Consider the following 72,089-nt stretch of genomic DNA (forward strand, 5'->3'; position numbering starts at 1 on the left):
ACAAGCACATGCTCCAGTGCACCAAAGTTGGTTGAAAAATCACATGTGTCTCCTTGGGTGGATTTCTAGGTCCCATGCAAGAAATGAGAATGAAATTCAAACATCTGGGCGTCATGGCTCGGCTGGAAATATTGAGAAACTTGGTTTTTTCATTCCTGTAAATCCAAAACACGCCTAAAGATCATGAAACTTGGCATGGTGTCATGACATGGCACCAACATGTTGTGGTAATTTTTTTTGTCCGATTTGCGAAGGCGCACACATTAGCAATCAACAAAGTCATTTTGGAATAGGTGATGTCATGTTAAAAATCGGAAACACAAGTATTATTGAAACCATGGGCGTTCTACTTACCAATTACGTGCCGCCCCGTGTCCCCCTTTTTATTGGCTAGTAGGTGCCATGTGGGGTAGCTATTTGAGTACCGGAGGCGTGCGATCAAATCCCTACGCGTGCTCATCGGGAGGAGAGCCCTTTGACCTCTATCCGCCACGCACCTCCCACCAAATGTCTCCATTAATGGCGCCCGAGCCCCTATTTCACGGCATGGCTATGTCTCACTTTACTGAGATTTAAGAGAGAAAAAGAAAATTTGAATGAAAGTTTTGCACGGATCTTGATGTAAGATCTGACGGACCTATATAGCATAAAATGCGACTTATAACAAGACTGGTGAATATAAGGACGATGACAGTGCATAATAATTGTCTTACATAATTAGGAAGATAATTAAAAAAGCCACATGCGGCTACACCCGAAATACACAAGGGCAAAAGAAGAAGGAAGACGCATACAACGATCTAGCTCGCTGATCTCTACTTTCTTGATGCGTTGCAGGTCATGAAGACTAGTTCTCGCGGCGAGCGGCGATGATCTCTTTCATCAGTTTCATGTCCTTAACACGCTGCTTGGCAGCATCCACAGATTCCTTCACCAGCCTTTCGCACTCGATGCGGAGCATGGCATTCTCGTCCATAAGTTTCTTGACGATGACACCCGTCCTCTTCAACAAGCAGCGGTCTCCTCCGCTTGCTTCGCCCTTCCGGCCTGGAGCTTCACATTGCCCTCCCATAGTTGCCGGATGACACAGGTAGACTGTTCAAACGAGGCTTTCATGTCATCCTGCACCCTCGCCCAACCGGAGAGCTGATCCATCTGGCTATGGACGATTGCATGCATGCGCCTGTAAGAGTCACCGCCTGCCCGCGAGACATTTTCCCAGGCGGCCGCGGCGCGGTAAGACATCTCTGCTGCATTCGTGTCACGGCGGGACATCTCTTCTGCTTCCGCGATGCGGCCGGACCAATCTATTGCATCCACGGCACGGTGGGACCTCCGTGCTACTTCGGCAGCTCGGCGGGACCTCTGTGCTGCTACGGCCGCGCGGCGGAACATGCCGTCTGCTTTCACAGTGAGGCATTACATCTCGCGCTTCCGCTTCCATGCCCGCTTCTCCCTGGTGGCAATCTCTCAACCCAGAACTCACGCTAGCCATGGTAGACACAAGGGAACGATGACGAATGACTTGCTTGTTTTTATCGATGAGGAGTTGAGGAGGAATGTGCAGTCATCTTGGAGCAGTAGTATTTATAACCGAGTACTAATACGCTCCTAAGTGGTAAACTGTTTAGGTTTTGATCGGTGTGAACAGGCATGCAATTGAATATAGCGTGGTAGTAATTTGGAATGTGATGGGATGCGGGCTCAAAATTTATTGACGGTTCTAAGTGCGGCACTATTCCTGGAAGGCGTAACATGGGCACACTTTATCGGCCGCATATGTGGCGTTTGCACCATAGGGTGCACCGTAATAGGAAATGTCAGCACACGTCTTGTTCCAACAACCGTGCGTGTTCGTTATTACCATCGCGCATGCTTCTTTTAATTAGAGTGTGTGCCCGTCTAGTGCACACACGTTGATCTGTCTAACTATTTCTTTTGTTGTGGCTAATCGCAAACAGTTCATCAGTGTGAAGTATGCCATCAATCGCAGACACTTTGATTTGGCTGATTGTTTCTGTTATGTTGCCTAATCGTGAACAGTTAATCCTTCTGAAGCATATGCCCTCAATCGCACACACCTTTATCTAGCTGCCCATTTCTGTTTTTCATCCTCATCACAAACAGTTCATCCGAGTGAACCGCATGCTGCATATCGCACACACCTTCATCTGGATGCCTGTTTCTTTTGTTCCTCCTCATCGCAAACAGTTAATTGAACTGAACCGTATGCCCTGCATCGCACACACAACTAAAATCTGAACCATGTTTGATGCATCCGTCATCGCAAATGTTTTGCACTTTTTGACGTTTTTTTACACCACCGTTTGCGATTATTGCATCGCACACAGTTTCGTCGAAGGGTCTTTAATCATAGTGTCACGTTAGCAGCATCCTGCAGTAGTGAGGTGTCATTTAGGGGTGCTCTTCCTCAGAAATGGCTGCCACGTGCCAAATGACAGCCACTTAATCACCTGGGGGCTCCACACCGCACTGATAGGTGACTTGCGTTGCTGTGAGGTGGAGCCGTGGAGCCTTGGCAGGGCAACCTGCCCTCGGCGCCCCCAACAAACTTGTCATGGGAGTCTAGAGACTTGTCTTCTGTTTTTCCTTAATGGTAGCTTGCTCATTTGGTTTGTCTTGGTCTTCTTGATCCGCCCTTTGATTTCTCAAAGAGCTATCTCTTCTACTTGGCCTTGCCTTGGATGCTGCAACCTTGCTCTTGGGCCTGTGTATAGTCCGGGCAACATACGCCGGGTTTGTTGCACCAACACAGTGGCCAACTTGAAAAGGGGACAAGTAGTACATCTTATCCCGACGAAAGGTGGTCTTTGCCTACAAAGCTTCAAGTTGTGACGCAGCGGTGGGCTCGGCAATGACATCCATCCTGTCGTGCTGGTCGTGTCGGTCTCGTTGCACCGAAATGGAGACCTTTGCCAGATTCCTGGGGAACCCACGCCTGTCCTTGCCTCCTTAGCACCAAAGAGGAAATTGCCTCCTTTGCGCCCGCTGGTGCCCGCCTGGCCTTGGTCATCATGCTTGCGTCATCGTAGCCTCATTAGGCTGGGTACCTGCATAGAAATCTCTGCTCCTCGGGAGGCCGCCCGGGGAGGTCGTTCCCTCGGGAGGTCTTGGTGTCTTCTGCCTCGCGAGGGTCTTGTCTTGGCAGTCTTGCAAATGGGCCGTACCAGGCCGTCGAGTGAGCCACGCCGTGGGCCGTAGGTAGGCAAGTCTGGGTACCCTGGTTCCCAGAACACCGACAGTAGCCCCCGGGCCTAAGGCGCGCTCAGGCTCGGCTTCAAGGCGAAGCCAAGGGGCAAGGGAGAAGCACCGCGGGCCCAAATTGCCTGCGGGCCAGGCTGACACATGGCGTGCGGCAAGACGTGGATGCCTTCGCTCCCCCACGTCGCCTCAGCAACTGTCCCGACTGACAAAAGACAGGATCACCCCGCTAGGCCATCATTACTCCTTCTTGCCTTGCCTCAGATCCCCTTTCCTCTGCTAAGGACCTCTCTAGATCCAATCGAGCTCAGCTTCCCCTTCCTTCTCCAACTCTGGTGCCGGTGAGTTCGCTGATGGCTCCCCAGAAGTTGCAACCTGCGACGCACGCCGCAAGCTCTTCCTCCTCTCCTACGCCTGCACTCAACGCGTCCTCCATCACCGGGGAGGCACACCTTGCCCTCGTGCTCCTATACACTGTGAGCAACGAGAACGAGTGGAAGGAGACCATAATCTGGGCCGGCTCCGCTAAGCGACGGACTTTGGCATGGACAGTTTACCCCTTCTTCGTCCACGACATCTTCGCGGGGCTCGTGCCTCCTCTCTCTGAGTTCTTCACCACTATCCTCGACCACTACAACGTCCAGGACCTGCATTTTCAGCCTCTCTCCATCCTCCTCTTGTCCATCTTCGCCTTCTACTACGAGGCCTTCGTGGGCATTAGGCCCACCGTGCCCCTCCTCCGGCACTTCTTCTCTCTACGGCTGCACAATCTAACCTAGCGCTCCGGCGGCGTGTCCTTCATCGCAGTCCACAAGAACAATGTGCTTATGAGGGCCGGGAAGGTGGTAAACTTCCGGCGCCGCTGGGTCTTCATGGACACCCACTGCCTCAATGAGCGGTTGGAGCTGCCGATCGTGCTGTCCAAATGGCTCGAGAGGTGGAGCCACGAGGAGTTCTCCGACCCCCGGGCAGTGCCTGTCCTGAGGAAGATGACCTCAGACGTGGACGTCAGGGCGCTGATGAGGGACATGCTCGTGAAGGAGTTCCTGAGCAGCGCTTGGCTTCGCTCCAGTTGCACACGCGCCCCATGTGGAAGCTCCAGGGCGCAGTGGACGACATCAAGGTGCGCCCGGGAAGCCTGATGGGCGAGGAGCTGGACAAGGCCATGAACACCCTGCTCGAGGTTGAGTCAGGGACCTCCCAGAGGCCTACGCCCCGCTCTACCGCCGTGCCGACAGGCAGGCGCTGATCGCCGCCATGCCTGCCTTCAATGAGCTAGGGCTCGCGTCGCCCAAGCACTTCAACTCCCCAGTGCCGGTGTCCTCCAGTGACAGTGTTGGCAAAGAGGACAAGGAGGACTCGGTGGCGACCGAGGATGATGTGGCGGAGGTCTCTCCCCCATCAAGAAGCGAGCTTCTTCGTGGCTTCACCGACGAGCCCCCGGCCGTGGAATCCCTGTGCTCCACTGGGGTCGTAAGGAGGTCAGGGGCCACTCCTCGGGCCCTGGGAAGGTTAGGCCAGGTGAATCAAAGGAAGAGCGGGACAGCACCTCCTCCGAGGGGCTCCCCTCTCGCCGTTGGAGTCGACGTGGTTCTGTAGGCTGTGGCCCCTGAGGGCGACTCTTCCGCCTTGCCAGGCGGCAGCGCCGCCCTAAGGCCGGCCGAAGAGCACCCCGCCAACTCCCTCGACCTGACCAAGGACGCTCCAAGGAAAAGCGCGGGTGTCCCAGCCCCGGCCCAGAAGGAGAAGAAGAGGGCATACATCAACCCCGACAAGTAAACACCTTACCTTGTTTTTGTTTAGCGCATATTTGTACCCTGCTCACAGTGCTCCCTTCCTGATGACTAGGATGGGCGTCGTGGTGGAGAAGAGTAAGGAAGAAGCCCAGACTCCGGAGGCGCCACCTCTTGCTGCAGCCACAGTGGCTCCGGCACAGGCGGGGGAAGACGACCCTCGTCTCCTTGCTGTGGAGTAGGCCCCTAAGTACATGGTGGTGCAGCCTCAGGAGGAGCCTGCCCCCACAGGCCCGCAGACCGTGGAACAACCCATCCCTATCATGCTCGTGAGGGGCTCAGAGCCTTGGGTGCCCCAAGTTATCCTTTCTACCACCTCCCCGGTGATGGCGTCAGTCGACGGGTTGGTGCTGCCTCCTCCCCAGGCCCTTGCGCTGGCGGACCGCGCCCCCCTCATCAGACCAGGCGCTCTGGACGATGCTCATGCCGCGCTCGAGTAGCTCCGGGCCGATCTTCAGGATGCCAACAGGTGCCTCATGAGGGGGTACCTTGGGCTTATCTCTGGGTGGCTCCAGGCTGACACGTCCGTCAAGACGGCCTAGGGTCGGGCCAAGGCCACTGCCGCGAAAAGCAGGAAGGAGGCTGCCAAAGCTAAGGAGGCTCGTGATGCAGCATCGGGAGGCCAAGCTGAAGGCCCTCTGGGTGGAACAAGCCTCGTGCAACCAAAGGCTCTAGCAGCGGGAGGAGGACCTGCCGGTGCATGATGCGAAGCTCGCCGATCGCGATGCAGAGCTATCCCAGGTGGCCACCGACCAGGCCGCGGAGCGCGACCGCCTGGACGCGTTGAAGAAAGAGGTGACCGACACCCAGGAAGCCCACGCTCGGCACATCTCTGAGGAGACAACCCAGTTGGAGGCCAGGGAGAAGGTGCTTACCACTGCAGAGAAGGGAAGCGGTCGTAGGATGCGAGGCCTTCCTCTCCCTTGAGCTCAGAATTCACGAGGCGCTGCGCTCCATTCACGGGGATGGTATGAAGAGCTGATGGCGACTCCCGAAGATGGACTTGCATGGCTCTTCCACAAGCTGGCCGAAGCACTTAAGGGTGCCGCTGGTGAAGTGGACTCCTTCTTGGAGGCGGAGAGTCGCTCGCTCTTCACTGCGGCTACGACACGCGTCTTCAGCCATCTCTACCTCCAGGACCCAAGCTTCAACCTCGACGCGCTGATCCACTCGGTGGCTACTGAGTCCTGCACCGTTGCTGCAGAGGCTGTGAAGGATCATGTAGACGCCCTGCTGAAGAAGTTCCTCTGCGTCCCCGAAGCTCTGGCAGCGGAGGTTGGGGGTGGCCGTGATGATGGTGCTAGCGACATCGTTGGCAGGCTTCCGGCGGCCAGGGCTAGCGGCGGCGATGGCCAAGGTGGAGGTGGATTTCTTCCTGATTTTATTCCTACAATCATTTACCATGCCTTGTGGAGGCGTAAAACTTTTGTTTGAATTTGCGGAACACTCGTGCTTGTAATAACTATTAGGGCTCTGCGGTTTCCTTTTCGTGCATGGTTTCCTTCATGTTTGCTTTTGTGCTCTGCGTCGGCAGGGCCCAGCCCCGCGCATACCTCAACCGCCGTTGGGGTGTCTGGATTGCTAGGACGCCACCAAGGGATGAAGGGCTATGTGACTAGTGAGGCCCTGAGTCCTGATGCTCAGGAGGTCCCCCTTGACGTGCGAGGGGCCCTCATGAAGGAAGCGTAGGCGACGGCGAGGTTAATCCGGAGCCCCCATACCTTTCCTCTCCAGCTTTCGCCTGGGAGGGGCACGGGAAGACCAGGTACCCAGACCTGGTAGGGTGGCGTGTGCTAGGCCTGGCCTGGGCACACCCCCATGTCCAGCCCCCTCGCGTGTACCTCTTATTGGGGAAGCTGCGTGATAGGACCGTACGAAGAGCCGATAGGCTATCCTGAGGTTAGTGCAGCCACTAGGGCACCCCCAATTGTTTATTCACCAGCGCAGAGCATGGTGCTTTCACTTTGGCGTGGGCATAGCCGCTCATCGGCTGTGTCATCCACCAACGCGTAGCATCGGGCTTCCACTTGTGCATGGGCATAGTCGCTCGTCAACCGTGTCGTCCGCTAGCGTGTAGCATGGGGCTTCCATTGGTGCATGGGTGGGAGTTACCTCTGGGGAGACTCCGGGGCGTGCACAACCCCGTTCGTACGCGTGGCTAGCACGGAAGAATTGGAGGAGTTCTATCTGGGCACTCGTGAGCCAGCGCGGGACTCACGAGGCCCTACCTCAAGGCGGTTTGCGCCTGATTTTTGCGGCACGGGCGCGCTTAAAACACCAGTGGGGAGATGGGAGTTCCTACACTGAATGCCCCTCCAGACGTTATCGCATGAGAAGACCGGACACCAATGACCCCAGGAGGTGATGTGAATGGGGCCGGCCCGCCAGACAAAGCTCAACAATTGGTTTTATCAATGCTGCAGGGACGGGCCCGAGCACAAACGCCGTGCCAAGTCTTCTCATGCAACGATCCTCAGGAAAGACAGCCGACGCACGGCTCCCGCTATGGCGAAGCACCGAACTGCAGTTGTATGAACTGGGTCGTGCTCCCTTACTCGCCCACACGTGATTAGCTCATGTGAGAACAAGGCACCAAGGATCACGTGAGGTGACGCACACGGGAACTGGCCCAGAGGACAGAGCTTAGTCGCTTGGATTTGTCAACGCTGCAGGGACGAACCCTAGCACAGACGTTGTGCCAGTACTTAATCATGAGGCGGTCATAGGCGGGTTCACGAGGGCACAACAACATCATAGTGACAAAGCTCCGGACATGCAGTTGAAATACTTGGAAAATTCATAAAGGCAAGGCCAGTTCCGATACATGCGCAAAAATGGTACATCTGCTGGGCCGAGCCCTAGCAGCCTAAGGATGATGAAGCTCGAGGGGTTCCCTCAGTTGAACAAAACAAAAAGCTGCAGATATTGCTCCTCACGAGCGGACCGGCTCCTGAGGCTCGGGAGGCTCGGGAGGTCCGGGGAGCTTGCGAGGGCCCGGCACCTCTTCCGTCAGGACCACCTGGCCCCTCGCCTCGTGGGCCGCCATGGCACCTTGCGTGAAGTGCTGGTACGAGGCGGCCACATTTAGTAGAACAAACGACATGCAGACGTAGCTGCAGGGGTAGCCCCCACTCCGGCCGACGTAGGACACCAGAACACGTTCTGTGAAGCAGCCCTATTGAGGCTTGGGATGTTGACGCTAACTTGGAGCTCGCTGCCCATGTCAAGGGCCGTGGTTGCATCTGGTGGTGCGGGGTGACGCTCGCCACGCATGGCTTGTGCCTCCTGAATTTCTTCGATTGCCTTGGTGATGAATTCTGCATGCCTGGCGCCTTGTGCTTTGCTCGCGAGGCGCGCATCAAAACACGCCTCCATGTGGTGCTCGAACGCCTCCCTCGTCATGTTGATTAGGGCAGAGGACGTCCAGATGAGAGCCTTCAAGCCCATCCTAAGGGGGGCCGGGTGCGCCTTCCAATGCAAGAGGGGAAGACACCCCGGCAGTGGGAGCGGGGGGCGATGGCCATTGGTAGGTGCGCCTGCCTCTTGAGGGCCCTTGGGGAGGAGTTGCTTCTTCTTCTTGGGGATGGCCTTAGGAGGTAGGATGGTGCCCTCATCGTCAGAGTTCTCGACCGCCGCAGCCTGGTAGGCACGCTCGAGGGAGCACACCGCATCTTTTTCATCGCAGGCGACCGTGATGATGTGCCGCATCCTGGCATCTTGAGGACGGTGTAACCATGGTGAGTTGCTGCCATGAACTTGGAGAGGGTCGGATACCCGAGGATGGCATGTATGGGAGGCCGACATGGTGACGTCGAAGACGATGAACTCGGTGTCGTAGTTGTCGCGCTTGCCGAAGGTGATTGGGAGGCGCACCTGTCCTAGGGGAACGGTGGAGCCATCGGTCACTCCTGAGAAAAGCTTGGTGGCCAGGAGCTGGTCATAGGGCACCTGGAGCATCTGAAACGTCTCGACGGCGAGAATGTTTATCCCCGTGACACCGTCAACAAGGGTTTTAGTGATGAGGACGTCGATGATGGTTGGCGTGCAGAGCATGGGGAGCGCGCCTGCGGCGGCTGAGCACTTGAGTTGGTTCTGGAGTCAAAGTTGATGGCGTGCTTGGACCGCCTGAGGGGATGCGACGCCTCAAGCTTGCGGAGTGCCGCATTCACCTCACGAGAGAAATGCTTGGATCAGCGATGGGAGGCGGGAGCCTAAGCACCACCCAGGATGCAGGCGATCACATGAGGCTCTTGGAAGTCCCCAGCCCCATCGTCTTGCCGGTTGTTGTCGTTTCTCCTTGGCGATGGTGGCAGGGGAGGGAGGCTGGCGTTGCCCTGTGGACGGTCATCACGAGGCTGGTCCCGCCAAGGGCCGTCTCGAGGCTGGCATTGCTAGCGGTTCTCGTGGGGGTGGTCGCGCCAGTCCTGGCGGGGGTCGCGGTTGCCTAGCGGCCTCCACCACGACCTCCTCCATGGCCGTAGCCACGGTCGCTGTGCTCGAGGCGGCGGCCAAGGCGCCTATTGGCATTCTGGGAACTGGGGTACCCAGACTTGCCTGCTTGCGGCCCACGGCGTGGCTCCATCAACGGCCTGGTATGGCCCACCTTCAGCACCAATAACACAAGACCCTCGCAAGGGGCCAAGCCTCGTGAGGCGGAGGACGCCAAGACCTCCGGAAGGAGCGGCCTCCTTAGGATGACTCCTGAGGAGCGGAGATTTCTATGTAAGCCCTCACCTTCTAAGGTTCGGATGACGCAAGCCGTGATGAACAAGGCCAGGCGGGCACTAGCGGGCACAAGACAGCAAGTTTCCTCTTTGGTGCTAAAGAGGCAAGTGTAGGCACGGAGTCCCGTGGCATCAACCAAAGGTTTCCATTTCCATGCAACAAGACCAAGACCGCCAGGGTGGCAGGACAGAGGACATCGCCGAGCTCACCACGACGTCACAACCAGAACCTTTGCAGGCGAAGACCACCTTTCGTCAGGATAAGATGTACTGGTTGTCTCCCTTCGAATTTGGCCGTTCTAGGATCCCTTCCCACCTTCATTTTGGGGGAAGAGGACCATGGCCAGTATAAACATAGCCTAGCCACTATCATAGACGGGGACGAATCATTCAGACCACCCTCACCAGCTCACTCAAACACAGGAACTTACCTCCTGAGATTGTTCTACCACTGTACTAGTTCATCCTCAGCCCACCTCGAGGCCAATCCACCACAAAGCAGGAGTAGGGTTTTACACCGCAAGGTGGCCCGAACCTGGGTAAACTGCTGTGTCCCATTTCCTTCCAGTTCATCGTGCTAGGCCGTGAGATTGATGAGTTGGCAGACCGGGGAGGTTGAGTTCTTCACACGAACCCCAGAGTTCGAATCTATCTAGGGTCTGCGGAGCCTCGAATCCGACATTTGGCGCGCCAGGTAGGGGTGCGTCGGAGCCTCTCTTCCGCCGGTTGACTCACCACTGCTCTGCCATACTCATGGTTGAAGCTCCTCGAACTCACGCTGAGCACTGAGCCGCTCGGCCTGCCCGAGCAGTGCCTTCCGTCCAAGAAGATCTCCACTCTGCGCTACTCACAGCCCGCACTCCGCCTGGCGTCGTCGGCCGTGGGCGGCGCGGACCGCCAAGGCCCGCTCCCGTGCTACACCGCAACCGTGCCACCACATGATCTTCGGGCTATGTTGTGGCGACAGTGCTACACACCCGCCGAAAACAGGCGAACACGCGAGCCGCACTCATCGTGGCATGGGAGCTCCTACGATGCAGATTGGCGGAAGGCGGCCATGACGCCGCGCTGGAGCGGGTCGCCGAGCTGCTTGATGCCACCTGCAGGGGCGCATCACCTTTCTGCACCTTTCCTACATCGCAGGCGCTGTTGGGGGCACGCGTCGGCCCCCCTACACCCGCAGGCCCCTCCTCGGGGGACTCAGGGGACCTTACGACACCAAGCCGGCCCGTGATGCCGCTCATCCTACCGAGGGTACACTACCTCTGGGCGTGACGAGGTCGGGCGGCCCCTCCTGGGGCCGCACTGAGACGCCACCATACAGACGTCGTGACCTGGCGCCGAGCCTGGCAAGTGACGACGCGGGATGACCAGGCAACGAGTCAGGGATGGCGACTTTAGGCACCACTGTACCTCCCCAGACGGACATGCCCTACGCGCCAAGAAGAAGCCTCCACTCATTTCCCTTGCCAGTCTAGGCATCAAGGCCATGCGAGGCCGAGGCTCTTCGTGAGCCACCCCGAAACTTCACCAACGTCTTTAACGACAACAGTCACCAGGTACAGCCAATATCTTAGAGGCATGATTCCGCTAACCATGGACCGCAGGTGAACCAAGCCATGACAGTAGTCGCGGACCTCAGGATGATGGCCCCGTTGCAGGTGGACGTGATGCACTGGGAGCTGCGTGGGGGGAGCCCGGCGCCAGGGCCTCCCCTGTGCTGCATGGAGCAAGGCGCCACCACAACGGCGATGCATGCTGCACGAAGGTAGGCTCCCCGCCGGAGAAGGCGCCGGCGAGCCCTTCCCCCGGCGGTTGGGGCGTGCGATCGCCGAGGCACTGCTAGCATCCCCATTGCCCCTTGGTCTCATCCTGGTTTCCGGACGCCCCAACGGTGGTCGGGGGAGGCGCAGGGCGGGTCCCTCGGCAGGCGCCGGGGAAGCCCGTGAAGATCTCCGCTCGTGACTCTCTCACATAATAATGAGTTTGGGATTTACACTCCTCGGAGTCTCCTGAGTGACGCCGTCGGGCCTCACGGGGGCTCCCACCCACGTCCAAGTGGAAGCACCATGCTCCGCGCTGGCCGTCGACACTGTCCCCCAATGACTATGCCATGCCCAGTGGAAGCACTTAGCTCTGCGCTGGTGAGAAGACTAGCTATGTGCCGGATACGGTTGTTTTCTTTTGCCCTCTTTCTGTAACCCAATTTGCCATCTTTTGGAATGAGATTTGGAGTTTCGTGTGTTCATTGAAGGAAAAACGGGGGGAATTTTTCTTGGCTCATGGCGATTCCTTGACTTTTGGTTTCTGTTCAAGAGTAAGGCCCACGCCTGCTACCCCCTCCCCCCCTCTGAGCGCCCCGCGAGCAGGGGCTGGGAGTTGTATGCGCGCGTCGAGCACGCTCGGGCTAGCCCAAGCGGCAGCGAGGCCCCCTCGGGTTCAGAAATGCAACTGCCGCAGGATCACCGCGCGCACACCTTGCCGTAATCCGGCAATCGGCTCCTCGCGACACCCTCTTGGGAGGGCCAGCAGGATCCTCGGGAGGCTTAAACCCTCACAAGCCCCCTGAGGGCCCGCACCGGGAGAGGGGTGCTTCCGCGACACCAGGACCCGCTCAAGACCTATGGAACCAAAGCTAAGTTGCAATAGTTACTTTGCTCGGGAGCCCCCAGGCTCACGACGACACGTTCCAAATTCTATCTTAAAAGCATATCATCATTTCATACATTATAAGCCCCCCCTTCAAAAATTCTTTCACGCCCTGTAGGGCCGTATCCGAAGGTTTTTCGCATACATGTAAGTGCAGGAAGGGAAATGCAGGCCTAGCCAGATGCGCTGCCACCGGCGTCGTCCTCATCATCATCCGAATTGCCTCCGTCGGCTGCAAGCATGACCGCGTCGTCTTCAGGGATGAACTCCATGACCAGGTCGTCCACCCAGTCCGCCACATGGCCTTGGATGACCCTGGGCACGGGTGCTATCGCAGCATTGTAGTTGTAGTGACCAGACCTCAAATAGTCTGATCTCTATACTCCGGTGTCATCCCTAGATCAGTAATGGTGACACCACACAGTACTCGGAGGATTTATAACAGAGTAGCAATCACACACTTATTACATCAAGTGTCTCATAAGAGAACCTATTACAATAAATATGGCTTAAGGCCATCTAATAACGATAACAACGGAAGGCTTAGAAGAGAAGTGAGTCCATCAACTCCAACGGCATCACTGAGTATAGAACCACGACCTAAAAACTCCTTAATCGTCATCTGAAAAGTCTGCAACATTAACGTTGCAGCCCGAAACGGGTCAGCACATGGAATATGCTGGCAATGTAACACATAGAGAGTAATGGAATGAAACAGCTATACTATATGCATATTTGGCTGGTGGAAAGCTCTATGGTTACAGTTTTGCATAAAGCCAATTTTCCCCTACTACAAAGGAATAAATTTTATTTAACTATCATGCTAGTTGTTAAACATTGAGAATGGTTGACAGCATCCTCAATCCCAATTAAGCATCATCATTAAACAAAACCCAACAAAATTAATTTAGAGTAACATGTTGAGATTCACATGATAATCCAGGTACTAGATACTCAAGATGTCCATAACCGGGGACACGGATAATCATGATTAGTTTATTACACTCTGCAGAGGTTTGCGCAATTTTCCCCACAAGACTCGATCGCCTCCGTTTGGTTTCTCGCACTTCATGGTGTTTGAGAAGACGGATGACCGAGACATAGTTTTTCAGAAGCGCTAGCACCTTACGATCGGGTAGACCGTACCACCTACATCCCCTACATCTGCTAGTTTACCACTGTAAGAGTTCGCACGACTTAGTCAACTATGCTAGAGCCCATAATAGCTTGTGGCTGCACACGGAAGTTTCTAGTATGAATAGTCTCATGATCCCTTTGAGCCTGGGTGGCGGTCCAAAAGAAAATAGGCAAGTCCTGGAATACCCAGGTGCCTCAATCCACCCAGATGTGTGTTTAAGTTGCCACCTTAGATAAACCATTAATTAACAAAACTCACATCTGTCATGGATATCACTCACCCAATCCACGTCTACTAGCATAGCATGGCATAATAAGCAAACGTAGAAGTAACTCACAAAGGTTTGATAATAAACAGGTAATAGGTACTACCTCATCTACTTCCCATCCCACAATTTAATTAGATCCAAACCATGCAATGTGTGAGGATTGATCTAATGCAATAAAACTGGGTAGTAGAAAAGGTATGATCAAAGTGTTACTTGCCTTGCTGATGATCCGCGAAACCTAGAGATTCGAAGTAACAGGCGGCGCACTCCGGGTATTCTATCGCAGACAAACAAACAAGCATACAATAAGTACTCATCTAATGCACAGGTAAAACTCAAATAAGAGATCTAACCAGAAAGTTCAACTTAAGAACTCTGGTTGGCAAAAAGAATCAAATCGAACGAAGCAACGAAAGTCAAATGGCGAAAGAAAACAACTTCGTTCTACTAATTTGGATCTAGGGCAAATTTTACAGTAGCAAAATCTTGTTTAAGTTGGTTAAACGGATAGAGGGTTTCGAGGTGAAACTCTAGGCACTTGAATCGCCTGATTCCGATAAACGAGCGAAAAATTATACTAAATCGAAAATCGGATCAGGAATCGCGATCAGAAAAATCGCGGATTTAATCCGAGAAAAAGAAAAAAAACGACTAACGTTCGCTGGAACGAACGAACGCTCGCTATTTAAATAAACCGGAAAAACCAATCTATTTAAAAAAACCGATGGAAAAACCGAACGGGAGCTGGCTAGGGTTTCGGGGTTGGGGCGCTGGCTCGGCTGGGCCTCTCCCCCCGGCTTATAAAGCCTGCCCGGGCCGGTGTCCAGGTCGGACACGGCCCGTAGGTCGGTGTGCTTTTTTTTACATATAATTACGCGCAAAAGAAAAATAAAAAGAAATACTAAACGGGCTCCAAAAATTCCGAAATAAATTTTCACGGGTTTCTAAAATCAAGCCGCACAAGGTGAACATTTATTTGGGACCTAAATGCAATTTTGAAAAATGCACATTTTTCCTAATATCAAATAAAACACCGAAAAACTCCGAAATAAAATCTTATTTGATTTTATTATTAAATCCTCAATATTTCTTTATTTTGGGAAAGTCATTTTATTCCCTCTCTCATATTTTTGTAATATAAATAATTGATGATAAAATAAATAAAATCAAATGATCCTATTCTCAAAATTTGAGAAAACTCAAATATGAAAATAACGAAACCCCCAACTCTCTCCGTGGGTCATTAAGTTGCGTAGAATTTCTAGGATCAACAAAAATGCAAAATAAAATATGTTATGCATTAATGATCTAATGTATAACATTCCAAATTGAAAATTTGGGATGTTACAGTAGTCAAAGTGGGGGTCAAGGCTGAGAAGGTGACTGAAGACGCGTGAGAATGCTTGCGCAAGATGGCCTCGGATTCTCTATTCGACAAGCTGGCAAACTCTCATAGACCAGTCCTCCATACGGGTCACAATCTGATTGAAGAAGTCGAGGTGGCTGGCATCATCATCCTCGTGCGGGTGGGAGACGCTCTCTTCGCATATGGTGTCTATGGACCGGTTGGCCCTAACCCCGAGGTCCTTGAGCTCAAGACCTCCTCACGGAGAAGACCGACTACCCTTGTATCATCCTTAGTTGTCTGTGGATCGTGTATCTTTCCTTATGTACTCGAGGATCTAGCACATGTGTGACTTATTCGTGTTGGTTTAGTGTTTCCTCTTGTGTTTCCCCTTGTGTTTTCCCTTGTTTCCCTCATCGTGTTCTTCGTGTTCATCGCGGGATCCGCTCCTTTCGTGAAAGATCGGCCAATTAAGGTTCCACCCTACATCATATTGGTATCATGAGCCACGTTGATCACGATTTCGAAGCCTCCCCGTTGTGTTTTCTAGCCTAGTTTTGTTGTGTTCTTCCCCAATTTTGAAAATCCCATCAAAAATAGCCCCAATTTTTTTTGTGAATTGTTGGGTTGACTAAGTTTTGTTGGATTTGATCCATAGATTTGCTTGGTTTCAAGTGGATCTAGCATATCCTCACTTTTCCCCACTTTCCATCCACAAAATCTCTCCAATTTTGCCTTTGGAATCATCCATTTCCGCCCCCAATTCGAAAATTTCCGCCCCAAACGAGATCTGGATTCGTCGGGCCGGACATCTGGGCCATCGGGCCGGACATCCGGCTCCTGGAGCACCAAATCTGCTCTGTTCTGGACAGACAGCCCCGGAAATCCTGGCTCCACCCTGGACATCCGACCCCTGACATCTCAACCATCCCCGTTTCACCGTTTCGTCCACAACTAATTTATCCGGAGTCCGTTTTTGACGTTCTTTAGCTCATTGAAAAGCTCTTGACATTCCCCTTCCCACAAAAATACTACCATCACCATTTGACTCCATCAAAGTTTTGGAACTTTGGCATCTTTGCCTAGGGCTTCCACCATATCATCCGCACAACCACCACCGACTTCCGCAACCTAACCAATTTTATTCCGTATAACATTAGTGGTTGCATGAGGAGTGATTCGAGTCTCCTAAGGTGTCTAGGATACTTAGGGATGGTTGCTTCTTCATCAACCACCACCACCACCACCATAACTTCCACATAGTTTTGCCCACCTTACACTCCCGCCACCCCAACTTAACCCAATTTTGTTTGTGTTGTGAGTTGTGTCTCCTAAGGTGTTTCGGCTACTTAGGGACCGTGCTTCCAACTTCGACACCGTGTATAGTCCACCACCTTACCCTCCTTTTTCGCATTGCGTACTCCACAACCCATCTTTGCATTTCCGCAATCCCTTTGAGCTTCCGCAACCACCACTGCATCCCTCTACCACCATTTTGACATTTGACGTTTGAGATTTTGAGTTCGTGGTTTTTTCGTTTCCTAAGGTGTTTCGGCTACTTAGGGATGAGTCTCCATCATCTTGGTATCTCCATCAAGATCACCGCCACACATCATTGCCAAGGACGGCAACCTCCATATCATCTTGGTATCGTGGTATCCCTCCATTGTATATCCCCTTGCCATTGCATTGATAACCCCTAGCCCATTTTGCGTTACTTGCGTATCGAGACTAGCCATTTGAGTATTACCGGCAACGTTACTTGTGCACATTAGTGATCTACACCATACATTACATACATATCATATCATATCATATTGGTATCATATCATCCCTTGTGTCTCAAGTTTGTTCCCGCATATACACAATTACTATCTTGGTTTGTGCATTTCGCAAAGTGGCCATATACTAAAAAAGCTTTTAAGCAAAAGAGAGAGAGCAAAGAAGCTTGTAAGCAATAGCCATAGCATCATACCACATTGCATAAGTTTGTCATATTCGATCATCTTGGATAATACCACGGGAGCATCATATACATAGCATACTTGGATAGAAGTCGTTGCATTTTTGTCTCCTATAGGTTGTGCACAAGTGTCGTATCCGCCTATCGTTCTACCGTCTCCCTAGATTTGTGCAACAAGAGCATTTTCGGTGGATTCCACATTTTGAGCTCATTCCTTGGTTGCACGACCCCATCTATCTATCCGTGTGTGTGCTTCCGTGTGCCACATATTGCTATTGGTCTACTTGTTACACTAGCAAATTTGTGAATCTCTTTCAACATTATTGACTCTTGCTAAGATTTCACATCAAATTTTTGTGCCACTATCCTCACCGAGCTCCACCATAAGCCTTATTTGTGTAGGTGTGAGAAACCGACAAGAATTGGTACCAATTGTGCTATTTCCTTGTCCACATTGGAGTGATCATTGATCCACTTTCAACTTTGGTCAAGGTACATTTGGTATTTGTTCTTCTCTTTCTACCACTCACATTTTTCTCTTGGAGTGATGGATAGGCAAGGCATTTCATCTCCGGTCTTCCAGAACAACGACGGCGTGAACAACTACATCACCAAAACATCAATCTTTGATCTACAACGACAAATGCAAGGCACACAATCAAGATTGCGAGAGCGCATCGAGAACCTCTCCATTGACATTCGCCACTCCGAAGCGAGGAAAAGGGACTACATCGACAACAAGCTTTCCACAGAAAAGGAGGAGCAAGATGCAAGGATGGAGGAGATTCAGACCTTGTTGATCAACCGTTCTTCCCCTTCATCATCCTCAAGGTGGCGACGTTCAAGTCACAAGTCTTTGGAGCGCAAAAAGGATGCAAGCGCAAGTCGTCCACGTCCACATCTCCATGGCGACCACCATCACGTTCGTGATCCACCTTGTCATGAAGGGCAAGTCACCTCCAAGCAACATGTGCACGACGACGACGAACGACATCTACTACGAGCTAAAGTTCGACAATGCCAACATCATCATGACGATGCTCACCAAGCGCAAATGCACAAGTCCCAACAAGCCCTACTTCATGCCAAGTCCACACTTCATGAGCACAAGAGATGACCGCGAGACGAGCACCACCAAGACGGAGCTACGGCTACAACAACCAATTTGGCATCTTCGCCAAGTGCTATCAAGGCATGTTCTCCTTTGGACGTACGACATCTTCGCCTACTTCCCGTGAGTTCGCCTACATCGACATCATCAAGTACAAGGCAACCAACTACGAGCGAGGGCGACACTTCCATCTTCGAAAGCCTCCCAAGGAAGATGGCCAAGCATGGGACATTCCCTTCGGTCATGGAGACGAGCTACGAGGTGCCACATCATATGGGCCTCCTACAACAAGACGGCGACAAGAAGGTCGAGAAAGGTCCATCCCCTTCGATCACGGCAACGAGCATGAACCTCTTCAACTACATGAAGACGGCGCCCCAAAAGGACTCATTCTCCGAGTCAAGCTACGAGACCGCACATGAGACCTTATCTTTGGTCTTGGAGGAGAGTGATGATGTTCCATCTTCGGCCTTCATCCACGGCTACGACTACGACGTGATTGAGCATGGAGACATTTGCACCAACATCTCTCCGACACCGACATGTGACGAGATGCCCCAATTGCCATGTGAGGAAAGCCACCACCACATGAGTGACATGAGTGACTCCACCATACGTGACATTGAGAGCATTTCCTATGAGAGGATGAGTGTGACCACCACTAGCCCCACACTTGAGAGCATGCCACACATCCTATGTGAGGTTGAGAGCCATTTGAGTGACTCCACCAAACATATGAGTGAGAGCATCCAAGAGGGAGTGAGTGAGCCACAACACTTAGTGAGTGACGTAGTTGAGACGGCATGTGAGGCCCCTTTGATTTCTAACGACTTAACCTCTAATCCGAGTGTGTTTTCTTCTTTGGTGCTAGGTCTCCTACATGATGACATGCCTATCCTCGACAAGTCCATATCTCCAATGGAGACAACGATGGCCATGGTGGAAGAGGATGCACCCCCCACATGGTTCCATCAAGATGAAGATGACCACGACTTGGTCTTAGACACCTCACCTACAACACATGAGCGATTCTCCAAAGGTAACATAGGTGATGGTGCTTCTCTTGTCCCACTAGTGGACTATCTCACCAATGATTGCTTGCATGATGTTGATCCACCTATTCCCATGCTTCATGCTAGTGCGACTTCTTCATGTCATGACTTACCTATCTATGATGAATATGATGATGAGCATGTTGATTTGCCTAGTTGTGATGCTATGCTCCATAGGATATCATGTGAAAATTCTATTGGTCACATCATGTTTGATAATCCTTTGAACTTGTCATATGCTATGAGTGAGATCTCCCATATTGCATCATTTCAATCTCAACATAGTAACTATGCTTGCCCCATTAAAATAAATCCCATTTGCACTTATGGCATAGATGACGAGATGATGGTCATTGGCTTTTTTTCTTCATGTGATGATATTGCCATGCTTCCTTTACATGATTTGCGCAATTCATCTACTATGCCATGCCATGATCACATAGAGCCAAATATTCTTTGTTTTGGATGTTGTCAATATTCTCTGTGTGATGTTTCAATTAATGATCATGAGGAGACCCCCATAGTTTCCTCATACATATTAGGAGATTTGGATGCATTCCATACTTTGCATGATTCCCATAATTGCTTGCATCATATGCATTCCACGCATATCAATACTCTAGATATTTCCCATGATGCATTACATAATTTGAGTCTCCATTATGCTATACATAACAACAAACCTATCATGATGGATGGCATGTTTCTCACGCATCTCATTTATTCGAGCAAACACGTGCGCATCATGATGGATGATGTGTACATCTACCACGCACACACAATTTTCCCTTTGTCTTTGTTTTGTGTAGGTAGTCACGTATACTCATCAACCTCTCAATCCCAAGAGTTGACGAAACGAGCTCTTGAGAGCAAAGATAACTTGGGGTCCCGTGAACTATCATACCCACCGCTCTCTTCGCGCAACGACTACGCGTAACTCTCTCACTTGGCTCTCACACGGCTATGGGCTATATACCGCTTGTCGCTTCATGCTCATTTTAACATGTTCACTTTGCATGCTATGCTTACTTCTATGCCTTTGCCATGCAATTGTGACCCTTGCGTGCATCTACACATGTTTCACCATTATGCTACTCCTATGTGTATTTGCATGGTTGGTGGAGATCCTTGTTGCTATAGCCATGTTTATCATGTGCCTCATGTTATTGATGCTATTTTTCTTATATCCCCCTTTCATGCTTGTGCTATGTCATGTGAATTATTCATGCACACTATTTGCACCCATGGCATGCTTGCTATGATTCCCTCTAGTATGTTGCATCTTCACACTACTAGCTCACACCACTTGATTACTATGATTGCTTGCTTTGTCGCATCACCCATGTTCCATTATTACTTGCTTTCTTGGGTTGATGACGTATATGTTCATGCCTCTCACATGATATATTTTGTTCATTGTCGCTTGCCTCCAATTGTTGCATCTATGCTTATTGATCGTGGAGACTTGGACACTTTACTTGTGATGTATGCTTGCTTGATTGAGCCTATTGTATTTGGTTGTTCTCGCATCATATGCCTCCATACTATGAAATGCTCCCTTGTCCTTTCTTATGATGAGCATGATGCATCCACTTGTTGGGTTTTTTACCACAAGAATGATAGGTTTTGCATCTCCGCTAACCTCATTTGTTTTTCCGAGTGTTTGGCATGTTCTTTCATTTTGAAGGATTCACAAGGCAATACCGTCATGGGACAATTTGGTCATGTGAAGGCATACATGATATGCAACACCAACATTTGCGAGAATCTCCTAAAGGTGAACACCTTCCCTTTGAGCCATCCTCGAATATGCATATTGGACGGGTCACTCTTTCATTGTTGTTTCCTTATTGTTGTCTAAATGATACATCTCGCGAATGGAGGAGCAACATTGAGATTGGCTCTATGGAACTTCACATTGAGGAGCGCTCGGACTTATTGGAAGCACCTTCGAACCTCCACACATGCGACGGCATTGATCATTGGTACACCAACACCTACATATTTGTTGATTGTGCTGACACATGTCATGCTCATTGGACATCTCACACACATGACAAATTTGCATCTTATGCATGGATTGACTCACATTATGATTGCCTGGTTGCATCTTGTATTCCCATGTCATCCATGGTATATGAGCTTGTGCATCTCCTTAGCAAATTTGTTGTGATATACCTTGATGGCATATATATACATCATGATCATATTTCCCATCATCAATTGCATGATCACATACTCATATTGAGCATCCATTGCCATATTCATGCTATTGATAAACCGTCTCTCTATGACATCATTTTCAACCGTGGTTGCATTGATCATATTCACAATACAATTTGTGCACAATGAATGATTTTGCTCACATGAATGCTTTACATATCATTCCATATCATCTTGCTAACCTTCATGTGTTTTGTCACGAACATTCTTGCCGCACGGACTCATACTTCCTTGATGGACACTTTATGTGCGCTAACCATTGTATTTTCGAGTGTCATTTGTGTTTGCTTTTCTTGCATGTATACCACTCCGGCGACACCTTGGAGTACTTGGCTTGCGCAATGTCTTCAACTCCGTTCAACTACAAGTCTGTCCACAACAATCGTTTCCATGGTGATGAGGATCATGATCCGAGGTCGGATCTTTCCCAAGGGAGGGGAGATGATGCGGAGTATCCTACGATCATCCCCATGACACGAGAACGAGGTGACTTCTTTCCTTAGTGATATCCCATTTGATCCTCTCGAGGGATGGCTACTACCTAAGTCCGGAATGTTATGCATGATTAGGTATCAAGAGGACCCTCTCGAAGATGCACGTGAAGTCGGACAAACCGCCAAGTCCATGGATGAAGAGAAACGCCGAAAGGAGAAGACAGCAAGCTCCAGGACCCGCACATCCGGCCCCAGGTCCGGACATCCAGCCGCTGGAGACGACCACTACAGCAACAGCTGCCCAACCGCCAAGTGCTACAGGCCCCGGGCATCCGGCGTCGACCCCGGACATCCGGCGCCTCGCCAATTCCTGGACATCCGGCCTCGCCCCTAGAAATCTGACTACCTCCAAACAGAGAGCAACAAAGTCAGCTCCTCCAGCCCGGACATCCGGCCTGCCAGCCCGGACATCCGGCTCTCCGTGAAGCCCCAGACATCCGACCCGTCGCCCGGACGTCCGGCCTTCCCTGCCTGCGTGCAATGCATCTGGGCCGAGGCCCATGTACCCCCTCGCCCCTTAGACTATATATACTCCCCTTCCACCTATGTTTTAGGGTTAGCAAAGGATTAGCTCATATTTCGTGTGAGAGCTATGCTCATCCACTTGGTTACCTTCTCCTCGGACATTCGAGCCTCCACCGGAGAAGATCTGCCAAGCGGATTCAAGACCCCTTTTAGGGAAGAACTCAAGACCTCCTCACGGAGAAGACCGGCTACCCTTGTATCGTCCTTAGTTGTCCGTGGATAGTGTATCTTTCCTTATGTACTCGAGGATCTAGCACATGTGTGACTTATTCGTGTTGGTTTAGTGTTTCCTCTTGTGTTTCCCCTTGTGTTTTCCCTCGTTTCCCTCCTCGTGTTCTTTGTGTTCATCGTGGAATCCGCTCCTTTTGTGAAAGATCGGCCGATTAGGGTTCTACCCTACATTAATAACCGTCCGGTACCTTAGGCAATTCATATCTAGCAAGGCTAGTTCTAGCAGGTGTTTCAGGAGTTTCATTTTGAAGCTCATCATCAGATTCAACAACATCATGTTGTATAACTCTAGCAATTTGTTTATCAAGAAATTCACCAAGTGGCACATCATCATTATCAAGCAATGTAGTAGCACCATCATAAGCATCATTCATAGTAGAAGTAGCATCATCAATAACTTGTGACATATCAAAATTGATAGCATGTGAAGTTGTTGCAAGTTTACTCATAACAGAAGGTGAATCTAAAGCAGAACTGGATGGCAGTTCCTTACCTCCCCTCGTCCTTGAGGGAAATATCTTAGTATTTGGATCCTTCAGATTCTTCATAGTGATAATATGATAATAATCCCAAGTTACTCAACAAATATAGCTATGATCCCCGGCAACGGCGCCAGAAAAAGGTCTTGATAACCCACAAGTGTAGGGGATCACAACAGTTTTCGAGGCTAGAGTATTCAACCCAAATTTATAGATTCGACACAAGGGGAGCCAAAGAATATTTGAAGGTATTAGCAGCTGAGTTGTCAATGCAACCACACCTGGAGTTAATTATCTGCAGCAATATTATCAGTAGCACAGTAATATGATAGTTTTGATAGTGGTGACAGCAGCAACGGTAATAGTAACAGTGATAGCAGTAATTTATAGCAAGTGTAACAATGATGATAGCAGTAGTAACGCAACAATATCAATAAGGATAAATTTGTAGGCATTGCATCAGTGACTTGTTGGATGATATTCATCATGTGACGGTCATAACCTAGGGCGGTACCACACTAGCTCTAGTTCATCGATATAATGTAGGCATGTATTCCGTAAATAGTCAAACATGCTTTATTAAAAGAACTTGCATGACATCTTTTGTCCCACCCTCCTGTGGCAGCGGGGTCCATATTAGAAACTAAGGGCTATTAAAGCCTCCTTTTAATAGAGAACCGGAACAAAGCATTAACACATAGTGAATACATGAACCCCTCAAACTATGGTCATCACCGGGAGTTGGCCCGGTTGTTGTCACTTCGGGGTTGCCGGATCATAACCGTAGTAGGTGAATATAACTTGCAAGATCGGATCTAAAACATGGATATAATGATGAATTCATAAACGGTTCAGATATGAAATCATGGCACCCGGACCCAAAGTGACAAGAATTAAGCATGGCAAAGTCATAGCAACATCAATCTAAGAACATAGTAGATACTAGGGATCAGGCCCTAACAAAACTAAACTCGATTACATGATGAATCTCATCCAACTCCTCACCGACCAGCGAGCCTACAAAGGAATTACTCACTCCCGGTGGGGAGCATCTTGGGATTGGCAATGGAGATAGGTTGGTAATGACGAAGATCCAAGATCCCCCTCTCCGGAGCCCCAAACAGACTCCAGATCTGCCCTCCCGAGGAAGAACAAGGCTTGGCGGCGGCTCCATCTCATAGATTGCGATAATTCTTTCTCCCTGATTTTTTTTCTGGAATAATGTGAATTTATAGTATCAGGGGGTCATCAGCGGGAACACCAGGTGGGTACAACCCACTTGGGCGCACCAGGAGAGGGGCGCGCCCTGGTGGGTTGTGCCCACCTAGGGGCCCCTCTCCGATGGGTCTTGTCTCCATAAGTTCTTATTATTGGACTAAAAAATCCTCAAAATGTTTCGTTCCATTCCGAGAACTTCTATTCTACACAAACACAACACCATGGTAGTTCTGCTGAAAACAACATCAGTCCGGGGTTAGTTTCATTCAAATCATGCAAATTAGAGTCCAAAACAAGAGGAAAAGCATGAGAAAAAGTAGATACGTTGGAGACGTATCAAGGGCGGCGGCAACCCACCACACGTCAAGAGCAAGGATGATCGCTCCGACGTGGCGAGATTGCCAGCAGCACCATCACCACCGGCTGGGCCTCGGCAATGCCAGCATCTGCACCTGCCCTCCGGTTTCTTCCTCCAGCCCAGGAATGGCGCCCTCCTGATCCTAGGGAGGCGCAAAATCCCAGCTAGGCCTTACATCCGTCTTCTGCGTCTCCCCCTGCGGTTTCGAGGATGAGTGGGAAGGAGCAAAGGCATCACGGGGCAATTATCTTTTTTCAGTCTAAAACATCTAGGATCGGCCAAACTGTAGTCTAAATTATGTAATCTTCTTTACCCATGTTTGTGTTTTGTAAGATCTATACTTGCTTATCAGCATATTAATGAAAAAAAGCTTTGTCGGGTACTTGTGCATGTATCATATCCATGCAGAGGTGAAATGCCTCTATACATTCAAGTAAACAAGTTTTCCTGGCAGGCTATCCTACCGGTACCCTCAGTTTGTTGCCGCTGGGCTAGGCCTTCCGGGCAAAAAAACACAACAAGGGACCAGCCCCCACCAAACCTTTTTCGTCAAAGGCCACTACGACCATCTTGGCCGAAGCAACGTTCGAGTCAAAGGATGGGAGAACCTATGTTTCGAAGGTGGCGAGGTTTTCATATGCACAAGTTTCTCTTCACAGAACACGTATCGATAAGAGAGAGAAATTATCTGTTTGGCTTGCCGAGGATCGCTATGTAGGCTTCTCTTTTCTTAGGGACCGAGTCCGCGGTAAGAACCTGCAGCTTAGTGCAGATGAAAACAGAGATACATGCGATCTTATCCACATGATCATGCTATGCTCATGATATGCTTATGCATGCATGCAATCTTGTTTGGGGCCCCCAGTGCTTTGTTTATTTCTATGTTGCTCAGAGTCTGCACCTAGCTTTGTACAAAGGGTTACATGAAACTTCGACAAAGCTTGTACAAAAGGGTGACTGCTGAGCATAGCCTGACAGCCGCACCTTACGGGTAGAACTTACGAAGATGCTAAATGCTCCATGAGTTTTGCAACTGAATGCCATCTCCAGTCTCCAGACAAACTACACCGGGTATGGTGACTCGTACTACCTGGTAAGGGCCTTCCCACTTCGGCGTCAACTTGTTTGTACCCTTGGCGGACTGAACGCTCCTAAGGACAAGGTCGCCTTCCTCACAACTCCGGGCATGAACCCTGCGACTGTGATAGCGACGCAGGGCTTGCTGGTAGCGTGTAGCACGCGCAGTAGCCCAGAGATGGTTCTCCTCAAGTAGCACAGCGTCGTCACGCCGGTGATGTTCTTGCGCTACTTCATCATAGGTAAGTACTCAAGGTGATCCGTATATGAGTTCCATGGGGATAACTGCTTCTGCCCCATAGTCTAGGGAGAAGGGAGTCTGCCCGGTAGCTCGATTTGCTGTCGTATGGAGGGAACAAAGAACGACCGACAGCTCATTGATCCATGGCCTGCCACACTTCTGGAGCTTATCGAATGTTCTTGTCTTGATCCCACGCAGCACTTCAGCGTTCGCGCTCTCAGCTTGTCTGTTGCTCCTTGGATGTGCAACAGAGGCAAATGAGATCTTGTCTCCGAGGGCATGAACGTATTGCATGAAGGCGCAGCTTGTGAATTGGGTGCCATTGTCGGTGATGATTTGGCCAGGGACCCCGAAGCATCATACCAATCCTTTCAAGAACTTGATAGCTGACTGTGCAGTCACCTTCCTCACAGGATCCACTTCCGGGGACTTTGCAAACTTGTCGATTGCAATGAACAAGAATTCAAAGCCCCCAGTAGCACGGGGAAGGGACCCAAAATGTCTAGCCCCAGACCGAAAATGGCCAAGACAAAGGGATTGTTTGGAGAGCTTGAGCAGTCTGATGGATATGCTTGGAGTGGAACTGGTAGGCTTCACAAATGGTGACTTGCTCAATTGCGTCCTACAGGGGTGGGAGCCAGTAGAAACCTTGCCAGAAAGCTTTCCCAACAAAGGCCCTTGATTCGATGTGGGAGCCGCACATACCCATGTGTATCTCTGCGAGCAGTTCCTTTCCTTCTTCCAGGCAAATGCACTTCAATTTCACATCGTTGGGCCTTCTTTTGTATAGTGTGTCATCAACGAACAGATACATACTGGCCCTCCGGGCTACTCATTCAGCTTCATCTTGCTCTTCAGGAAGTTCTCTTTGGAGGAAACGGATAATGTGCCATGCCCAAGTTGGAGCCTGAGGCTCGACAACGAGGACCAGCAGCACCTCCTCATTCATGGGAGCGCACGCCTAAACCGCAGAGGTTGGTAGTTTGGAAGGAGGGTGCAGCTCATCGATCAATGGGGAGATGTTCCCGCCAAGCTCTCTGCAAGGGGCTTTGGGAAGCTCTGATGGGAGAGGCTTGCTGGAGTCCAATTTCCTCCTCTTTCTGGCCATTGTTGTTTGCCGGGGGCACAGAGGGCTGAGTCGGATGGAGAACAAAAGTCCCTGGTTCTACGAGGAGTTTTTGCATAGCGCACTTTGGCAAATGATCAGCAATGCTATTTATCGCATGTGGCACGTGCTCTATTTGAAATCCGTCAAAGCGCTCCTCCAACTTTCACACTTCCCCAACATATGCCTCCATTAATGGGCTTTGGTAATCCTTGTTTACTTGCCTCACCACAAGTTGCAAATCTCCATGGATGATCAGCTTCTTGATTCTCAGTTCTGTTGCAATCCTAAGCCCGGCAAGGAGCCTTTCATACTCTGCAGTATTGTTGGTAGCCTTCTCCCAGGAGGAAATGCATTTGAATGACGTACTTAAGGTGCTCCCTAGTCGGAGCAACGAAAATCATGCCAGCTCCTGCACCTTGTAGGGATAAGGAGCCATCAAAGTACATAATCCATTCTTGGGGCGCTTCCTTGCCGGGGATAACTGTCTCCAGTACTTCTTCATCAGGGGTACTCTAAATAGTTAAAGTGCTCTCAAACTTCAAACCAAAGTTGGATAACTCCAAGGCCCATTCGACTATTCTGCCAGTGGCCTCGGGGTTTCTAAGTGTGTGTTGCAAAGGGAAGCGGGTGGCAACCATGATCTCGTGGGCTTGGAAGTAGTGGCGCAGTTTCCTTGAGGCCATGACAAGGCAAAAAATCAACTTTTGCACGCTATAGTACCTCGACCTAGCCCCCTGCAACAGGGAGCTGACAAAGTACACTGCGCGCTGCACCACCATCTTCCTTGTCGTGATCTTGGAACTGTCTCTGCTACCCTGCCCTTCCTTGTCTTGAACCGACTCTGACCTTGCCGGGATGGGTTCGCTTTCCTCTCCGGAGGGGACGGTGGTTGCAGCTGCCGCTTCATCCACTTCCCACTGCGCCACCAGCGCCGCACTAACCACATGATTGGTTGCCGCTAAGTATAGTAGCAACGGCTCTCATGGTTTGGGAGCGACCAAAGTGGGCACAGAGGAAAGATGGGTCTTCAAATCTATTAGCGCAACATCTGCTTCCGGGGTCCACTCCATGGGTTCCGCCTTCTTCAAGATTTTGAAGAATGACAGACCGCGCTCAACAAACTTGGAAATGAACCTACTCAGTGCGGCAACACATCCAGTCAAATGCCTCATGCTTTAACTATCTTGGGTGCTTGAATCTTCTCGATAGCCTTAATCTTATCGGGGTTGGCCTCTATCCCTCGATGGGATACGAAGAAGCCAAGTAGCTTGCCGGAAGGAATGCCAAACACACTCTTCTCTGGGTTCATCTTCAAGTTGATCCTGCGCAGATTCGCAAAGGTCTCTTCCAAATCCTAAATGAGAGTCATTGTGTCCTTGGTTTTGCCACTATATCATCCATATAGGCTTCAATATTTCTGTGCAGCTGGGACTCAAAGCCAATCTGTACGGCTCTTGCAAAAGTGGATCCGACGCTCTTCAACACGAAGGACATCCATACAAAACAGTACGTGCCACATGGGGTTATCAACGCGGTCTCCTCTTTGTCATCCTTGGATATGAAGATCTGGTGGTACCCGGAGTAGGCATCCAGAAAGGAAAGCATGTCGCACCCGGAGGTGGAATCCATAATCTGGTTGATGTGCGGCAAAGGGAACGGGTCTTTCGGGCATGCCTTATTTAGGTCTGTGAAATCTATGCAAAGCCTCCATTTCCCATTCGCCTTGCGCACCACCACTGGATTCACTAACCACGTTGGATGCAATACTCCTCTTACCAAGCCAGCTACCTAAAGTTTCTTCATCTCTTTAGCAATGAACTACTGCTGCAGCAAAGCTTGCTTCCGGACTACTTGACAGGTCAGGCATGTGGGCAGACGGCAAGGTGTTGCTCGATTGCCTCCCTGGGAACACCGGGGATGTCAGATGGTTGCCATGAAACACATCGACATTTGCCCGCAGGAAGGCAATGAGCGCACTTTCCTATTTGTCGTCTAGGGTGGCACTGATAGTAAATGTACCATCAGCACCAACCAGCCCTGCCGGGACCTTCTTTATAGCGGGTGCAGCACCCTTGGACCTCTTGCTATTTCAACTCTCCAGCAAGTCATCAACAGGCGCAGCGCACTCTGAAGAGGTGCGCTTCCCGGATTCCTTGTTGGCGTCCTTGTTAGCTTTCTTATTTTTCTTGCTTTCCTTGGCGGGAACAGTAGCTTCCGCGGCCTCTGCAACGACTGCTTTCCCGGTACATCTTGTCCATATATATGATTGCGTCTTTCTTGTCCGATGGAATGGAAATGGCGCCCATCGGCCCCGACATCTTCAGAGTGTTGTAGGCATAGTGGGATGCCGCCATGAATTTGGCTAGGGCTAGGGGACCAACGATTCCATTTTATGGTACGGGGGAGGTCAACCACATCAAACATGATCTTCTCTGTCCGGTAGTTAAACTCCACCCCCCACCGAACGTTATGGGCAGTGTGATCTTCCCCTTAGGATGACCCCTGCCGGGGTTGATCCCTAGGAACGTACTAGTAACCTTGAGTTCTTCATCTGCTATCTCGAGTTTGCTGATGACCTTTGGAGAAATCAGATTCAACCCGGCCCCACCGTCAACCAACATCTTCATGACTTTGAGGTTGCGGATTGTTGGTGAGACCAACAATGGCAACACCCTACCATGGTGGTGCGGTCGGGGTGATCCTCTTCATCAAAGATGATGGGCGTGCGGGACCACTTGAGTGCCTTCCAAGAACCTGCCACTGGCTCAATGACATTGACTTCACGCACCCACTATTTAAGTTGGTAGTGAGAGGAGTGCAAAGATGCACCCCTGTCAATGCATAGGGCGTTAGTGGCTTTCTGGAACTCCGTCTCCCTGCTTTCCTCTTCTTCTCCTTCACCACTCTCGTCATCACAATCCTTCTTCTCACGGCCTCTAGCGGGTATCCCTTGGTACTGAGGAGTTTTGCCGGGGCGACTTGCTCTGCCTCCTCGGCCCTTTCTGCCAGCGCCATCTTTGTCTTTCTCCTTATCACGCTTCTCGTACTCAGATCTCTGCTTCTTGATGAGTTTCTCAACCGATGACACTCCTAGAGATCATGGCCTTTGGTCCGATGGATCTTGCAGTACGGCCCATCACCCTTCCCAGCCTTCTCGGCAGCAACAGCTTCCTAGCAACCAGTGCATGCGGCAGCTTCCTTGCGGGGGCCTCGGTGTCGGTGTCAAAACCGGCGGATCTCGGGTAGGGGGTCCCAAACTGTGTGTCTAAGGCAGATGGTAACAGGAGGCAGGGGACATGATGTTTACCTAGGTTCGGGCCCTCTTGATGGAGGTAATACCCTACGTCATCTTGATTGTTCTTGATAATATGAGTAGTACAAGAGTTGATCTACCACAAGATCAGAGAGGCTAAGCCCTAGAAGCCAGCCTATGGTATGATTGTGTGTTGTCCTACGGACTAAAACCCTCGGGTTTATATAGACACCGGAGGGAGCTAGGGTTACACAAGGTCGGTTACAAAGGAGGAGATATACATATCCGTATTGCCCAGCTTGCCTTCTACGCCAAGTAAAGTCCCATCCGGACACGAGACGAAGTCTTCAATCTTGTATCTTCATAGTCCAACAGTCCGGCCAAAGGATATAGTCCGGCTGTCCAGAGACCCCCTAATCCAGGACTCCCTCAGTAGCCCCCGAACCAGGCTTCAATGACGTCAAGTCTGGCACGCAATATTTTCTTCGGTATTGCAAGGCGGGTTCTTCTCTAAATTTTGAATGTTCATTAAGTAGTGTCCGACCCCATAAATGTTGGACTTCTTGGCTTCTGCGCCCAATGAGGGCTATCTTCCCTGCGTCGAATGAATACGAGGAGCCAGGGCATTTTTCCATTTGCCCCCTAGCTAGATAAATAAATTGTCTATTAAAGGGATGTGGATTCTTAGATCCAATCCATACCATCCTCCCACAGCGAGAATCCATCGGAGCGTGCTTCGGAAAAATCCACTCCAACATGGCCGACCACTGCAGCTCCTCCTCTCGCCCCCGTAGCCCTAAGCCCGGTGATTGGGAGAGGTGTTCGGTGTCACACAGTTGATTAGTCGAACTGCAGACTCAGGGATTTCTCCCTCCAGCGTATATGGTTCCCGTACGAGCCGGGCTCGGCACCTACAATGGCGGGGAGCAAGCGGAGAGCTTCCCCATCCCCTCTATGGGGGAGCCGGTGTGCATTGTTCCTTACTTATTAAGGGGACTCAGATTTCCAATTCATCTGTTTCTCCACGGGCTCCTGGAGTTTTACGGCCTCCAAATGCATAATTTCACCCCTACTTCCATATTACACATCGCCGGCTACGTTGCCCTTTGCTAGTTATTCCTGGGATGCGAGGCTCATTTCGAGCTGTGGAAAAGGTTATTTTGGCTCGTCCCCCACACACAGAAGGGGTCACTTTATCAAGTGGGCGGAGCTGAAATATGGCGCATCACCGAAACCGGATACCTGTCCGGTACTCCGAAGAAGACGTCCGAAGACTGGCCTTCGGAATGGTTTTATATGGAGGACATCCCCCTTCCGGACCCTGTTCGGCGGGGTCTTCCTGAGTTCAACAATGTTCCTCTGAAGAAACGCCGAAGCTGGCGCCCACGGAGCCCCTAGGAGGAAGACAACAGAGAAGTCCTTTACCTGATGAACCGGATTAAAGCGCTGGCTCAATCAGGATTGACGGTAATTGAGGTTATGTCAATATGCATACTGTGGGGAGTGCAGCCACTTCAATATCGAGGGCACCGCCTGTGGTGTTTTAATGGGGAAGATGATGCCACCCGTTACGGGCGTAAGGGTCTGGACACCGCTGCTGCTTTAGCAAAAATTCTGTCCGAGTTGTTCAAGGGAGAGGAAGTGGAGTTCATCCGCATCAAGCAATGGGATGGGTTCTCCATGTACAACCCTCCAAGATGGGTGAGTTATATCTCCTTACTCCCATTCTTCCCGCATTCTTTGTCGTAGGTACTCACCTTGTCATTTTACGGCAGGAACTACAAAGAGCCATAAGGGAGGTCAACAGCCCATCTCCACAACCAGAGGACCCTGACCGGGCCCTAGGTCCCAGACTTGAAGAAGATCCGGACATATTCGTGGAGCTGATAGACAGGTAGTTCTATAAATTGAGCTGTGATGACGCCATGGTGGCCATTACGGCCGACTATCCCGGACTGCTCCCTGCGTCGCACGTAAGAAAAACCAAAATCCCAACTCCAAAAACTAGGATCCCCTTTTAGACTCTTCACCTACCATATACATATGGTGCTTTACAGGGAAGGCATTCGGGACGCCGTGCCGAATCCGCAGCAACTCGCCAACAAGAGGCACCGAGGCCGAGTAGGCCAAAAAGGAAGGCGGTCAGGACAGAGACGCCGGCGCAGAGGTATGAAAAAAAAATCCCGCTCCATGGTTGTCGTCTTTCTCAAAATGTAATGACGTCCATGTTTCTTTAATAGAAAAAACGCTCACCGGAATATGTCCGGAGAGGCTGCCGATCATGCTTCCACCAGTCGGGCTCTAGGGCCGGACATAGAGGCGGAAGACGACATGGGGCGGACGCCGGATACTCCTCCTACAGAGGATGCGGATAGACTTTCCACTACAAATTCAGAAGTGGAGAGCGCCATGAATCATAGGCGTCGCCGGGCCGTCCGTGACGCTTGCTTCTCACCAGAGGAATTTGATGCCTTCAATTCTGGAGACGCGTACCTCTGTGCTGCTCAAAATGGTCTAGCCAAAGCCACGGACTAGTATGTAAGGGATGTACGGGTAAGCAAATCTGACGATTATATGTATCAGTAGCCCCTGAGACTTGAAACAGTTGTCACAACTGATTTAAGGATCATCTATTGTGCAGGTTCTTACAGAGAAGAATACTCGACTGTCACAGGAGCTGGAGGAATGCAAGACCCAACTTCGGGCCGCCGTTGCCGCATTGAAGGAATCTGAAAAGTCCCCAGCTGGTAACATTTGTTTCAAAGAATGATAGGTACCATATAGCGTGCAGCATGGCTGCAGATCTAACAATAGATATTGCAGATGACTCCGGAGAGAATCTGGAGGACCAGCATGTCGTACGACAGCTAAAGGCTGGCGAACGCGTGCTGACTATGGTCAGGCGGGAGAAAAACAATCTCCAAGATGCCAATACCAAGCTGAGCGTGGAACTGAAAGATGTTCGAGCTCAGCTTGCGGACTCCGAGAAGGAGAATAAGCGGCTTCGACGCGGCATTTTCAGTAAGTGCTTGAACAAACCCTTAAAAGGGTGCGGCGGAGAAGCCGGCTAACAGAGTTATGTCTGCAGGTATGCTGACGGGTCGTCCCGTGGAGGAGATGCCCGGGTCTACGGGTGATCTTCTACCTGAGCTCTCACAACTGCACGAACAAGTTCGGCAGGTGATGCAAGGTATTGCCCAGGCCTTGTGGCCTTCCGTCTCCCTGCCATCAGACATTGGAGAGCTTGCGGAGAAGCTCAAGGGAGCACAGCGGCGATTCCGATTATGGAAGATATCAGCCTGCCGTCAAGGTGCCAGGGAAGCCTAGGCCATGGTGAAGACGCGGTATACCAAGGCTGACCCAAACCACATGGCCGAGGTCGGACCTGTGGGGCCCGATGGGAAAGAGATCCCCGTTAGCTTAGTGTATCGGCAAGTAGAATTATCCGTAAAGTATTCCCAACATGATTGTAGGCTAGACAGCCTGTTGGATGGTATAGAAGAGGAATTTAGTTAGGCTACATGACTATGTAATTAAAGTTACATGTATAATGCCTTCTAGCCGGATTGTAAATCATTTGTCATGGCGGACCTTTTCACTTCAACCTCGGGACCCGATAGTCCGGAGTGTATCCGAATACCCGCTCAGTTATATAAGAACCGGGGTATGCATGGAAACCAGGCGTAGGGGTCATTAGTGCTTGAACAGACAAGTACCCAACTAGTTATGTTATATTACATGGGTAGTAAGAAACATCTTCCAGGGAGAATAGTTCCGTTAAGGGTTCCTTTCCCTGGGTACGCATGCCCTAAAGTGCATGTCCGGACTGCGAGAGGAGACGCAGGCAAAAACATCTGGGGGCACATATGGAAAACAAATGAAAATCATCTTTTGTTCACCGACCGAATATTCCCTTAAGAACACTAGCTTTCGGCTTCACCCAGTCTGAGGTACACATCCGGCTGACCCGACAGTAACAATCGCAGAGGTGCTCCCCTTATGCCCTACCCGAATTAACAGGAACGTAGGGCATAAATACAAGAGCCAGGCAACCCATCTTCCCCAAAACTTAAGTCATATCGATGCATATAATGGCGAAGAAAAGGTACATGTGGAAGAATAACCCATGTGCGGGGCATGAAGCCTAGATAAATAATTAAGCTTGTGTGTAAGAAGCCCCCAGGTATAATGAGCGCGGTTAGCGCGCCAATAGTGTGCAAGCAAGGCACAAGTTGGCCCTTCAAGGACTTGAGAAAGAATAAAAGAAAGAAAGAGAAAAAAGACAGATAATGTATATGCAAAAAATGGACAGAGGAAGGAGACGAACATAGAGTCCGGCACAAGGTGTAGAATCTTCGGAGCCTGGCTGCGTTCCATGGGTTCGGCTCAAGTCGATTATTCGATGCATCCCGCAGACGGTACGCTCCACCGGTCAGAACTTGGTCTATAATGAAGGAACCTTCCCATTTGGGCTCGAGCTTGGTATTTTTCTTCTCCGGCAGGCGTAGAACAAACTCGCCAACGTTATAAGTTTTGGACCGTACTTCTCTGCTTTGGTATCTGCGATCCCATTGCTTATAGAATGCGGAACGGGCTTTTCCCACGTCGCGCTCCTCCTCCAGGGTGTCAAGACCGTCCTGCCGATCGAGCTCGGCCTCTCTTTCTTCATACATGCGCACTCTAGGTGAGTCATGAATTATGTCGCAGGGCAGAATCGCCTCTGCGCCGTACACCATAAAGAAGGGTGTGTATCCGGTAGTACAATTCAGCGTGGTCCGGAGCCCCCAAAGTACGGAGTCGAGCTCCTCTACCCAGTGCATGTTAGACTCCTTTAAGGACCGCACTAATCTAGGTTTGATGCCGCTCATGATAAGACCATTTGCTCGCTCAACTTGGCCGTTGGTTTGTGGGTGATAGATAGAAGCATAAGCGAGCTTGATGCCCATGTTGCTGCACCAGAGTTTTACCTCGTCGGCCGTTAAGTTCGTGCCATTGTCAGTGATGATGCTGTGGGGGACGCCATAATGGTGTACAACCCCAGATGTGAAGTCTATCACCGGTCCGGATTCGGCCGTTATAACAGGTTTGGCTTCTATCCATTTGGTGAATTTATCCACCATGACCAGTAAGTATTTTTTCTTATGGGTTCCCCCTTTAAGGGGTCCAACCATGTCAAGCCCCCAGACCGCGAAGGGCCAGGTAATGGGGATTGTTTGGAGGGTGGTGGGTGGCATGTGGCTTTGGTTTGCAAAAAGCTGGCAACCGACACAGTGTTGGACCAAGTCCTGTGCGTCTGCCCGGGCCGTCGGCCAATAAAAACCTGTACGGAAGGCCTTGCTTACAAGGGACCGGGCTGCGGCGTGGTGGCCGCCGAGTCCGGCGTGAATTTCTGCCAAAACCTTCCGCCCTTCCTCTTCGGAGATGCACCTTTAAAGGACTCTGGTAGTGCTTTTTTTATATAGCTCTCCCTCGTGGACCCTGTAGGCTTTAGATCACCGCACTATGTAGCGTGCCTCATTTTGGTCCTCGGGAAGTTCCTGCCTAGTTAGGTAGGCCAGGAATGGTTCTGTCCACGGGGCGATGATGGCCATTATTACGTGGGCTAAAGGTGTTATTTTGGTGGCAGAGCCTCCGATTATGTCAGAGTGTTCGGTATCGGGTATTTTGGCCGGGTCCAGACTATTGTTACCGGTGTCCCCTTCCCATACCACGGATGGCTTAAACAGCCTCTCCAAAAAGATGTTGGATGGGACCGCATCGCGTTTTGCGCTGATGCGGGCGAGGATATCCGCCGCCTGATTGTTTTCCCGAGCCACATGGTGAAATTCGAGCCCCTCGAACCGAGCTGACATCTTTAGGACGGCGTTTCGATAGGCCGCCATCTTCATATCCTTGGCATCGAAGTCTCCATTTATTCGGGATATTGCGAGGCTCGAATGCCCACGCACCTCCAGTCATTGAATGCCCATAGAAACTGCCATCCGAAGACCATGTAACAGGGCTTCGTATTCGGCTGCGTTGTTGTTGTCTGTATACAGTATCTGCAGTACGTATTGAACTGTATCTCCGGTTGGGGATGTCAGGACGATGCCAGCCCCCAGACCAGCCAGCATTTTGGAGCCGTCGAAGTGCATGATCCAATTGGAGTATGCGTTGTACTCTTTAGGGAGTTCGGCTTCCGTCCATTCGGCGACAAAGTCGGCCAATACTTGCGATTTAATGGCTTGTCGGGGTTTGTATGTTATGTCGAACGGGAGGAGCTCAATGGCCCATTTGGCAATCCGGCCCGTGGCATCACGGTTGTTTATAATATCATTAAGTGGCACTTCCGAGGCTACTGTAATCGAACACTCTTGAAAGTAGTGTTGCAGCTTCCGGGATGCCATGAATACCGCATAAGCTATCTTTTGATAATGTGGGTATCGTGATTTGCATGGAGTGAGGACAATGGATACATAATATACCGGCTTTTGAAGGGGTAATTTATGTCCGTCCGTTTCTCGTTCGACGACGAGCACTGCGCTTACAACCTGATGAGTTGCCGCAATGTACAACAACATTGGTTCGCCGATGTTTGGCGCGGCCAAGATTGGGTTGGTTTCCAGTATGGATTTTATTTCTTCCAATACAGCTGTGGCAGCGTCCGTCCACTCGAAGTGTTCGGTGCACCGAAGGAGGCGATAAAGGGGTAATGCCTTTTCTCCTAAGCGGGAGATAAAGTGTCTTAGAGCCTCCACACACCCGGTTAATTTCTGGATTTGTTTGAGGTCCGTTGGGATAGCCAACTGTGATAGAGCTCGGATTTTGGCTGGATTTTCTTCAATTCCTCTACTGGATACAATGAAACCCAGGAGCTTTACGGCTGGTACACCGAAAATGCATTTTTCCGGATTGAGCTTAATGTCGTATGTTCGGAGGTTGTCGAATGTGAGCCTCAAGTCGTCTATTAGAGAGTCGACGTGTTTGGTTTTGACGACCACATCATCTACGTATGCCTCTATTGTTTTGCCGATCTGTTTCTCCAGACATGTCTGAATCATGCGCTGAAATGTTGCGCCGGCGTTTTTGAGCCCAAAAGGCATTGTGTTGAAACAGAAGGGGCCGTATGGTGTGATAAATGATGTTGCGGCTTGGTCGGACTCCGCCATCTTGATTTGGTGGTAGCCGGAGTATGCGACAAGGAAACACAATGAATCGTGTCCTACGGTAGCATCGATAATTTGATCGATGTGGGGGAGGGGGAAGGGATCCTTTGGGCTAGCCTTGTTGAGGTCCTTGAAAGCGACACATAGGCGCCAGGATTTGTCCTTCTTTGGTACCATCACCAGGTTTGCTAGCCAATCCGGGTGTTTTATTTCTCTAATGAATCCGGCCTCCAATAACTTGGCTAGTTCCTCTCCCATAGCTTGTCTCTTAGGTTCAGAGAAACGCCGAAGAGTCTGCTTGACCGGCTTGAATCCCTTTAGAATATTAAGGCTGTGCTCGGCTAGCCTGCATGGGACTCCTGGCATGTCTGAGGGGTGCCAGGCGAATATGTCCCAATTCTCATGCAGGAACTCTCGTAGTGCGGCGTCCACGGTGGGGTTTAACTGTGCCCCGATGGAGGTTGTTTTTGTAGGGTCCATTGGGTGGACTTGGAATTTGACTATTTCATCCACTAGTTTAAAATAGGTGGACTTGGATCTCTTGTCAAGTATCACGTCGTCCCTATCCACTGTGGAGCGTAGAGCAGTTAATTCCTTGGCCGAAAGGGCTTCGGATAATGCCTCGAGGGCCAATGCGGCTGTTTTGTTTTCGGCGTGGAGTGTTGTGTCCGGATCACTAGAGAGAGTGATGATTTCATTGGGCCCGGGCATTTTGAGCTTCATGTACTCGTAATGGGGTATGGCTTGGAAGATCGTGAACGCCTCCCGCCCTAAAAGGGCGTGGTATCCGCTACTGAACGGGGCAACTTGGAATGTAATTTCTTCGGACCTATAGTTCTCCGGCGTGCTGAATACCACATCTAGTGTGATTTTCCCAGCACAGCGTGCTTCCCGACTGGGGATGATTCCTCTGAAGGTTGTGCTGCTTTGCTTAATGCGGTTCCAGTCTATTTCCATTTTTTGAAGAGTTTCCTCATAGATGAGGTTTAATCCACTGCCGCCGTCCATGAGTACTTTGGTGAGTCGAAAGCTGTCCACAATTGGACTAAGGACCAGTGCAGCTGGTGCTCGGGCTGTTCAGAATTAGGTTCGTCACTGGCATTGAAGGTAATAGCCGTATCACTCCATGGATTTATCGCTGCCACGTGGCAGATTTCGGCAAGGCTGTGGAGTGTTCTCTTGCGCCTATTATTTGATGCGAAGGTCTCAAAGACTGTTAATACCGTATTGTTATCCCAGGGATGGTGCTCTGTGGCATCTGGGATGAGAAGATCCTCGCCGCTTTCGGCCACCTGCCGGAGTATCCAACATGCTCTAAGGCTGTGTGTTGGTATGGTATCCATTGTACTATGAATTTTGCAGGGTCCGTTTAGCCATCCTTCGAATACGGTTCCACGCCCTGTAGAGGGTTTTTGCTTCTTTGTAACTAACTCGGGTGTCTTATGATAGTGCACCCTTTTACTTCGGACTGGGTGTATATTCGGAGACGGATTATCCCAAAATTTCGTTTCGGTTTTCCAGGCACTTTCCATCGCACAGTACTTTCATACTATGGATGCCAAGTCGGCGAAGCGTGATATGTCACGGCAACTTATGGTGTTAAGGATTCCCTTGTCCGTGCAATTATTGCAGAAAAATGAGACCGCGTCTTCCTCGCGACAGTCCTTAACCTTGTTCATCACAAGGAGGAATCTAGCCCAATAATGATGTACTATTTCCCGGGGCGCTTGCTTGATGTGGGAAAGATCGTTTATGTTTGGGTGGGTGGGTGGATTTGAGTCCGAACCCTTACCCGATCTGAGACCCAGGGGCCGAGGAGTTTCCAATCTTGGAAGTTCGGGTTTTGGGATGTTGCCCGATAAGTCTGCCCCGCTGCCTGACTCTAGGTTCAGGGCTTGGGTGATGTCCTCCCGCAAACGGGTATCCGGCTCGGAGAGCTCAGGAATCCGAACATAGTTAGTCCTCAAGATAGAGGAAGAATTGCCGCATTGTTGCTCCACCACCGCAATATGATGGGTGACCGGTGGAGAGTTAATCTCCCTTTGATCGGGTTTAAGCCCATTCCGATGTTAGTCCGTAGCGACTCCCAAGGCGGCTATGCGATCCAAGAGCTCATTTAGGGAAGAGAGCTCCATTGGATCCATCTGCTCGGCAAATTCTGAGCCGACGTGGAGGCTATTTTCGATGACCCGAGAAGTCATCGTCGGTGCAGCAGCCGAACGGGCGGTCATGATGAAACTGCCTAGCCGGAGAGTTTGGCCGACAGCTGGGGCTCCCCCGGTGGTAATGTTGTTTTAACAACGAGACGAGGCATCCTTCCTTACGGCGACGGCACAGTGGAACTCTCAATGAAAGCACCAATGTCGGTGTCAAAACCGGCGGATCTCGGGTAGGGGGTCCCGAACTGTGCGTCTAAGGCGGATGGTAATAGGAGGCAGGGGACACGATGTTTACCCAGGTTCGGGCCCTCTTGATGGAGGTAATACCTTACGTCCTGCTTGATTGTTCTTGATAATATGAGTAGTACAAGAGTTGATCTACCACGAGATCTGAGAGGCTAAACCCTAGAAGCTAGCCTATGGTATGATTGTATGTTGTCCTACGGACTAAAACCCTCCGGTTTATATAGACACCGGAGGGAGCTAGGGTTACACAAGGTCGGTTACAAAGGAGGAGATATACATATCCGTATTGCCCAGCTTGCCTTCTACGCCAAGTAAAGACCCATTCGGGCACGAGACGAAGTCTTCAATCTTGTATCTTCATAGTCCAACAGTCCGGCCAAAGGATATAGCCCCATTGTCCGGAGACCCCCTAATCCAGGACTCCCTCACTCGGTCTTGGCCTTCTTGTCGGTACTCAGTGCGCTCGATCCTTCAACAATCATCATGGCTTTATCCTTGCGCTTCTTGTTGCTCTTCTTGTTGTTGTTCTTCTTCTAGTTGGTGGCATCGTCATCGTCGTCTAAGTCAACGTCGATGCCATCCTCTTCATTAGGGAGCCACCTCCCCTCCTATACACGGGGACACTTATCTACCAGAGTGTATAGCTCATTCTCAGTCTTGGGCAACCATACATTCATTTTGGAACTTATTATGCGGTTATGCATGTTGGTGACCTCTACATGTACTTTTGCAAACTTTCTTATTCATTCTGCGGGAGGAGCTGCAAGTCGCTGGGCCGCCCAGGTTCTTGATGGATGCCCGCGAAGGCACCAATAAACTCATGGCACAGGTCAGCCCTGGTCGAGATGGAGTTCTCAGGCAAGTGCATCAGCCAAGACCTCACATTGGAATTGAGTGCCAAAGGGGAGTAGTTGGCGAATACCTTCTCGTCTCTTCCCCCGGCAGCTTGAATAGGGATGGTGTAGATGCTCAAAAACTCTGTCGGGTTCAATCTTCCATCGCACTTCTCTGGCATTTCTGGCTTGAACGTACGAGTAGTTGGCCAACGGACTTGTCGCAGCTCACGGGTGAAGGCGGGGCTCCCAACCTTGAAAGGAAGGTAACCGCTCTCACCGGGCGCGGGCTCGTCGACGTTGGGGCCATTGCGTCTATTAGACTGGCGGCGGGTTTTGCGGCGTCGTTCGATGGTGACGCGCGCATCTTCCCTCTGCCTGTCTTCCAGGACTCGCCATTGGTCTCGACACGCTCGAGGGTCGGATGAAGCCATCGATACGTCGTCGTGTTCTTGGTCGCGTGGCTCTGGCTGTGGCCCCTGCGCTGGCTGCTGTGGAGGAGATTGCACCATGGGGGGTGGCTCCTTGGATATGGCCAACAGCTCGGGCTATTGTCGCTGCCTGTGGAGGCCGTGATGGGCCCGCTCGCTGTGATCCTCCCGCCTCAACGAAACCAATTAAGCCCTGAATGGTGGCTCTCCACTCATCCATTTAATCGGACGCCGGCGGGAATCTCAACAGGAGTTGGGCCCGCGCCATGGCCTCCAAAGCAGTGCTCGGTATGGATGACGATGTAGACCATATCGTCGCCTGGCTCCTGACGGTGTCGGTAGTGGCAGCGCCGTGTTCTCGTCGCCGTGACCCAGCCGTCAGGGTGGCGTGGTGACGATGTGGATGTGCTTGGGGATCGGTGGCTCCGTTTGGCGCATCGGCTCAGTCAGCTCGTCCCAAGGGTGGTGCATGCCCTGCGGCTGATGTCTACTACACAACCTTCTTCTTGTAGACGTTGTTGGGCCTCCAAGTGCAGAGGTTTGTAGGACAGCAGCAAATTTCCCTCAAGTGGATGACCTAAGGTTTATCAATCCATGGGAGGCGTCGGATGAAGATGGTCTCTCTCAAACAACCCTGCAACCAAATAACAAAGAGTCTCTTGTGTCCCCAACACACCCAATACAATGGTAAATTGTATAGGTGCACTAGTTTGGTGAAGAGATGGTGATACAAGTGCAATATGGATGGTAGATATAGGTTTTTTAAACTGAAATTATAAAACAGCAAGGTAACTAATGATAAAAGTGAGCGAAAACGGTATTGCAATGCGTTGAAACAAGGCCTAGGGTTCATACTTTCACTAGTGCAAGTTCTCAACAAGGATAGCATAATCAGATCATATAACTATCCCTCAACATGCAACAAAGAGTCACTCCAATGTCACTAATAGCGGAGAACAAACAAAGAGATTATTGTAGGGTACGAAACCACCTCAAAGTTATTCTTTCCGATCAATCGATTGGGCTATTCCTATAAGTGTCACAAACAACCCTAGAGTTCGTAGTAAAATAACACCTTAAGACAAAAATCAACCAAAACCCTAATGTCACCTAGATACTCCAATGTCACCTCAAGTATCCGCGGGTATGATTATATGATATGCATCACACAATCTCAGATTCATCTATTCAACCAACACAAAGAACTTCAAAGAGTGCCCCAAAGTTTCTACCAGGGAGTCAAGACAAAAACGTGTGCCAACCCCTATGCATAAGTTCACAGGGTCACAGAACTCGTAAGTTGATCACCAAAACATACATCAAGTGGATCACATGAATATCCCATTGTCACCACAGATAAGCACATGCAAGACATACATCAAGTGTTCTCAAATCCTTAAAGACTCAATCCGATAAGATAACTTCAAAGGGAAAACTCAATTCATCACAAGCAGATAGAGGGGGAGAAACATCATAAGATCCAACTATAATAGCAAAGCTCGCAGTATATCAAGATCGTGCCATATCAAGAACACGAGAGAGAGAGAGAGAGATCAAACACATAGCTACCGGTACATACCCTCAGCTCCGAGGGTGAACTACTCCCTCCTCGTCATGGAGAGCGCCGAGATGATGAAGATGGCCACCGGCGATGATTCCCCCCTCCGGCAGGGTGCCGGAATAGGGTCCCTATTGGTTTTTGGTGGCTACATAGGCTTGCCGTGGCGGAACGTCCGATCTAGGTTTCTTTTCGGGGGTTTATGTATTTATAGGAATTTTTGGCGTCGGTCTCATGTCAGGGGGGGTCTCCGAGTCGTCCACGAGGCAGGGGGCGTGCCCAAGGGGGTAGGGCGCGCCCTCCACCCTCGTGGATGGCTCGGGACTCTTCTGGCCCAACTATTTTACTCCGGGGGCTTCTTTTGGTCCATAAAAAATCATCAAAAATTGGCACGTCAATTGGACTCCGTTTGGTATTCCTTTTTTGTAAAACTTCCAAAACAAGGAAAAACAAAAACTGGCACTGGGCTCTAGGTTAATAGGTTAGTCCCAAAAATCATATAAAATAGCATATAAATGCATATATAACATTCAAGATTGATAATATAATAGCATGGGACAATCAAAAATTATAGATACGTTCAAGACGTATCAGCGGCCGCACTCGCGGCGGGGGCAGCCAGAGGGTTGCGGTTCGCCCCAGAGCGAGCATCGTCGCTGCGGCTGGGTCGTTCGGTGAGGCAGAGACGTAGAGACGGAATAACCTCTCCACCCGCACCCTTTGAACGTGGTCGCTCGGATGGTGTTGTCGCTATCCTTCTTCGGTGCCTCGTGCTCCCGTTTCGGCCACAGGGGAGGTGGTGACGACGGCGCGTGCACCGGCAACATCCCCGTAGCCCCCACAGCCTTGGCGGTCGCGTGCAGAGGGACCTTCGAGGTGGACGGGTGAGCTGCAGCAACGGGCTTCCTCTTGGGCGCCATGGATGATGAATCCGTCGATGAAGAATACAATTATGAACATGACGTGATGCGTACACTCTCCAGTTCGCGCAAGCGCTTCCCCCTACCTTAGGCGCCAAAGATGTCATGGGAAAACATGTCCACCTATGGGGCCATCGGCCCCTTCTGGTTCGGCAAGGGGGAAGACCACATTGCACAGAGAGAAGGGTGCAGAGAGCAGCACGACATTGATCACACGGGCAGTTTTACCCAGGTTCGGGCTGCCGCGAGGCGTAAAACCCTAATCCTGCTTTGGTGGATTGATGAGGGGACTGTGGTGGAGATGCAGTGCTCTAGCCCAGCAAGGTTGCTTCGGGGTGAGAGCAGCTATGCGCGTACTAGAGTACAAGGGTCTGAATCCTTTCTAAGGTTGTTGCGGCCCTCCTTTTATAGATCAAGGGGTCACCACAATGGAAAATCAGTCATTACATACTGATTAGATAGCACACAATGCTGCCATACCTAACTCTGTAGACAGGACAAGGTGCATTAAATGCACCGCTTAGTGTCACATCGTAGTGCAGCCCATCAAGCCTTGCTAGGCCATTCATCCACCTTCTCGCCTGCCTGCGTGACATGTCTCTGGACGGGTGTCATTTGGGGGTGATTTCCACAGGAAGTGGTTGCCATGTGCCAAACGATAGCCGCTTAGTCACTTGGGGGCTTGACACCGCACCGATCGATGATTTGCGTTGCTGTGAGGTGGAGCGGTGGAGCCTTGGCGTGGTAGTCCGCCTTCAGCGTCCCCGGGGAAACCTCAGCCTCACCAGGCTTGCCTGCCCTGGAAGGGAGGTTTTTCCTTAGTGCTATCTTGCTCCTTTAGCTTCACTTGGTCTTCTTGATCTGCCCTTCGATTTCTCAAAGAGCTATCCCTTCTTCTTGGTCTGGTCTTGGATGTTGTAACCTTACTCTTGAGCCTGTGTACAGTCCGGTCAACACACCTGGGGTTTGTTGCACCAGCATGGATTGATACCTTGGTTCTTAACTGAGGGAAATACTTATCTCTACTTTATTGCATCACCCTTTCCTCCTCAAAGGAAAAACCAATGCAAGCTCAAGAAGTAGCAGTACGCAGCAACAGATGCCTACCTTTGTTTAAATATCTACAAGGGTTGGATGAAGAAGCAGAGCCCAGTGTCTGGTTCAAGCAGAGAAGTGTCGGTGAAGAGGAAAAGGAAGAGGGAGGACGAAGTCAAGGACGTGGATAAGGACCCCGAGTAAGGTGGCAGTGTCGTTGCTCATGCTGGTTCTATTGAAGTGTCAAGCAGACTAGTTGCTTAGTTTTATTTCAGGGGTGTGTTGTGTTGAGCCCCCAGCAGAACTATGTTAGTATGTTCTTTCTGGTTGTTTGAACTCTTCAGTACGTACTAGTATGTCTTACTACTGTTCTTCTTCTTCTGATTGGTACTACTACTCGTTTCTTCGTGTTCCTACTGTACTTAATACGTACTAGTAGTATAATTTGGGTCAGTCAATTTGTGAACGAAGAAGTTCGCCAGAGCGAAGGAAGAAGATGGCAGAGAAGCTGCCCCAGGATATGTATTAGGATGGGAGGGTGCCCATGATATCTTATGAGTGTTGGGTGTGGAATGCAGTTCATCGAAAAAATGGATCATGCCTGGGGTTAAACGGATGGCAGGGGTGGGGCGGAGCATGGCGGTGGCAGGCGGTTCAGGGGAGGGTTGGGCGCCAGCGGCAGGCAGTAAGGCTTGTAGCAGGCTGGCGGCTCGAAGGTTAAGAGAGAAGATGAACACTACATCATTTTCAGAGGATGAACAAGCCCTTCCGACCGTCTATGTGTCATCCAACGGCTCACAAGAGTCGACTGGCCAAAATTGTTCCTTCAGATTGCATGATCCACGTGGCATTGAAGGTCTCTAAGGTAGATTCCACGTCCGCACCCGGTTTGCGGGCTGGGTGCAGGCGCGTCCGGCTTCCACCGCGACAGCCACCATGCGAGCCTCCTCCGTGCAGGAGGAGACAACAATGACATGCTAGCTCCTCCTCTTTCTCACAGACCTAACTTCTTCCTCTACTCCTTATATATACATCTGGGCTATTCTGTTTCGCGTAACAGAATATTATTATGTTACTCTACTTGAACTGATCTTCCTGCGTGTATGACGGGCGGAAACATGGGATGCAACATGGAGCTTCCGGGTATTCTCCGGTGCGGTGTTGTGGGGCATTCGTCACCAGAGGAGACATGTAAGGGGTTCTTCACGTGTGCGCACTCACCTGGTCGTGTTTTGCGATCTCAAGTCACCAGAGGTGACGGCGTGGGCATTTGGCGGCGGACGTGTTTCAGGCGTTGGTGTTTACCGTGGTGTTCATAGGCCTCAATTTTACGTGCAGTTTGTTGTTTTTGGATGTGAGAATTATCGGTGTGTTAGAGTTTTTGGAGATTAATTTCATCTGTAATTTCTGATTACAAGTTTTGGTGTTCTTGGTCGTTTTCCACGTCCGCCATGCAAATGTGTTCTTCTTTTTCTGTTGCTTTACTTTCGTATTGGCGTTGCAGGGAGAGATATGAGGATTGTATGAAAAGATTTGTGTTGTCAATTTTGCTTCTTTGAGTTGTTTCTACCCCGGATTCCCATGTTATTTGGTCGTTGGCGGAGGTGGTGTATGGCAGCTGACTGTAGCCTGCAATTTCTTGTAATCTGGTCAAACTGTGTAATTAAGTTGCATGTTTTCAGTGTTGTTTGAATTGCTGCTGTATGTGTAGTTGGACTGCTCCGTGTCAAAGTTGTATTACTGTTCACTGAGATCGCAGTAAGTATTTTCTACTGGCTGCCTACCCATACCTCTGCACTTTGACTATAAAGCCCGAGCCCCTTGTCACTTTCATTCCACCAGCTGCTACCAAAGAAAAGCGACATGGATCCTTTGCTGGGAGAGGTCACAGAGGAGGAGGGGGAAGACGTCGATGTGAGGGCTGCAGTAGCGAAGCAGAGGAGGAGGAGGAGGCGTAGGTGTAGGCAGATGGCACGATGTGCTACCAAGGAGGGAGTGGAGGCAGAGTTCAACAGACGCCTTGCGCGCGGGGTGATGGATACCTACAACTCCAACAAACTGGAGCTTCTTTTCCCAAAGGGCAGGGGAAGGAATCATATTCAGATCATCAGTTGGGCTAGGGCGAGAGCAGCCACGGCTCCACATCCATCCACCAGGGCGAAATGGCGTCGTTTCTTTGATCGTTATGACTGAAGTACTGAATATTATGTTTTTAAGATTGTGTTCTGAGGGAGCAGATGTTTGAATGACTAATTGAATTCAACTGTCTACCTCTGAATGTGTTGTTTTATCTGCATATGTTTGTTATGTGCACTTTTAACTGCTGGTTTATCTGAAGTTGAACTGATTTGCGGTTAAATGTTGCATGTCTTTTATAATAACTATTTCCTACCAGCTGGCTTCCCACTTTCCTATTTATTATTTTTATAATCTGTGAGTCTCCCTAGCTATAAATTCTATCCATCTATGTGTGGTGTGTGGCTCAGTCTCGCCCTCCTTTTTCTTTCTTCTTCCAGAATTAGATCTAGGTTCCTCCCTCTTCTCTATGTTGCTTTCTTTGCTGTTCCTGTGTCTTCCATGGAGGATTGTTCATGCGGACGTCAGGCAAAGATGGCGCGCATAGCTGATGGCTGTGTGTAGGAATCTGGTTTGGAGCTTACCGAGACTCAGCGCCGTGGGCAACTTTCTTGTCTGCTGTATAGCAACCATGGGTTTCGTGCACCCTATGTTTGTCGCCTGACGGTTGGGGACTTGAAGTAATCATGGGTATGTGTTTCTATTCATTTTGTTTTCTTCTTTTTGTAGGTGTCATTTTGAATCCCATGGACTGAATCTGTAGTTTAGTTTATTCAATAGTTTGTCTATAATTTTTATTTGGTTTTGTCAAAATTTCACAGTAGGGATTTGTGTGTGTATTTGTTCATTACTTAATAGTATTTTATACATTTTTGTATAATCCTTGATCTATTTTCTGTCAGATGTTTTTCCTGTAGGTGTATTGATATGTATATTTCTTCAGTTTAGTCAGTTCATATGACTAGTTAGTTTGGTGTTTTTGTTTTGGTTCAGATTTTTTTCTTTTCAGTTTGTTATGCAACCGTTCCTAGATCTATGTAAAAATTCAGTTATGTCAGGTGTTCACTTTGTTTTCTACTCCCATGCCCATTTGCAGAAAATGTCACCCAGGTTCAAGATTGTTGCTCCTAGTTCCAGGATACTGAAGATGGAGACTTCAGACAAAAATGGGTATCAGTTGATGGAAGTTGCGTACGACATCAACTTTGATGGTTGCATCAACCTAACAACTGGGTGGATGGAGTTTGTGGCAGAGTCTGGATTTGAGGATGGTGATGTGGTTATGGTTATGTTCTCCAGGGAAGATGACTCTCTCACGTTCATAATTTATGTGTTGTAGGTTTAAATGTGGCAAATTACACTGGTTGTGAGATTTTTGTGTGTTTGATTATGTTGCAGTATTTTTTCTTTAAAACAATGCATGTGAGATGATTAAATTCTATGGTATTATCAGATGGTTTGGAACAATTTATGTAATGCTTTTCCTATTTTTTTTCTCAACCATAACTGTTTCTTATATATTCTTTATATTTGAACTGGAACAATTATAGTTGAACTGATGGGCATCCTTTCTTTTGACTAGGATATTTTCATGTACATAGCTCGTAGACGAAAAATATACGTTGATGATGTTTGTAGGACCCTTTTGGGTTTTTGAGTTTGCTGAACTTACATGTTGTTAATTATAGTACTAAACTATTTAGGTTGTCAATGGCCAATCGCATTTTTTTGTTGTATAGCATTTTTTCTTACTTTTTACATGAACTTTAGAGCACAATGTTTCTTCTTCCAGTTGAATAGTGATAGTTCTAGTATTTTTTAAAATAAAAAGAATTTAATCTTTGCTGCACAATACTAATTTTACTTCAACCTTATGAATTTTAGTAGTTAAACTTTTTATAATTTTGTTTCTGAAATTTTTATTACAATCTTCAACGTTTAATTTTCCAAAAAAATATTTTTAATTTTTTAGTTCTTACAATTAACATGTGTTTGAACTTTCTAAATTATTTGTTTTGAACTGATTTCTTATGAGTTTTTTTAAATTATCTGCATTTGTTTTTTTTATTTTGGTCATGCGTGCTCGGCTGGAATTTTGTAATGGGGCGAACTACTGTGTTGGGCCATCCCCCGGAGTCATTGTTTTCGGCCTAGATAGCTCGTCCGCGCGGTTGTGCAATGCGGCGTGCTCTATACATTTAGTCCCACCTCGCTAGTCGAGGGGGCTCTAGACCTCTTTATAAGCGCGGCCGAGGCTCACTGGTCGAACTCCTCTGAATACTTACCTGAGCGCTTATACACGGCGCTCGCCCTCTGTCCTGACCTGTGGGCCCTGGTGGGGTGGCCCCCGTAGTCTGGTTTACAAAGGATTCACCGCTTGTTTCGTGGTTGGCTTGAGTCCTAGTACCCACCTGCGTTGGGCCGGCCTATCCCTTGGGGTGGTCAATATTTTTGATTCTTAGTATTTTTTTCTTTCCAATTTTTATGATTTTTTGCCTAATATAAGCATTTTTTGAGTACTGAATGTTGTCCTCTACTTTAACTAACATCTTTTTTATAGTGTGTTTCCCTTGCTTTCTCTTTGTTGTCATTCTTTCTAGGCATTTTTTTGGATTTAATAAATACCTATGTAAGATATATAGGGACCGCACCGAGTGGCATACTTGTACTGATAGATTTTTTGTATGGACTAAAGAACATCTATCTTTTTTAGGGGTGTGTGGGTGCGTGGCGCGGTGCGTGTGTTGGGGGAAAACAGAATAACCGCATTGCGCCTGTCAAATGAGTGCACTGCCGCGTTAGCGCGAGGCCGAGCCGGGGGGGTCGGGCCCCCCCTCCCCATCCCGGCGAGGCCGAGCCAGGAACGAGCCATAGCAGGCGACGATGCGGCGTGCCGCGGCGTCACATGCAAAGGCCCCCCGGCGAGGCCGAGCCAGGAACGAGTCGTAGCAGGCGACGATGTGGCGTGTCGTGGCATCGCATGCGGAGGCAAGTCCGTAACATGACTTGCCCCCGCACTGCACCGCAACAAGGGGCATAGTTGTACTGACACATCTTCCTTGTATGGACTTTCCCCCATTATCTATCTTAGGGGTGTGTGGGTGCGTGTGGGGGGTGGGGGGAAACAAAATAACCGAACTGCGCCTGTCGAACAAGCGCACTGCCGCGTTAGCGCGAGGCCGAGCCAGGGGGAGGGGGGGTCCCCCTCTCCCATCCCAGTGAGGCCGGGCCAGGAACGAGCCGTAGCAGGCGACGACGCGGCGTGCTGCGGCGTCGCATGCGAAGGCGAGTCTGTAACATGACTTGCCCCCGCACCGCATCGAGGGGCATAGTTATACTAACACATCTTCCTTGTATGGACTTGCCCCCATTATCGATCTTAGGGGGGTGTGGGTGGGTGTGGGGGGAGGGATAGAATAACCGCACAGTGCCTATCAAATGAGCGCACTGCCGCGTTAGCGCGAGGCCGAGCCTGGGGGAGGGGGGTCGGGACCACCCCTCCCCCATCCCGACGAGGCCAAGCTAGGAACGAGCCGTAGCAGGCGACGACGCGGTGTGCCATGACGTCGCATGCGGAGGCAAGTCCGTAACATGATTTGCCTCCGCACCGCACCGAGGGGCATAGTTATACTGACACATCTTCCTTGGATGGACTTGCCCCCATTATCTATCTTAGGGGTGTGTGGGTGTGTGTGGGGGTTGGGACAGAATAACCGCACAGCGCCTATCAACCGAGCGCACTGTCGCGTTGGCGCGAGGCCGAGCCGGGGGGAGGGGGGTCGGGACCACCCCTCCCCCATCCCGGTGAGGCCGAGCTAGGAACGAGCCGTAGCAGGCGACGACGCGGCGTGCCGCGGCGTCACATGCGGAGGCGAGTCCGTAACATGACTTGCCCCCGCACCGCACCGCACTGAGGGGGATAGTTGTAATGACACATCTTCCTTGTATGGACTTGCCCCCATTATCTATCTTAGGGGTGTGTGGGTGCGTGTGTGGGGGGTGATAGAGGCAAGGTGTCCCGATGTTTCGATGAGACGATGGCTATCGTTTCTGTGGGAGGCGACCTTGACTATCTGACTACGAACGTGCGAGACATCGCGCCTTAGCAATCACTAAACCAACTTCCGAGGGGTTATTGACCATGCCGGAGCACGATCAACCTGACCACGAGGGTCTGTTTCCTGCGAGCAAACGAAGAACAAGCAAGAAACTGAGATTGCAATCTGGATATTGCGAATATAAGATGAAAACTTTATTGATCAAGGTGGGGTTCTGTGACGCCTTGGTCTGGTCGTTGGACACAAACGAAGTACGTGAAGTTGCAGCTATGGCGAACTTTTAATCTAAACAAAACCCCAAAGTCTAAACGACGCCCTAAGGGCTGTATATATGGAGGAAGAGGGGGGGATTTCATGGCCCTTGGAGGAGGGGTCCGAAACCAACCCTAACACTTGTTTCCCCACACATACAGACTCTAAAAACAACCTATACTTAAGTATTTCGAAAATACATGGGCCTGGCCCAATAATAAGGTGACGCATCACCTAAAATAGCCTCTGAACAAAATTTATGAAGTGGCATCTTGTATGTTTCGTCCAAGGCTTCATGCCCTCCTTATGGTGGCTTAATAGTGATGAAATCATCGCTTGTAACTCCGTTCTTGATCCCCTTGTGCATACCATCATCTCCATGCTTTAACTTATTCCATGGTTCATCTTTCTTGTCCAAACTAGGCCATTCATTTGTAAGCAAAACAAATGTATCCAATTTAGGCAGCATCATATTCTCATGAACATTAGAATCGTTACCAAGAAACGAAAGTACCTGATAATTCAATTGGTGTGCGCGAGCTATAGTAATTGGTCCAGTACGTATAGCAGCAGGGGCTGTGGGTGTAACAATGGTATTGATGTCCTCATCATCCTCCCCTTCTTGAAATGAAGTCGTCCTCAACGAAAGTTCATTGTCCTCACCCAAATAAGGCTTCAAATCTACAATGTTAAAAGTGGGACTAACCCCAAAATCTGCAGGCAGCTCAAGTTTATATGCATTATCATTTATTTTCTCTAACACCTTAAAAGGACCATCAGCACGTGGCATTAGCTTTGATTTGCGCAAATTAGGAAATCTAGCCTTACGCAAATGTAACCAAACAAGATCTCCAGGTGCAAACACAACATGTTTTCTACCCTTATCTCCAGCAAGATTATATTTAGCATTCATACGCTCAATGTTTTCCTTAGTTAACTCATGCATTTTTAAAATCAATTCAACACGTTCTTTAGCATCAAAATTAACCTTCTCCGAAGATGGAAGAGGCAACAAATCAATAGGTGCACGAGGTAGGAAACCATACACAATTTCAAAAGGGCACATCTTAGTAGTAGAATGCAACGAACGATTATAAGCAAATTCAATATGAGGCAAGCATTCTTCCCACATTTTCTTGTTATTCTTCAAAACAGCCATAAGCATTGTAGACAATGTTCTATTGACTACTTTAGTTTGTCCATCAGTTTGGGGGTGACATGTAGTACTAAAAAGTAGTTTAGTCCCCAACTTAGCCCATAAACATCTCCAAAAGTGGCTAAGAAATTTAGTATCACGATCTGAAACAATAGTATTTGGCACACCATGCAAGCGAATAATTACACGAAAGAACAAATCAGCGACATTAACAACATCATTGCTTTTTGACATGGTATAAAGTGTGCCATTTTTGAGAACCTATCCACGACAAAAAATATGCTATCCCTCCCCTTCTTTGTTTGAGGTAAACCTAAAACAAAGTCCATAGATATATCCTCCCAAGGAACACTAGGTACAAGCAAAGGCATATATAAACCATGAGGATTGAGACGTGACTTAGCTTTTTGACACGTAGTGCAGCGAGCAACAAAACACTCAACATCCCGTCTCATCTTTGGCCAAAAGAAATTTGTAGCAAGTATATAGTCCGTCTTCATGACACCAAAGTGTCCCATTAGTCCTCCTCCGTGCGCCTCCTGCAACAACAAAAGACGAACGGAGCTAGCTGGAATGCATAGCTTGTTAGCACGAAACACAAATCCATCGTTAAGAACGAACTTGTTCCAAGTTCTCCCTTCCTTACAATTCTGCAATACATCTTTAAATTTAGCATCATGAATATATTGATCTTTGATGGTCTCCAAACCAAATATTTTAAAGTCAAGTTGTGAAAGCATAGTATTATGACGAGACAATGCATCAACAATAACATTTTCTTTACCCTTCTTGTGTTTAATGACATAAGGGAAAGTCTCAATGAATTCAACCCATTTAGCATGTCTACGGTTTAGTTTTGCTTGAATTTTAATGTGTTTCAAAGATTCATGATCAGAATGTATAACAAATTCCTTTGGCCATAAATAATGTTGCCATGTTTCTAAGGTCCAAACAAGAGCATATAATTCTTTATCATAAGTAGAATAGTTCAGACTAGGGCCACTCAATTTTTCAGAAAAGTATGCAACAGGTTTGCCATCTTGTAATAACACACCTCCTAATCCAATTCCACTAGCATCACATTCAAGCTCAAAAGTCTTATTAAAATCAGGAAGTTGGAGTAAAGGAGCATGTGTCAACTTATCTTTCAATACCATGAAGGCTTCTTCCTGTGCGGTACCCCAAACAAAAGACACATATGTCTTTGTAAGCTCGTTGAGAGGTGCAGCAATGGTACTGAAATCTCTCACAAAACGCCTATAGAATCCACCGAGGCCAAGGAAACTCCTCACTTGTGTGACCATTTTGGGCTGCGGCCAACTCTCAATAGCTTCAATCTTGGCTTTATCAACTTCAATTCCCTATGGAGTAACAACAAAGCCAAGAAAAGATACTCGGTCGGTGCAAAAGGTGCACTTTCCAAGGTTACCAAACAAACATGCATCACGTAGAGCAATAAAAACAACACGTAAATGTTCCAAATGTTCCTCCAAAGATTTGCTATAAATCAATATGTCATCAAAGTGAACTACCACAAATCGTCCAATGAAAGCACGTAAAACTTCGTTCATTAACCTCATGAAAGTACTAGGTGCATTAGTTAACCCAAAAGGCATGACTAACCACTCATATAATCCAAACTTAGTTTTAAATATTGTTTTCCATTCATCCCCCAATTTCATACGAATTTGAAGGTATCCACTATGCAAATCAACTTTGGAGAATATTGTAGAGCCACTCAATTCATCAAGCATATCATCTAGCCTTGGAATAGGATGACGATAACGAATAGTAATATTATTAATGCCTCTACAATCAACGCACATACACGACGTACCATCCTTTTTCGGCACTAAAATGATAGGAACTGCACAAGGACTAAGGGATTCGCGTATATAACCTTTGTCGAGCAGTTCTTGTACTTGACGCATAATATCCTTTGTCTCCTCTGGATTGGTACGGTAAGGTGCACGGTTGGGTAATGATGCATCGGGAATTAAGTCAATTTGATGCTCAATCCCTCGAATAGGTGGTAATCCCGGTGGCACGTCTTGTGGAAAGACATCAGCAAACTCCTGCAAAATGTTAGTGACAGCAGGAGGCAAAGAGGAAGGCACGTTCTTGAATGAAAATAATGCCTCTTTGCACACAAAAGCATAGCAAACAGATTTGCTAAAATCTAAATCATCAATATTAGATTTGGTCGCAAGTAAACATGCACTTTTCAATTTAATTTCAGAAGCAACACTAGATGGTTTATTATTAGGCTACAGTTGTTGCTCAAATTCTTTTGCCACAACCTGATTTTCACTTTTATTTTTCTCCTGTTTTGCTTTATTAGCTCTATTAATATCATCTTTCAAAATGGAATCAGGAGTCATAGGAAGCAAAGTAATATTTTATCCTTATGAACAAGAGTATACTAATTGTTTCTACCATGGTGTACATAATTTTTATCAAATTGCCATGGTCTACCAAGTAATAAGGAACATGCTTGCATAGGTACCACATCACAATCAACATAATCAGCATATGTAGAGATACTAAAATGCACACGAACAGTACATGTTACCTTAACCTTGCCGCTGTTGTTGAACCATTGGATGTAGTAAGGATGTGGATGTGGTCTTGTGGTGAGAGATAGCTTCTCCACCATCTCCATGCTAGCCAAGTTATTGCAGCTCCCTCCATCTATGATGACACGAACAGAACGTTCCTTCACAACTCCCTTTGTATGGAACAAATTATGCCTCTGATTTTGCTCAGCTTGTGTAACCTGCACACTCAAAACACGTTGAGCAACTAAACATTCATACCTGTCAGCATCTTCAGCAGCCATGTATTGCGTCTCATGATCAGAATCCTCTCCAACGTGTTCTTCATGTGTAATAAGAGCCAAAGTCTCCTCATCATAGTCACTAGCGGACTCATACCCACCATCCTCAGTAGCAATCATCACACGCTGAGATTGTGATTCTCTCGCAAAATGTCCTCTTCCCTTACAATGACAACAAATAATATCACTTGTGTGCCCTGTTGATGCCATGGAAGAAGAAGAGCTCTGCGCAGGTCCAGCAGGTGTGCTCTTGGCAGATAGTGGTGGCTGTGCCTGCTTTCTTGTATCACGGCTGGAGGTGGCACCTGATGGAGGTGCTGGTGGAGTGGAAGTAGAGGATTCACGTGGTGTCCATGATGAAGATCGACCTGCAGAAAAGTTAGTTTGCGCCAATGCCTATCGATCCTGCACTTCACGTTCAGCTTTACAAGAAAGATGGGATAAACGAGTGATATTACTATACTCCTTATACTCTAGAATGGTCTGAATCTCTCTATTTAATCCACCCATAAAATGTGCAAGCATAGCTTCATTCTCCTCAACAATACCACATCCAATCATGCCAGTTTGTAATTCCTGATAATATTCTTCTACAAAAATTTTTCCTTGTCTTAAACGCTGCAATTTTTGAAGTAATTCATGTTGATAATATGGTGGAACCCAACGAGTACGCATAGCAGTTTTCAAAGCAGCCCAAGTAGCTGGAATAGGATATAATCTACAATGTTCAGACCACCAAACACATGCAAAGCTAGTGAAAGCACAAACGCAGCAGGAACACGTCTCTCCTCAGGATATTGTAAACATGTAAATCGTTGTTCAGTTTCTAACACCCAAGTAAGATATATATCAGGAACATATCTACCCTCAAATGGTGAAATATTCAATTTTAGTTTAGGAAGATGGTCATGATCTCGTACCTGAGGGGGAGCCCTACCATTGCCATTATTTTCATGTGGACGATCTGGTGGTTGTGGTGCTGGTGGTTGCACGTAGTTCTGCTTTTGATCAAACTTATCCTTGTAATCTCCGGCAAAATCATCCTCCTCCGCATCAGCAGCAGGAGCCACAGAAGTATCAACAGCAGCACCAACAATTTGGCCAGGCGCAAGTGGGAGACGGCTTGCTCGGCGAAGGGTTGTTTCGCGACGTGGAGGTAGTTGTTGTTGTTGTTGTTGTTGTAGAGGTGCGTTAGGTGCAACCGGTGGTGGTGGTGGTGGTGGAAGACACGCGAGCAATTCATTAAACTTGTTATCGAGCTTTGTTTCGAACGTCTTCTCCATGCCATCTATGTTCTCCATGGCCTCTTCAAATCTGTTTAACACATCTTGCACCTGTCCACTCATCATTTGCTGAAATTTATCATTCAACTCCTTATTCATCATGATCTCCCAGTCAGTCTCGTCGGCTCGTGATCCTGCCATGGTTAGCAACAATAGAAACACAAAAGAATGCGATCCTACAGACTACTAACAAGAGGTGGTGGTGGGTGTCAGAAATCCGTCAAGCAAATCTCAAATTCTTACCAGTTCTTACCCAGCAGCAGGCGGTGATCGGCAACCGTCGTAGTCAAAACTCTCAAAGCTTGGATAGAGCGATTACCAGCGAGAGTCAAACACACGACGTAGATGTATGTGGAGCTAGGAAGGCTTATAATATGGTAAAAAAAGGGTCAGCAATAATCAATTCCAAGATGCAAAGTTGAATAAATGCTCAACGACGGTACTGTGCTGGTCCTAGGCTAGACCGTGCTAGAGACGCGAGCCTAGAACACTAAAAAAAGCATGGCGCTGCAGATAAACAAGGGAAAAGCTCACTCTGGAACTTTTTTTTCGCTCTATTTTTTTGGCGCTCATCCTATTTTTGCAAAAAAGTCACTATAATGGCGAGTGTCTCAAAACTCTTCCCTCGTCAAACTGACAGGATGGGCACGAAATTTTTTTTACTTTCTTTTCGGAAATCAGGGCAACAACGAAGAAAAAGTGCGACAAAAAATCACTATGATGGCGAGTGTCTCAAAACGCTCCGTGGGACCTAAAAATAGGACAGGGAAAAAATATTTTTGGTCGATGAAATTTTGGCCTAAAAACTGCCCGGGGTCTCCAGACTCTTTTTTTTCGAGACCTACTCAGGTGGTGGTGCAGCCCTACCGTTGCGATGATATCCATGAGGACGACCTGGTGGTGGTGGTGCTGGTGGTTGCACGTAGTTCTGATTTTGGTCAACCTCATCCTCGTAATGATCCTCCACCAATGCAGTAGTAGCAGGAGCGGCAGAAGCATCAACAGCGGCACCAGAATTTTGCCCAGGGGCAATGGGAACGCGCTGTGCTCGTCCCACTTGATTTGGAAAGCGATGTTGTTGTTGTTGTTGTTGTTGTTCTAGTTGTTGTTGTAGAGGTGCGTTAGGGGCAGCCGGTGGTGGTGGTGGAAGACGCACGAGCAATTCATTAAACTTGTTATCGAGCTTTGTTTCGAGCGTCTTCTCCATGCCATCTATCTTCTCCATGGCCTCTTCAAATTTGTTTAGCACATCTTGCACCTGTCCACTCATCATTTGCTGAAATTTATCATGCAACTCCTTATTCGTCATGTTCTCCCAGTCAGTCTCGTCGGATTGTGATTCTGCCATGGTTAGCAGCAATTGAAACACACAAGAATATGATCCTACAGACTACTAACAAGAGGTGGTGGTGGATGTCACAAATCCGTGAAGCAAATCTCAAATTCTTACCAGTTCTTACGCAGCAGCAGGCGGTGATCGGCAACCGTCGTAGTCAAAACTCTCAAAGCTTGGATAGAGCGATTACCAAGGAGAGTCAAACGCACGACGTAGATGTATGTGGAGCTGGGAAGGCTTATAATATGGTAGCAAAAAGGGTCAGCAATAATCAATTCAGAGATGCAAGGTTGAATAAACGCTCAACGACGGTACTGTGCTGGTCCTAGGCTAGACCGTGCTAGAGACGCGAGCCTAGAACACTAACAAAAATCACGGCGCTGCACGTAAACAAGGGAAAAGCACACTCTGGAACTTTTTTTGTTTTTTTATTTGGCGCTCCTCTTTTTTTGCGAAAAATCACTATAATGGCGAGTGTCTCAAAACTCTTCCCTCGTCAAACTGACAGGATGGGCACGGAATTTTTTTGAACTTTTTTCCTAAAATCAGGGCAGCGACGACGAAAAAGTGCGACAAAAAATCACTATGATGGCACGTGGCTCAAAAGACTTAGAAAAGCCTGAAAATAGGATAGGGAAAATATATTTTTGCCTGTGAAAATTTTGGCCTAAAAACTGCCCGGGGGTCTCCAAACTCTTTTTTTCTTTGAAACCTACTCAGGCAAGGAAACACGAATCGGAAATTAGACGGACCTCGAAAACAAACCTAATATGAAAGGAACTTGGATTGGTGGTGGATATATGATGGTAGGATATGGCAGCGGTGGTGGTATGTGGATACGGATTGGTGGTGGTATATGGATACGGATTGGTGGTGGTATATGGATACGGATTGGTGATGGTATATGGAGACGGATTGGTGGTGGTATATGGATACAGATTGGTGATGGTATATGGAGACGGATCGATGGCGGATAAGCAGTGGTGGTTGATGGCAGGGGCGATGATGATGGTGCGGCGGTGGCGTGACAACTTATGACCAGAACTCGAAACTCTAAAAGACTAGACTCTAAGACTAGCAACTAGACACAACGATGCAACCGCAAACTCAACAAAGCAAAATACTAAAAATATTATGCAAAGGCTCAGATTGGTTCGGATATGATGAACTAACCCAAAAAAAATTTCATGGACTGTAGGTATGAAGAACAAACTCGATCTAAACTACGAAAAATTGTAAAATCTCACCGAGCAACCTGGAAATCTGATACCACTTGATAGAGGCAAGGTGTCCCCATGTTTCGATGAGATGGTGGCTATCGTTTCTGTGGGAGTCGACCTTGACGATCCGACTACAAACGTGCGAGACGTCGTGCCTTAACAATCGCTAAACCAACTTCCGAGGGGTTATTGACCACACCGGAGCACGATCAACCTGACCACGAGGGTCTGTTTCCTGCGAGCAAACGAAGAACAAGCAAGAAACTGAGATTGCAATCTGGATATTGCGAATATAAGATGAAAGCTTTATTGATCAAGGTGGGGTTCTATGACGCCTTGGTATGGTCGTTGGACACAAACGAAGTACGCCAAGTTGCAGCTATGGTGAACTTTTAATCTAAACAAAACCCCAAAGTCTAAACGACACACTAAGGATTGTATATATGGAGGAAGAGGGGGGGATTTCGTGGCCCTTGGAGGAGGGGTCCGAAACCAACCCTAACTCTTGTTCCCCACACATACGGACTCTAAAAATAGCATATACTTAAGTATTTTGAAAATACATGGGCCTGGCCCAATAATAAGGTGACGCAGCACCTAAAATAGCCTCTGAATGAAATTTATGAAGTGGCACCTTGTATATTTCATCCAAGGCTTCATGAACTCCTTATGGTGGCTTCATAGTCCTGAAATCATCACTTGTAACTCCGTTCTTGATCCCCTTGCGCATGCATCATCTCCATGCTTGAACTTGCTCCAAGGTTCATCTTTCTTGTCCAAGCTAGGCCCTTCATTTGTAAGCAAAACAAATGTATGCAATTTAGGCAGCATCATATTCTCATGAAATTAGAATCGTTACCAAGAAACGAAAGTACCTGATAATTCAATTGGCGTGCGCGAGCTCTAGTAATTGGTCTAGTATGTATAGCAGCAGGGGCTGTGGGTGTAACAATGGTATTGATGTCCTCATCAGGGGGGAACAGAATAACCGCACCGCGCCTAACAAACGAGCGCACTGCCACGTTAGCACGAGGCCGAGCCAGGGGGGTCAGGACCCCCTCCCCCATCCTGGCGAGGCCGAGCCAGGAACAAGCTGTAGTAGGTGACGACGCGGCGTGCCGCGGCATCGCATGCGGAGACGAGTCCGTAACATGACTTGCCCCCGCACCGCAGTGCACAGAGGGGCATAGTTGTACTAATGCATCTTCCTTGTACGGACTTGCCCTCATTATCTATCTTAGGGGTGTGTGGTTGCATGTGGGGGGGACAGAATAACCGCCCTACACCTATCAAACAAGCGCAGTACCACGTGACCGCGAGGCCGAGCCGGGGGGAGGGGGGTTGGGACCCTCCTCCCTCATCCCGGCGAGGCCGAGCTAGTAACGAGCCATAGTAGGCGACGACGCGGCGTGTCACGGCATCGCATGCAGAGGCGAGTCCGTAACATAACTTGCCCCTTTACCGCACCGCACCGAGTGGCATAGTTGTATCGACACATCTTCCTTGTATGGACTTGCCCCCATTATCTTATCTTTTTTAGGGGAAAAACCAACACCGCACCGAGGGGCATAGTTGTACTGACACATCTTTCCTTGTATGGACTTGCCCCCATTTTATCTATCTTAGGGGTGTGTGGGTGTGTGGGGGCGGACAGAATAACCGCACTACGCCTGTCAAACGAGCGCACTATCGCGTTAGCGCGAGGCCAAGCCAGGGGGGGTCGGGACCACCCCTCCCCTCCCCCATCCCGGCGAGGCCGAGCGAGGAACGAGCCGTAGCAGGCGACGACGCGGCGTGCCGCGATGCCGCATACGGAGGTGAGTCCGTAACATGACTTGCCCCCATTATCTTATATTTTTAGGGGGAAAACTAGCACTGTTATGAAGTATTATTTCATTTGTACTTTTTTCGATAATTTTTATTGTACTGTTGTGAGTTGTTATTTGTACTTTAGCTGTTTGTTTTCTCCCTCTATTTTAATTTTTTTTATTGCATTTAATTTTTTTTATTGTATTTAATTTTTGCTATTATCTTTAGTAACTGCCCAGAGATAGTGGGGTTTGCCACGATTGTGGGCTTTAGCCATCAGTTTTCTCCCCTATTCTGCTCCGCTCCCCTCCACAAATCGATTCCTTCTTCGTTCCCCTCCTCTTCTCTTCTCGCATAGAAGTTGCTTCTCCTGTTTCGCCGCGGGAGCGTCGGACGGTAGGTTGAACACCAGGGGTGGAGGTCTGGGTGCTCTATTTGCTCCTTTTGCTCTGCCATTGACTGCCCTTGCGTCCCCTTATGTACAGATTTTCCCATTATTTCTAAGCAATTGATCTCTTGCTGTCTCGGGATGTATTCGCTAGGGTTCCCATTATTTCTAAGCTATTGATCTCTTGCTGTCTCGGGATGTATTCGCTAGGGTTTCTGAAATAGGTTAGAGCCCTAATTTTTGTTCATGTGTCTTACAGATCTGGTTCGGCAGATTTTAGGTCTGTAGATCTCAATGGGTACATCATCCAGTCCAGACAAGTTGAATGCAGGTAATTTTCCCTGTAATTTGGATGGTGTTTTAACACATCTGGTTTTTAGGTTGTATAGGTGTTGCCGTATCGACTTTATAAGTTGTATGTATTTTGATAGTTGTTAATTTTGCCGTGGAATGCGTGGTGGGTATAGTTTTTAGGTTGATGTGACCGGAAGATAGGTTGTAGTACTAATCACCATGTGTAGTTTGAACTGATGTCTTGGCATTTGAATAGTTTGTAGTAGTCAATGAAGAACTACTATGATGTTGAAAGAGTTGTCATTTTGATGTTTGTTGTGGTAGTGGTGGGTTGATATTGTTTTATTGGGTGCACTTGTAGTGTTCATATAGTTGAACCAATTGCTTGTTCATATACTTTTTTGCTGATTATGATGTTGTTGCAGATGTTGGAGTGCCGATGCCTCCTGATTCTGACAAATTAGAATGCTTTCAAGATCTTGTGAATGTTATTTTTGAGACACCAAATCCTCTAGAATAACTTGCGAGTGTTGCTGGTGTTTCCCTTATATTTGCTATTTTTTATTAGCCTTGAATACATAAATATGCTTAGTTACATCAGTTGTTCCTTTTGTTTGTGTCTGATGCTATGCGCTTTATTTATCTTGTCTCTGCAATGTTAATTGTGTTTTAATTTTATATGTGTGTGCTTATGTTATTGGTTTATGCAGTTAATGACAGCCATGGCGCTCTTGAGGACATTGCTGATGTTGTCAAAGATATTAATGATGGAATGTATTCTCTTAACGTTGATGACGGTGATGGGAGCTTGCAGTTGTCTGTTACTCAGTCACAGAGTGTTAATGGCACTGAGCCTGTTACTCAGGCTAAGGATGTTCCTATGAAGTTACAGGTCGAGGATGAAAGGATAAGAAAGAAGAAGTGTGATTTCCAGAGGAGAAAGGAGTTGGAACGGCGTCAAAAGGCTGCTTGTGTGCAACGAAGTGATGAGGATGCTGCTCAAGGTCCTAAAGGTGTAGGTGATGAAGGTGGTGACACGACCTTTTGAACTGTTGATGTTGGATCTCATGGAAGTGACATGCCTATGAAGACAAACCTGATGTAGACTCGTTTGACGCAAGTGTTTACTCGTGATGCAGTTAAGGAGAAGAAAGCTGTTTTGAAGAGGAAGATGTCAGATCGAAATCCTGATGGCACACAGAGGCGTAGCCCACGTGTGAAAGCTGGTTCCTAACCTGGTAATAGAAAAGCTGATGGAGATAGTGTAGATGTGAAGATTCGTCTAAGCACACTTGGTGGCTCCCCTGTTCGTCGGAGTCCATGAGTTTTGAAAAATAAGAAGCCTTCTTCGTCTCCTCTTCCAGAGCGCTCTTTGTTGAAAGCAAATAAGAAGTATAAAGTTGCTCCTGCGAAGGTGAACAAAGGTGTGAAGAAGCGTGCTTGTGTCGAAGCCGAAGATGTTGTATCTGAAGAAGATGATATCGAAGTTGATTTTGAAGATGAATTTGCAGTGGTATGCTGATGCAGGGTAGAACCCTAATCGGTCGATCTTTCACGAAAGGAGCGGATCCCGCGAAGAACACGAGGAACACAAGGAGGGAAACGAGGGAAATCACAAGGGGAAACACAAGAGGAACACTCAAACTAACAAGAACAAGTCACCCAAGTGCTAGATCCTCGAATACATAAGAGAAGATACACGATCCATGGACAACTAAGGACGATACACGGTAAAAGGTCTTCTCCATGAGGAGGTCTTGATGTTCTTCCCTAAAGAGGGGTCCTGAATCCGCTTGAGGGATCTTCTCCGGTGGAGGTTCGAATCTCTGTGGAGAAGGTAACCAAGTGGATGAGCAAAGCTCTCACAAAAACATGAGCTAAACCTTTGCTAACCCTAGAAAGTTGGGCGAGGTGGAGTATATATAGTCTAGGGGGGAGAAGGGATACACGGGCCTTGGCCCTTCACTATGCGCAGACAGGGGAGGCGGGATGTCCGGGCTGGTCGGGCCGGATGTCCGGGCTTTCAGGCGACGCCGGATGTCCGGGTTGGGGAGGCCGGATGTCCGGGTTGGGGAGGCCGGATGTCCGGGTTGTAGTGGTGGCATTTGTTGCTCTTAGGTTCGGAGGGGCCAGATTTCTGGCTGGCGGCCGGATGTCCGGGGGCTCGGGAGAGGCCGGATGTCCGGGTTGTCGAGGCCGGATGTTCGGGTCCTGTAGCTTCTGGCGGCTGTGCTGCTGTAGTGGACGACGCTCTAGGGGCCGAATGTCCGGGGCCTAGGAGATGTTCTTGGCTCCTTCCGTTGGTTCTCCTCATTCGTGGACATGGGGACTTGTACATCTTCATGCGCATCTTTGGGAGGGCCCTCTTGGTGCCTAATCATGCATAACACCTCGGACTTAGGTAGTAGCCATGTCTCATGCATAGAAAGTGGAAGTTCGGAGAGGAGTGAGTTCACCTTATCTTCGATAGCTTTGGCTCGGGCTCGTGTCATTGGTCCAAGTGGTGTCGTTGGAGGTGTAGGTGTGTCCATGGGGATGATCTTGGGATGCTCCGCATCATCTCCCCTCCCTTGGGGAAGATCCGTCCTCGGATCGAAATCCTCATCACCATGGTAGGGCGAGAGATCTTTGATGTTGAATATGTCGCTCACGGAGTACTTGTCACGAGGGATGTCAATCTTGTATGCGTTGTTGTTATAGCGTGCAAGCACCTTGAATGATCCATCCGTGCGTGATCGAAGTTTGGACTTGCGTTCTTGGGGAAAACGGTCCTTGCGAAGGTGTAGCCACACGAGGTCTCCAATGTTGAATATCATAGGGTGCTTGTTGATGTTGAGCTTGGTCGCAAGGCGTAGTACTTGGCGCTTGATGGTGTTTCTTGTATCTGCATGCACCTTCTTGAGATGGGTCGCTCGTGCACTTGCGTCCAAATTGATGCGCTCTTGGAGTGGTAGAGGGAGAATATCCAATGGTGACAAAGGGTTGAATCCGTAGACGACCTCGAAGGGGGACTTGCCGGTTGGTGAGTGTCTTGCTCGGTTGTAGGCGAACTCGGCGATAGGTAGGCACTCCTCCCAATCCTTGATGTTCTTCTTGATGAGTACTCGAAGTTTAGCGGAGAGTGTGCGGTTGGTAACTTCCATTTGGCCATCGGTTTGAGGATGGTAAGCCGTGGAGAAGAGTACCTTGATTCCTAGCTTGGCGCATACGGTCTTCCAAAAGTAGCTAAGGAACTTGACGTCGCGGTCCGAGATGATAGTCTTTGGCACTCCATGTAGACGCAATATTTCCCTACAAAAGAGATTAGCAACATGTGAAGCATCGTCTATCTTGTTGCAAGGAATAAAATGTGCCATTTTTGAGAAATGGTCCGCAATGACAAATATTGAATCTTTCCCATTTCGAGTCCTAGGAAAACCAAGTACAAGGTCCATGCTAATGTCTTCCAATGGTTGGTATGGAATTGGTAGAGGCATATAGAGGCCATGAGATTGAGCTTTGGACTTAGCTTTGCGACATGTAGAGCATCGGTTGGTGAAACAATTGACGTTCTGAAACATCTTGGGCCAAAAGTAGTTCTTCGAGAGCGTGGCGAACGTCTTGTCGCGTCCGAAATGTCCCATTAAGCCTCCTCCATGAGATTCATGCAAAAGCAACAAACGAAGAGAAGACTCGGGGATGCAAAGTTTGTTAGCTCTCATAAGATATCCATTTTTGATGTAATAGCGTTCCCAATATGTATGCGACAAACACTTTGCATAAGGAGTAGCAAAAGTTGCATCATGCGCATACAATTCTTTGATATGCTCGAAGCCAATGACATCTAACTCAAGTTGTGTAACAAGCATGCATATGCGGGAAAGAGCATCCGCTACGATGTTTTCTTTACCCTTGATGTACTTGATGATATAAGGAAAAGACTCAATAAATTCACTCCATTTAGCATGATGTTTGTTCAACTTGGTTTGACCCTTAAGATACTTGAGAGTCTCATGATCGGTATGAATGATAAACTCATGGGGACGAAGCTAATGTTTCCATTCATGCAAAACTCGGACTAAAGCATATAGCTCTTTGTCATAGATGGGGTAATTGATTTGCGCTCCGGAAAGTTTCTCACTAAAGTAAGCTATGGGGCGCTTCTTTTGCATTAACACACCTCCTATGCCATTACCACAAGCATCGCAATGAATCTCAAAAGGCTTGTCGAAGTTGGGTAAAGCAAGCACGGGAGCATGAGTAAGCAAATTCTTAAGCTCATTGAATGCGGTATCTTGGGATGGTCCCCAAACAAAAGGTGCATTCTTCTTGCTCAAAGCATGCAAAGGCGAAGCAATGGTGCTAAAATCCTTCACAAAGCGATGATAGAAACCCGCAAGGCCAAGAAAACTACGCAGTTGATGCAAGTTGGTTGGTTGTGGCCAAGTCTTAATAGCATTGATCTTGGACTCATCAACATGAACACCCTTGGAGGAAACAACAAAACCCAAGAAAACGAGCTTATCAACACCAAAAAGGCATTTCTCCATATTAGCATAGAGGCACTCTTTTCTAAGAGTTTGCAAAATGGTGCGGACATGGGTGACATGCTCTTTGATAGATTTGCTAAACACAAGAATGTCATCGAAGTATACCAAAACAAATATACAAATGTAACGGTGAAAGACATGATTCATAAGGCGCATAAAAATGCCCGGTGCCTCCGAGAGACCCATAGGCATGACTAACCACTCATACAAACCAAACTTGGTTTTGAAGGCGGTTTTCCGTTCATCACCCTCTTGTATGCGGATTTGATAGTAACCACTCTTAAGATCAATTTTGGAAAAGATAGTGGCACCACTAAGCTCATCAAGCATATCATCTAGGTGTGGAATGGGATACCTATAGTGAACGGTGATAGCGTTGTTAGGTCTACAATCGGAGCACATGCGAAAGCTGCCGTCACGTTTTGGCACAAGAATGACCGGGACGACACAAGGGCTCAAAATTTCACGCACATGTCCATGGTCTATGAGATGCTTTACTTGCCTTTGTATTGCTTTGGTTTCTTTGAGGTTGACGCGGTATGGAGATTTGTTTGGAAGAGGTGCTCCGGGGATGAGGTCGATTCGGTGATCAATGCCTCGTAGAGGAGGTAGACCCAGAGGTAGCTCATCGGGGAAAACATCTTGAAATTCCTGCAAAAGAGAAGACAAGACTAGAGGAAGAGTGTGAGAAGTGTTAGTTTGTGGTGCATTGTCCTTGCACACGAGGACGTAGTGTAGGACACTAGATGGGTTCTCACACACTCCTCTCATCTCACTTTTGGTGGCAAATAGGACTAGGTTCTTCTTTTCACTCATTGTGGAGGTGTTCGATTTAGGCTTGTGGCACTCACTCTCATTATGGTGGCTCGCTCTCTCACTATGATCTCCACGATGGGTGGCTTGCTTGTCGGCGATCACTTGACTTGGCGACATTGGACGGAGGACGTACTCCTTGCCCTTCATCTTGAAGATGTAGTGGTTGGTTCGACCATTGTGGACGACTCCTCTATCGAATTGCCATGGGTGTCCAAGGAGAAGATGGCAAACGGTCATTGGAATGACGTCGCACTCCAAGGTGTCTTCATAGGCGCCGATTTTGAAAGAGACTTGTACTCGGTGCTCAACTTGGATGGTGCCAGAGTCACTAAGCCATTGCACTTTGTATGGATGTGGATGCTTCATCTTGGGCAATTGGAGCTTGGAGCAAAGTTCTTCGCTTGCAAGATTATGACAACTCCCTCCATCGATGATGACCTTGACGGATCGTCCATTGATGCCGGCCTTGGTGTGGAATATGTGGCATCATTGGTCTTCTTCTTGGTGATGTTGGAGAGTCAAAACCTTGGAGACAACAAGGGCGGGACATGAATCTTCATCGCAAAAGACTTGTTCTTCTTCATTGTTCACTTGGCGGTGCATGGCGACTTGCTCAAGGGCTTCCATTTCGCCTTCACTCATGGAGTCATAAGTGCCATCGTCGTTGAAGACCATGGTTCGCTTGTTGGTGCACTCATAGGACTTGTGGCCTCGTCCTCCGCAAGTGAAACACTTGAAGGAACTCGTCTTGACGGTCTCATCGGTTGGGTTGATGATGATGAAGCTCTCGGCTTGAAGTTGCTCGTAGTAGGATGGCTTGTAGTTGACGAAGCTTTCTTGGAACTCGACTTGTCGATGTTGGTAGTAGAAGGCTTTGTAGTCGGTGTTGGAGTCGTTGAAGGTTGGTTGTTGGAGAAGCCGTAGGACTTGGATGAGAACTTGGCATACTTGAAATCATCTTTCACTTGGCGTTCCGCTTTGGTAGCTTGGTGCACTAGCTCGATGAGATTTGAGTATGGTTGGAAGTCGGAGATCTTCTTTACGGGATGATTGAGTCCATTCAAGAAATGTGCCATTGTTTGCTCATCATCTTTCGTGACATTGGCTCTTATCATTGCAATCTCCATCCCCTTGTAGTACTCTTCAACGCTCTTGGTTCCTTTCTTGAGTTGTTGGAGTTTCTTGAAGAGGTCGCAGTTGTAGTAGGTAGGTACGAAGCGTGCTCTCATGACATCCTTCATTTGCGCCCAAGTAGTGATGGGTGGTTCACCTCTTGCCTCTCGGCGCTCTATGATTTGTTCCCACCAAATGAGCACATAGTCTTGGAACTCAAGGGATGCCATCGTGATCTTCTTCTGTTGTTCATAATTGTGCAAGCGGAAGATCTTGTAAACTTTCAATGCCCATGAAAGGTACTCTTCGGGATCGTTGCTTTCGTTGAACTTAGGCATGGTGAACTTGAGTTTGCCATAGCGTTGTTCTTCATTGTGTTGGGGTCAGGGATGATGACGCCCATGTTGTTGATGATTGTTCAACTCGTGGTGCTCTTGGTGCGGAGGGTTGTCATCCTCATGTTGCTCTTGTCGTGGAGGATCTCCATTGTCTTCATGATCTTGAGGAACTTGTTGTTCTTGGCGTGCTTGTGGAGGAGCCTGTCGAGCATGAGGAGGGACTTGACGGTGCATGCGAGCTTGATAAATCCTCTCGCGGACTTCTTCGCGAAGTGCTTCGGCATGTTCACGATCTTGTCGGCCTCGGTCGGCTACGGCTCGACTTGAATCGCGTAGAGCTTGTTTGTGCCTCAAGTGCTTGAGCGTCACGGAGTTTTTGTTCTTGATGTTGTGCCTCGGCATCTTGAGCATTTTGGTGTAGACGCGCTCGCTCTTCCTCTTCATGTTGTCATTGTCGTTGCCGTTCTCGTGCTAGCGCAAAGGCCTCTTGAGTTTGACGTTGTCGGCGCTCTTGAGAGTCGGTGTCGCGTAGGGGATTGAGGCTTGCTTAATGATCGTTGCGTGCGGCTCAGCGAAGAGTGTTCGATGTCGGTGTACTTGAGCCGGAGAGGGTGAAGTCGGAGTGGTGGCTTGAACGGCTCCTTCTTGAAGTGGAAGAAGAGCGGTTGAGCAACAAAGCGCGAATCTCGTCCATCCTTGTGTCATTCTCTTGCTTGTGATCGTCGAGCTTGTGGTCGAAGTAGTCCCTTGTACATTCTCGGAAAGTCGCAAGTCGGCGGCAAGGTTGTCGATGCGTTCACTCATGGCTTGTTGCTCTTGATGCAAAGCACGTTGTGCACCAAAGAGGTGACTCTTGGTGACGAAGGAGTTCATGTCGTCGTCTTGCTCCATGAAGAGTGGGTTGGTAGAAGTACTTGGCCTATCCATCATTCCAAGACAAATATGAGTGGTAGAAAGAGAAGAATGAGTACCAAATGTACCTTGACCGAAGTTGAAAGTGGATCAAGGATCACTCCAATGTAGGACAAGGAAATAGCACAATTGGTACTAGCTCTTGTCGGTTTCTCACACCTACACAAGTAAAATCTTTGGGTGGAGCTTGTTTAGGATGGTGGCACAAAATTTGATGCAATTGTAAGTGAGCTTCAATAATGTTGGAAAAGATTCGCAAGATGCAATGTAACAAGTATACCAAGCATATAAGGTACACGGAAACACACATGCAAAAAGATAAGTGGGGCCGTGCAACCAAGGGTGAGCCAAAATGTGGAATCCACAAAAATGCTCTTGTTGCACAACACTAGAGAGACGCTAGCATGATTGCACAATAGGCGGATACAAGAACTTGTGCACAACCTACTTAGCAAAATGCAACAAATTCTATCCCAAGTATGCTCTATGCAAGGTGTTGCTATGATATGATCCAAGATGATCAAGTACGACAATCTTAATGTTGTATGATGCTATGGTTCTTGCTTAAAAGCTCTGTGCTTATCTTTCCTCCTTGCTTGAGAGCTTGTTTGGCTCTTTGATGTTTGAGATCTTTTCTCATGTAATGCTTGACGAACCGATATAGCAAGTGAGTATGCGATGACAACTTTGTGACACAAGAGATGATACCAATATATGCAACAATGATATATGGATGATATGAGAAGTATGATCACTAATGTGCACAAGTCTCGTTGCCGGCAATACTCAATGGCTAGTCTCGATGGGTAAGCAACGCAAAGGAGTAAGGCTATAATGGCTATCAATGTAATGGCAAGAGTGATATGTCCAATACCAAGATGAGGTTACCGGTCTTGCTTCCGGTATGGTGTCAAAATGGTGGCATGAATACCAAGGTGTAGTCGAGGTGGTCGTTGTTGATGACGATGTAGGACGGCAGTGATGATGTAGGACGCGTCCGTGGCGAAGATGAGTGACGGTGATGTCGATGTCGAACCTTGCTCGCAGGCGGTCCTTCGGTCGCGAACTTGACGTCATCCATATTTACCCGTTGTATCTTGACGCGGGCGAAGGCCATCCGCGCACCTTCTATGCAGACTGACCGCTTGATGGCGTCAAGCCGCAGGCAGACATTGACCACCTGCATCACGAGGCCGAAGTAGCTGCTGGGTATAGCTTCTGCAGGCCACAGCCAAATTATTAAATCCTTCATGGCTAGTTCAGCCACCCTATGCAGCTCGACCAACTGTTTTAGCTGGTCACTAAAGGGCACCGGATGTTCTGGTGCAAGATATTGCGACCAGAACAGCTTCTCCATTGAGCTCCCCTCTTCGGCCCGGAAGAATCACGCAGCGTCGGAAACACTGCGCGGCAAATCCGCAAACGCCCCTGGAGAACTCCAAATCCGAGTCAGTAAGAGATACCTCGGGTTCACATACTTCCTTTGCATAATGAAAGCTTTACCCGCTGCGATCTTCTTGGCCTCTTGGATCTCCCGGAGGGCGCCTTGGGCTTCGGCTCGGGCGTCTTGTGCGCTTTGGTAGGCCGTAGCGAGTTCGGACTCTTGGTCCGCATTCTGGCGCTCCAAGGACTCGCATTTCTTCACTGCGTCCTGGAGTTCCTGCTGGACCTCACCAACCCTGGCCTCATGCTTTTCTCGGGCGGCTTTTTCATTTACCGCTCTCTCCTCGGCCTCGGCTTACATTATTCATCCCTTACGGACATACACAATATCATTGCATACCTTGGGTATTCTCCAGCTGGTTTTTCGCACGGCCGAGCTCTTCCTCGGTCCGTTCCAGCTTCCGTTTCAATCTAGAGACTTCGGCAGCATGAGAAGTCGCGGCCAACAGCGACGCCTGCTTACTCACAAAGACATGTTTGATTAGTTTCTTGCGGATGGCTATTTGATCCTCTGTTCGGCTTTTCTTTCCGAACATCGGACAGAGTCTCAGGGGCTACTATCTATATTGTAACTTACTTTTCACATAAATGCAGCGCTTACCTCAAAGCCTGTTAGAAGGCTCGCACAGGGTTCGACAGTCTGCTCTTCGCGGACTGAATCTTCTCAATCACCGCACCCATGAGGGTACGGTGCTCCTCGATGATGGAGGCGCTTCGCAGTGCCTCCAGTAGAGTATCTGGCGCCTCTGGTTGGACAAGGTCACCAGTGGAATGGGCACACCTCCTCCCAATGAAGGAGGTTGTTGGCCGGATTCTGGAGCCGTATAGGTCTCCGGGACCACATTCGGCTAGGGGCCAAATTGGACATGGCCCCCACTGCCGGTCTCCATGGGGATCCGCTCCCCCATGTGTTTGGCGGCTGAGGTCTCGCCCTCTGGCGTCGTCTTGACGATCTCCTGCGTCTCTCCCTGGCCGGGGGTCCTTCGGGACAACACCTCGGCGTCGTCCGTAGCCTTGGGAGAGGAGGCCGTTGGAAGGGACCCGCTGTCCATCACCTTCGGATCCAGCGAGTTCGCCGTAGACGAGGATCGCTCGAGGGCGAAACGGGCCGGACTGCAAATGCATGATTCAACATGTTAGAATTAGGTGAAAGACGAGGATGTATGAATACTTCAGGGTCTTTGGATACTCACGATTCGGCCAGGGGCTTGTCTCGAGGGCGCTGCTTTGGGCTGCTATCGACGTCCCACGCGGAGCTATCCGCGAGGGAAGCTTTTCCCTTCTTGGACGCCTCCGCCTCCAGATCTGTGCAGGCCGCCCTCTTCTCCCCCCCCATTGGGGAGGGGGAAGTTGCTTTCTTCCTCCTCTTCCTCCTGCTCGTCGTCTTTGGTGCCGGAGTGAGTTTCAGCATCTTCGAACGCCGCGTCCGAA

The sequence above is a fragment of the Triticum urartu genome, chromosome 5 (genome assembly GCF_003073215.2).
Source record: "Triticum urartu cultivar G1812 chromosome 5, Tu2.1, whole genome shotgun sequence".
NCBI lineage: Eukaryota > Viridiplantae > Streptophyta > Magnoliopsida > Poales > Poaceae > Triticum > Triticum urartu.